The sequence below is a fragment of the Saimiri boliviensis genome, chromosome 9 (assembly GCF_048565385.1).
Source record: "Saimiri boliviensis isolate mSaiBol1 chromosome 9, mSaiBol1.pri, whole genome shotgun sequence".
NCBI classification, from domain to species: domain Eukaryota; kingdom Metazoa; phylum Chordata; class Mammalia; order Primates; family Cebidae; genus Saimiri; species Saimiri boliviensis.
Genome location: NC_133457.1, coordinates 21,770,132 through 21,842,220, shown reverse-complemented (window position 1 = coordinate 21,842,220; position 72,089 = coordinate 21,770,132). Strand labels below are relative to the sequence as shown.

Below are 72,089 nucleotides of genomic sequence, written 5' to 3'. Positions count from 1 at the left end.
CATTAAAAAGGTCCTGTTGAAGATGATATTAACATTCTCAATTCTGTGCTCTGCCTCTGTGTGAGAAGATTACACTGCCCCATTGATGTCGGGTTTGACAATGTGACTTGCTTTGGCCAACGACATGAGTGGAATTGAAGCACATCACTTCTAAACAAAAGCTTTAAAAGCCATTAATGCTTCCCTTAACCCTCTTTTATCCCTTGGCTATAAATATGTCCCAGATAGGGACTCTTCCATCAGCTTGGATCCCAGGATAAAGAAGGAACATGGAAAAGAGCCAAGACTGACTCACAGGTGATATACTATAAATGAGAAAGAAAGCTTTGCTGTTGTGAGCCATTAAGATTTTAGAGTTCTTTGTTATTACAGCAATACCTAGTAAAAGCTGACTGCTAAAATTCCCAATGAATTGCAATAACAACAAAAATACTTGATCAGTCATCACAAAACAACTCCTATACAATTGTGAGTAAAGAGACCAACCCAACACATTGTTTCTTGAGATGAAGACAAGCCATAATTCACTAATTTTTTATTTGATATCTTCACTCCCACATCACACAGAACTTTCTAACTGCTGTGTGAAAAGTTGCTTGCAAAATCACCAATAGCTGCTTTTCCCTTCTCTTCCTCAAGAACACACATCTAATTTCAAGGAACAAAGATCTGCGAACGCACACAACTACAACCATTTGATTTTTGGCAAATCTGACAAAAACAAGCAATGGGGAAAAGATTCCCTATTTAATAAATGGTGTTGGGAAAATTGGCTAGCCATATGCAGAAAGCTGAAACTGGATCCCTTCCTTATACCTTATACAAAAATTAACTCCAGATGGATTAAAGATTTAAACATGAGGCCTAACACCATAAAAACTCTAGAAGAAAACCTAGGCAATACCATTCAGGAAATAGGCATGGGCAAGGACTTTATGACTAAAACACCAAAAGCAATGGCAACAAAAGCCAAAATAGACAAATGGGATCTAATTAAACTTAAGAGCTTCTGCATATCAAAAGAAACAATCATTAAAGTGAACTGGCAACCAACAGAATGGGAAAAAGTTTTTGCAATGTACCCATCTGACAAAGGAATAAAACCAGAATCTACAAAGAACTTAAACAAATTTACAAGAAAAAATCAAACAACCCCATCAAAAAGTGGGCAAAGGGTATGAACAGACACTTCTCAAAAGACACATATGAGGCCAACAAACATATGAAAAAATGCTCATCATCACTGGTCATTTGAGAAATGCAAATCAAAACTACATCGAGATACCATCTCACACCAGTTAAAATGGCAATCATTAAAAAATCTGGAGACAACAGATGCTGAAGAGGATGTGGAGAAATAGGAATGCTTTCACACTGTTGGTGGGAGTGTAGACTAGTTCAACCATTGTGGAAGACAGTGTGGCTGTTCCTCAAGGATCTAGAAATAGAAATACTACTTGACCCAGCAATCCCATTACTGGGTATATACTCAAAGGATTATAAAATATTCTATTGTAAAGACACATGCACATATATGTTTATCATGGCACTGTTACAATAGCAAAGACTTGGAACCAACCCAGATCCCCATCAATGATAGACTGGATAAGGAAAACGTGGCACATAACACCATGGAATACTATGCAGCCATAAAAAATGACACTGGGAGAGGAATATCACACTCTGGGGCCTGTCAGGAAGTGGGGGGCCTAGGGGAGGGATAGAAGGGGGTAAGGGGATTAGGGAGGGATAACATTAGGAGAAATACCTAATGTAGATGATGGGGGGATGGCTGCAGCAAACCACCAAGGCATGTGTATACCTAAGTAACAAACCTGCACATTCTGTACGTGTACCCTTACTTAAAATATAATAAATTAATTTAATTAAACCTAATCACAGAAATTTAAAAAAATAAAATTCACAATATAACCTCAAGTGGGGGCAAAATCCCTTGGTCAGAACCAGGAGCAAGTGAGAAGTGTGCTACAGCCATGAGTGCAGGAGCTGGGTGCCCCAGGTTTGCAGGCAGACTGGGAGGGGTGTAGATGTGGACTGAAAGCCTCAGTTACTGTTTTCCCTGGAAGGCGTATGACCTGGGGCACTTTTGAGTTTTTAGTGTAGACTACTTGGAACTTAGCTAGCTCCTGCTGGTAGAACACTATGAGTGAGATATCTGCCTTACCAAGTGCATGGAGTTGGATGGGCTTACTGCTGCTGCTACTCCTCACTCCCTGCACAAGCTCTTCTGTACAGCAGAGGCAACTATGCTCCCTGCACATCAGGAACCAGAGGGCAGACCTGCCTGACCAAGCCCCCACATGGTTTTGCCCTTCTACCCATCCTGCTTGCTTAGTATAAAAGACAAAAACTTTTGGGAGCTCTATAGCCTCATCCATCACCTGAGACACCAGAGTACCTCCCCTGGGTAACATAAGGCAAACACAAATCCTAACACTACTACCATGCTGGTGCTCTTTTGCAAGTGCCACCTCCTGGCTGGAGGCTAACATATACAATTCATGACGGTATCTGCAGGTAGAATAATCCTGCACCCAGGAGGGAGAAAATTTATGTGTGACCTCAGCTATGACCATTGCCTGCAACACCCTGGATAATCAGGAGGTCCTGAGACTGCCCAGATGATCAGTTTATTACTGCTACAACTGGCACTTGAGAAAACCAATACACTGAGGCTATGTATAACCAAGGACTCTCACAGAGTCTACCTCACTCCCCTGCCACCCCCATCTGAGTTGGTGCTGGTACCTGCTACTGGGAGAGTTGAAGACAGGGCACATCACAAGATCCCTTGCAGACATTCCCCAGAACCAGCCTGGAGTGAGGCAGCCCCACTGGGTGGCTAGACCCAGAAGAACAGCAGCATTTACAGTAATATGGCTCTCAGGGACTCCTACTCCTAGGGAAAGGGGGAGTGTACCACAACAAGGGGACACCCCATGGGACAAAAGAATCTGGACGGCAGGCCTTGAGTCTCAGATCTGTCTGCTATTGGGAAGTTTCTTTCATCAGAGGCACAGTTGCAGTGCTGGGCTCACTGGAGAAAGTCTACAGCTCTACCCCAACAGTCAGGCAACCCTGGTACTAATGAAGGGTCTTGGAGCAGGGGACTTCTTTCACCCTCATTCACCACTGCAGACATAGCTAGGGCTCTCCCATGGAAGTCTGGTGTTGGTGAGCCTATAGACAGATTTTCTGGAATACTTAGGATGTTCCACAGGTAGAACTTGCATGAGAGGTAGAGTCACAACTTCTCTCTACTTGGAACATCAACATTACCGCAAATGAAAAGAGGTACCTGTTTGTTCTGAATACCCATAACACTGGGACAGGAGTGTGTCTGAAAGATAGATTGCTTTTCTGCTAGACTGGCAGGGGATCTGAGGCGGTTCCCACCCTTCCTCATGATAAGACCTCAGTGTGTTTCACTAAGAGATCCCCCAGTCACCTGTGTCAAGGCTAGGACCTCTGCCCACCATTGAGTATTGCATTCACTCACCTACTTTAGCCACAACAGGTTTCTACCCAGGAACACCTCCCCTACTGGCCTGAAGCCTGAACTATTCAACCCAGTTAGTAAAATACTGGGGGGAAAAAACATAAATACAGGCACACCATGGAGGAATAAGATAAGCTTCAAGAGACCTCTGCTATTCCAACCACATCGGAGACAATGAACTTGCTCACAGACTGAGCACACCACTACTAAACCCAGCAGCTGAGAAAGTCACCACATACCTACAATTAAGAAACACATACAACGTCTTCACCCATGAAAGCATAGATATCCCAATGCTACAATAAACTACAAACATTAAAGTCGCACGTTTGGAGGTTCGCAGGATTCTGTAACACCCACAGAAGAGCATACTAGCTCTCCAGCAATGGATCCAAAACAAGATGAAGTCTATGAAATATCAGATGAAGAATTCAAAAGGTTGGTTATACTCAAGAAGATATCAGAGAAAGGTGAAAAACAACATAAATAAAAAAGTTTAAAAACATTTCAATATATGACTGCAAATTTTTCTAAAAAGACATTTTACAGATAACAGAATCAGAACTTCTGGAAATGAAAGACATATTTAGGGAATTACAAAATGCAGTGGAGAGTGTTAACAATAGACTAGAACAAGTAGAGGAAAGAATGTCAGAGCTCAAAGACAAGGCTTTCAAATTAACTGAATCAGGAAAAAATTTAAAAAAAAAAAAAAAAGACATGAACAAAGTGTCCAAAAAATATGGGACTTTGTAAAAAGGCCAAACCTAAGAATAATTGGTGTTCCTGAGGGAGAAGAGAAAGCATAAAGTTTGGGAAACTTACTTGAAAGAATAACTGAAAAAAAACTTTCCTGGCCTTGCTAGATAGAAATTCAGATATCCAAATCAAAAAGCCCAAAGAACTGGGAGATTCATTGCAAAAAGGACATCATGAAGGCATAATCATCAAGATATCTAAAATAACAAGAAAGAAAGAATTATAAGAGCAGTGAAACAAAATCATCAGGTAACCTATAAAGAAAAACATGTTAGAATAACAGCAGACTTCTTAGCAAAAATCTTACAAGCCAGAAGGGACTGAGATCTCATCTTTAGCCTCCTTAAACAGAATAATTCATCAGCCAAAAATTTTACAACCAGCAAAAATAAGTTTCATAGATGAAGGAGAAATAAAGGCATTTCCAAAGAAACAAATGCTGAGGGAATTTGTCACTATCAGATCAGCCCTACAAGAAATGAGGCTCATGCCTGTAATCCCAACACTTTACTGTTGGGAGGCTGAGGCAGGTGGATCACGAGTTTGAGAGCAGCCTGACCAACAGGGTGAAACCCATCTCTACTAAAAATACAAAAATTAGCTGGGCATGGTGGTGCATGCCTGTAATCCCAGCTACTCATGAGGCTGAGTCAGGATAATTGCTTGAACCCCAGAGGCGGAGGTTGCAGTGAGCTGAGATCATACCACTGCACTCCAGCCTGGGCAACAGAGCAAGACTCCATTTCAAATTTTTTAAAAAGGCTGGGAGTGGTGGCTCATGCCTATAATTCCAGCACTTTGGAAGGCCAAGGCAGACAGATTGCCTGAGCTCAGGAGTTTACGACCAGCCTGGGTAACACAGTGAAACCCTGTCTCTACTAAAATACAAAAAATTAGCTGGGTGTGGTGGCATGGGCCTGTAGTCCCAGCTACTCAGGAGGCTGAGGCAGAAGAATTGCTTGAACCCAGGAAGTGGAGATTACAGCAAGCCGAGATCATGCGCCACTGCACTCCAGCCTGGGTGACAGAGCAGGAATCCATCCATCTCTCTCTCTCTCTCTCTCTCTCTCTCTCTCTCTCTCTCTCTCTCCTCTCTCTCTCACACACACACAGACACACACAGACACACACAGACACACACACACACACACACACACACACACACACACCACAGAAATGCAGAACTAAATGAACTTGAAACAAGAAAAATACAAAAGATCAATGAAACAAAAAGTTGGCTCTTTGAAAAAATAAACAAAATTGATAGATCATTAGCTAGATTAACCAAAAAAAGAAGAGAGAAGATTCAAAAAAGATCAATCAGAAATAAAACTGGAGACATTACAACTGATGCCACAGAAATACAAAAGATCATTTGAGACTACTATGAACACCTTTATGCATACAAAATTGAAGATCTAGAGGAAATGGATAAATGCTGAAAACATACAATCCTCCTAGATTAAGTCAGGAAGAAACCCTGGACAGACCAATAACAAGTTGTAGGACCGAACTGGTAATAATAATATATTAAAAACTGCCAACAACAACAACAAAAAAGCCCAGGACCAGATAGATTCATAGCTGAATTCTACCAGACATTCAAAGAAGAACTGGTACCAATCCTGCTAAAACTATTCCAAAATACTGAGAAAGAGGGAATCCTCCCTAATTCATTCTATGAAGCTAGTATCACCCTGATGCCAAAACCAGGAAACGACATAACAAAAAAGAAAACTGCAGACCAATATCCCTGATGAATATAGATGCAAAAGCTCTCAACAAAATGCTAGCTAACCAAATCCAACAGCACATCCAAATGATAATACACCATGATCAAGTGAGTTTCATCCCAGGGATGCAGGGATAGTTTAACATACACACGTCAATGTATATACATTATGTGATGTGATACATCACATAAACAGAATTAAAAACAAAAACCATGTGATCATCTCAACAGATCCAGAGAAAGCATTCATTAAAAACCAGCATTCTTTTATGACCAAAAACCCTCAAGAAACTAGGCATAGAAAGGACTTACATCAAAATAATAAAAGCCATCTATGACAAACCCACAGCCAACACCATATGGAATGGAGAAGAGTTGAAAACATTCCCCATGAGAAATAGAAGAAGATAAGGATGCCCACTTTCACCATTTCTATTCAACATAGGACCGGAAGACCTAGGCAGAGCGATTAGGCAAGAGAAGGAAATAAAGGGCATCCAAGCTGGAAAAGAGGAAGTCAAACTATCGTTGTTCACTGAAAATATGATCATATACCCAGAAGCCCTGAAGAATCCTCCAAAAGACTCCTAGATTTGGTAAACAAATTCAGTAAAGTCTCAGGTTAGAAAATCAATGTACACAAATCAGTAGCACTGCTATACACCAACAATGACCAAGCTGAGAATCAAATCGAGAACTCAATCCCTTTTACGACATATACAAACAGTAAAATAAAATACATAGGAATATACTTAACCAAGGAAGTGAAAGATCTCTACAAGGAGAACCTACAAAACACTGCTGAAAGAAATCATAGATGACACAAACAAATGGAAAGACATTCCATGCTCATGGACTGGAAGAATCAATATTGTAAAAATGACCATGCTGCCCAAAGCAATCTACAGGTTCAATGCAATTCCTGTTAATGTGGCATTGGTCATGATGGTGAGTCCCTGTTCAGGCAACAGCTGTGGTGAGTATCACGCCCATGTCACCACCTGAGACCTCAGTCATCTCAGGGTCACCACCTGAGACCTCGATCACATCAGGGTCACCATCTGAGATGCTGATCATGTTGGGGTCACCATCTGAGACGTTGATCACCACCTGTGGAGGTCTGTCCTGCAGACCCTGACTCAACAATGGATCAACAAATGCACTCTCACACCTAGTACAGTGATTCCGTGTGGGCTAGGGATAGTTGTCAACTGCTTTCAGAGGGCAACTGCAGCTAATCAACCACAATTCCCTGTATCACCTCACATTTATTCAGTGTAGATTTAATAACAGAGGTTCTAAGTCAACATGCCTGTGGATAATTAACATGGTCAAAAGAGTGGTTTTGCAAATGATAAAAGCTTTGGTTTCCGGGGCCCAGAATAAACACCATTAACTGGTAATTCCCCTTCAATCTCCACCTAAGAGGACCATACAGCACAAAGTTTACATGAGCAAACATTTAGAGCAGAGACAAAGGAATGTAGGGTAAACAGACTTAACTGGGGAAGCTTTTATTGTCCCTAATCTTTTATCCTATGACTTAAAGTTCTAACATAATGAAATGGCTGCTTTCAGCCTGTTCCATTAAAACCTTTCAGGCTTCCAAAAGGTTTGAGACTATTTCTCTAATATTTTGCCAGCCACCCTGAGTGAATCCCAACATCATTTTTCACAGAATTAGAAATTTTTTAAAAAATCCTTAAATTCATATGAAACCAAAAAGGAGCCCAAGTAACCAAGGCAACCCTAAGAAAAAAAATAAATCTGGATGTATCACATTATCAGACTTCCAATTATACTACAAGGCTATAATTACCAAAACAGCATGGTACTGGTACAAAAGTAGACACATAGACCAATAGAACAGAATTAAGAACCCAGAAATAAACCAAATACTTCTTCAGCAAAGCATACAGAAATATAAATTGGAGGAAGGACACCCTGTTTAATGAATGGTGCTTGGAAAACTGGCTAGCCACACGTAGAAGAAAAAAACTGGATCCCTATTTCTCAGCTATACAAAAATCAACTCAAGATGGATCAAAGATTTAAATCTAAGAACTGAAACCATTAAAATCTAGAAAATAATGTAAGAGAAACTCTTCTGGACACTGGCCTAGGCAAAGAAGTCATAACTAAGACCCTAAAAGCAAATGCAACAAAAACAAAAATATATAAATGAGACCTGATTAAACTAAAAAGCTTCTGTACAGTTAAAGAAATAATCATGAGAGTAAAGAAGACAACCCATAGAACAGGAGGAAACATTTGCAAACTGTAACTGACAAAGGACTAATACCCAGAAGCTAAAAGACATACAAACAAATCAGCAAAAAATAAATAAAATAATCCCATCAAAAAAGTGGACAAAGGATATGAATAGACATTTCTCAAAAGAAGATATATATATATACAAATGGTCAACAAATGTATGAAAAAATGTTCAACATCACTATTCATCAGGGAAATGCAAATTAAAATCACTTTACTCCTGTAAGAGTAAAAAGTCAAAAAAAAAAAAAAAAAAGAAACAAATAAAAGAAAAGGAACACTATAAGTGTTCCCATAAGCTGCTAGTGGGAGTGTAAATTAGTATAGCCTCTGTGGAAAAGAGTATGGAGATTTCCTAAAGAACTAAAAGTAAGTTTACCTTTCAATCCAGCAATCCTACTACTGGGTATCTACCCAAAGGAAAAGAAGTAAATATATCAAAAAGATACCTGCACATGTATACTTATTGCAGCACAATTCATAACTGTAAAGATATGGAACCAACCTAAGTGTCTATCAACCAATGTGCAGATAAAGAAAATGTGATATATATATACACCTTCGAATACTACCAAGCCATAAAAGGAATTAAATAATATTTTTGCAGCAACTTGAAAGGAGCTAGAGGTATTATTCTAAGTTAAATAACCCAGGAATGGAAAACCAAGTACTATATGCGCTCACTTATAAGTGGGAGTTAAGCTATGGGAACACAAAAGCCCACAGAGTGACAAGGGACTTTGGAAATTCAGAAGGGAGGTAGGGGGAGGGATAAAAAAAACTACATATTGGGTACAATGTACACTACTCAAGTGATGGGTGCACTAAACTCTCAGACTTCATCACTATACAATTCATCCGTGTAACCAACAATCACTTGTACCCCCAAAAGCTACTAAAAATTTTTTTAAATAAAAATAAATTATGGAAAGCTAGAGGCAGAAATATTTTTCCTACATAATTGAATGTTGACTGTCCTCCAACAAGGATATGGCTTTGCTGATGCTGAATTTGGTTCAAAGCAGGTAAGTGTAAAAGCACAGTACATAGAATGTTAAGGTAAGTCTTAATGTGTGTCTCTACGTATAAAAGATTTGGAGTACACCAAAAATCTGGCTGTTTCTTAGAACCAGCAAGACCCTATTCTATTCAGCACAAGACATCTCAGTGAGGAATTGACAACAAGCCAAAAGCTCTATGAAAATACGCTTCATCTACTCCCATTTTGTGTGGACATCCTTTTTCTCAAGTTTCTGGGCCTTGACTATACCAAAAAGGGTGGGGGGTGTGTGTGTGTGTATGTGTATGTGTGTGTGTGCTGTTTCCAACTCATAAATAACTCGCAGAATATACTGCAGGCAGCCGGTGTGGGTGCATCCCCACAACTGAAAAGCAGAGAAGCGGAGTGGACAGGACAAGGTTGGAATGTGGCAGGCAAGGACAAGACAACACGGAACCTTGTAGTCGATGGGGAGACATGGCAGGCAAGGACAAGACAACACGGAACCTTGTAGTCCATGGGGAGATGTTTGGATTTTATTCCAGAGAACAATAGGAAGTTTAGAAGGGTACATGGTCTGACTTGTGCCTCATTCCTATAACCTTGCTGCTGTGCAAGAAGCATGAGAGAAGGAGGCATGGTGAGCAGTGAAGGGCACGATTGAAGTGGGCCGTGCAAGAGGTCATGCAAGACCAAGGGGATGCAGTGAGTGAACAGAAGTGGACTGTTTAACAGATATTTGAAAGGACTTTGTGATGGACTGATGTGAGAGAAGGGAAAAGAGAAGAATAGAGAATAGAGAATGATTTCTAGGATTCTTGCTTGAATGACTCGATACACAAGAGTGTCATTTACTGAAATGATGAAGAATGTTGAGTAGAGTAGCAAATTTGGTGGGAGGAAAAAAAGAGGAAATTAGAAGTTCACTTGTGATCAGAGTAGGTCAGTGAAATCTGTAAAGTATCCAGGTAGTGCTAGGCAGGCAATTTTATATAAGAGTCTGGAGCTCAGAGGACAGAACAGAGTTGTGGATGTAAGTTAGGGATTTGTCAAGATATTAATGGTGTGAAGAAAGGGAAGCTTCCTACACTATTTAGAAATTGTTCTTCTAGAGACCGGGTGCAGTGGCGCATGCCTGTAATCCCAGGACTTCAGGAGGCCAAGGTGGGTGAATCACCTGAGGTTGGGAATTAGAGCCTGGCCTGACCAACATGGAGAAACCCTGTCCCTAATAAAAAAAAAAATTAAAAATTAGCTGAGTGTGGTGGTACACACCTGTAATCCCAACAACTTGGGAGGCTGAGGCAGGAGAATCACTTGAACCTAGGAGGCAGAGGGTGCAGTGAGTGCCACTGCACTCCCTGGGCAACAAGAGCAAAACTCCATCTCAAAAAAAAAAAAAAATTGCTCTTCTAGACTCACAAGTTTCTTTCTCTCAAATAAACCTATAACAAGAAAACTAAAACAAAGGGGCTTAATAGTTTCTGACTAGAAATTGGGTATATGAATTTATGTGGAAAAGGAGTTAAGGAATATCGTCACTGATGTCATTAGCAGTGCTGGTGGGCATATGGCAGCCTAAGTACATGAATCCAATCTCCTACCTTAGACATATTCTCATATATACAAAGTCTTATAACACACATAAAGTGAGTAAATGTAATTCCCCACAATTCCCCACAAAAAGATGGTTATTTTGCAGTAACCATAGCCTCATGATTAAAGACAATATTCCATAGATGATTACAATAAACCCCTTTAAGAAATAAGGGAAATATCCCAGGAAATCTCTTTACCTTCCCAGCAAATAAATCAGCCAAAATTTCAATTTCCCAATGCGAAGAGCAAGTATATAGATCTAACCTTAACAGAACTTTTAGCCCATCTAGCCAATACACTTTATTCTTTGTGATATTATGGTAACTATTTGTAAACATCCCTCAACTATGTTCCTTATCTTTAGAGCAATGGATAAGGAATAGCTCAGTGCTTCACATTCTCAAATACACTCGTGTCAACAGTCTTTTTTCCTCTCATGATTTCCCATTAAATATTATTTCTCATTAAATTATATGGTCTACAATTTCAACTATAACCTTAGCCAAGGTTAACTCAAAGTGCTTTGGGCTATGATAATCTTCTCCTCTCACAATGCACTGGATGAAATTGCCTTGGGGACAAGTATAGACATGTGGGGAGGAAAGGCTTGAAATTGAAGCCAGAGGAATTCCAAAACCAGAGGCCAGTTGAGGAGGATGACACCATGAGCAAGGCTGAGAGAGTGAGGTAGAAGGTATAATAGGAAAGCATGATGTCAGAGAAGTTATGGGCATTTGTTGTGTTTGCTTCCCAGTATTCAGCCCCTTTCTTGTGGTAACAGAAACCTAAATATGTTTTAGGGGAACTGCCTTTCTCTCACTCCAATTACATGAGATTTGGGTGAAACTAATTCTCCCATCGATCCTAGGGATGAAGAATTTCACTGAAGCCTTGACCAATCAACATGTTCCATCACCCTGGCCACAGCAGTTGCTTCAGGGATGAACACGGAGCTTAAGACAAAAGATAATAGGACCAGTGTGTACTAATCTCAGGACTTCCTGGCTGAGGTATAATTTTTCTTGCTGGGTTGGCACATAAGTTAATTAGAGCAGAGTCGATGGCAGCCATCTTATCACCGTGAGGGGAGACTAGAGCATGTATGAGAATGTAACCAATCTGGAGAAAGTGGAGCCAAGAAACAGAGAAAAAGCAGTCCTGGCAGCACCATCTGAGCTCTGGCCTTAGACCATACCTAAAGCCACCCTCGCCAGGACACCTCGAGTATATGAGCCAATGGATTATCATTTTGCTTGGTTGCCTTTGGCATGGGTTTTCCTCACTGACAAGAAAGCCCTAACTAATGGAGAAAGCAAGAGAAGAGATTGCTTCAAGGAGCGTTCGACTGCAGCATATACTGATTCAAAGTTTCAGTGAGTCAGTAAAGTTTCCGCAGAATTTGACAACATGGAGGCCATGGCCTTGACAAGACCAGTTGCAGTGCAGGGGTGGATCAGAAGCCAGATTCAAGTGGTCCTGTGGAATACCCTCTACGTATGCGTACAGTCATGGCTGTGCCGTCATGGCTTCTAAGTGATAACCTGGAGTAGAAAGAGCCCTAGACAGAACCAGAGATAGCTAGTTGCAGACATAGCTCAGCCACTAACCAGCTATTTGATCATGGACTACTTATTTAACTACTTGGGTTTAACAGTTTCTTCAACTATCAAGTGACTACATCTGCCTGGCACCCAGGGACCCCTCTTGCTTTAAAATTCTCAGTATTGGTCAGGCACAGTGGCTCAAGCCTATAATCTCAGCACTTTGGGAGGCTGAGGCCGATGGATCATCTGAGGTCAGGAGTTCAAGATCAGCCTGACCGGCATGGTGAAATCCCATCTCTACTAGAAATACAAAAATTAGCCAGGCGTGGTGGCACCCACCTGCAATCCCCACTACTGGGAGGCTGAGGCACAAGAATTGCTTGAACCTGAGCAGCAGAGGTTGCAGTAAACCAAGATTGTGCCACTGCACTCCAGCCTAGGTGACAGAGTGAGACTGTCTCAAACTAAAATAAAATAAAATAAAATTCTCAGTATTTTGTTATTTTCACCAAACTTATACTGTCCTGAAACTAGAGAAGGAGGAGAGGTCATCCAGACCCCACACCAGGTCTCATTAGCATTTTTTCCTATTCACTAAATTAAATTCTCTTTGGCTCACTTTTCATTTGAAGTGATTATTTAATTGTAGCCCATATCACTGTTGTGGTTACTTTGTGCGGAAGACAGGGTGCACAGCCCTTGCCTCTGGCGTCCTAGACTCAGGCTGTTCTCTGTGAGCACCAGCAGCTGATGCTTTCCACATCTCCTCTCTGTGCTGGGGCCTCTGTGCCACCTCTCCTCTTGTCATTGCTCTCACTGTTCACCAAAGATATAGGTTATAGGATCCATGGTATGTGTCCAGAAGAGTTTAACAGACCTTTTGATCCTCTAAAAGGCAAAGATTTTTGCTGATCAGCTGTCATTCTTGGCAGAGTCTTCTCTGAAGAGGGTTGAATATGCACTTACCTTTACTTGACACCATGGGTCAATCCCATTGCAAACCAGACATTGGCCATAGGGCAGAACACGCACAAAAGGTCAGTGGGTATCAATGTGCTTACCTCTTACTTAGTTCAATTGGGAGCAGGACAAGAGAGGTTAATTTTTCAACAGGATTACATACAGTATATATCAGCACTAACAATGAGGTTTTATTTCCCTGAGTCAGCTTTAAAAATAATGTTGACTTTTATGGTTGATACATTATAGATCACCATACTTATGTCAGAACTTATTGGCAGGAAAATAAATCAATCAAAATATTAATACATGAGCCTTGTGTTTAAATGAAACCCCTGGCAACTCCATACCTTCCCCTCGTATTTTACCCTAAGGCTTTCAGAGACCTCCCCATTGACATGTTTTACTGAACAGGAAATCAAGGGTTTTATTCATTTTCTAAAACTACTGTTTTTAATCTGTCTTGTATATAATCAGGTTCAAAATTACACACTTTGGTCTTTTACCATAAACATATATAACTGCATTCCATCATTAATCGTACTGTCAATTCAAATGTATGGTTTATGCATGAACAAAATATCTCAGAGCCAAAGCTCTGACTGGCATACTATTAATAAATGAAATGCTCTGTGTCAGAGACCAACTTCAAATATTACATTTGCTATTCATATTTGTTTTAGAGTCATGAGAAATTTCTAAGTATGTGTCTCAGAAAGTAAGCTCATAATTTAGACATTATTTAAAAACATGAAGTGAAAAAGACCATTTGCTCTCTTGAGTGTATTTTCTCTTTCTGCTGCTCTTCTATACTCACAGGACATGCCATGTACCTGTTACTCCTGTGCCCTTCTGAGAGGAACACTGTTCCTGAAAGACCCTGCAGACAGAGCAACCCTAAATATTCATCCATCAAGTGTGCACTGCTCATTAATTCCGTGAGCCCCATCCCACCAGCCCCTGGCCATAATGAAGGGGCCACTTCAGCCAGCTAATATGTGTGCTGACCAACTGTCTGATTAAGAGGCCTGGCTGTGCTGTCCTACCCAACCAGAAATAATGCTGACTACTTGGGCCAATCAGTGTCTGAGAAAATTTCTTTGACTCTACCTGCAGAGTTAGTAATTTGCAACAGAAGCAGAAGCTAAAGGATGTTCAGAGGAAAGTTAGAGTCAGGAGAGGCAAGGAAGAACTAGGAAGTGAATAGAAAAAAAGCAATAAAAAAACAAACACAAGAAAGGTGAAGGCATCAGCTGGTAGCAGCAGAATTGCTAGGATTAGGGAGGGCTTAAGGAAGCCCTCTCTCACCCATATATTTAATTCATCACCAAGTCATGTTCATTAGCCCCCTACATACCCACCTATTCCTCATCTATCTTCCAGACTAGAGCAATAGCCTCCTAATTCATCTCCCAAAGCTCCCTGCTCTCCAAACAGCGTAGTGATATTTTTTCAATATGCAAATCTGAGTAGGTTTCTCTGTTTTTCTTACACACACTGAGCAGACACACACACAAACACTAAACCCTTTAGTGAGCCAAATCAATTTGATCTAAAGGAGAAAGGCTTTCCTATGGTAACACAGAATATCTTTATGACCCCAAGGTAGAGAAAGATTCTTAAACCAGATACAAAAAGGACCATAAAAGAAAAATTGACAATTTGGACTATATTAAAATTAAGAACTTCTATTCCTCAAAAAAAACATATGTATATACCTTTAAGCCAGAGAAAAGGTAAGGCACAGAGTAGGAAAAAATTATTGTAAAGTAACTGAAAAGACTTTTACCCAAAATAGATTTTTTAAACTCCTAGAAATCAATGACCAAAAGATAGACAACTCTATAGAAGGAAAGTTACCAAAAAGAAACTGGAAAAATCACTTCCCATGAAAGTATCCTGGGCCAAATACAACACAAACCCTTCATATCCCATGCAGAGGTACCCAGGAGTATGTGGGGAGGGAGGGTTTAATACTTCAAAGGGCAGAAGTAAAATAGCGTTCCATGAAACCAGAAATCCTCTCTCTTGTGACTTCTCTGTCTGATCTTCTGTTCTCACAGGATGTGCTATGCGCTTGCTGTCACAGCCCCCTTTGGAGAACTGTCTTTTCTCCAAGCCCCTGCAGGAAGAACAGCCATGAAGCTCATCCAGGGAGTATGGACCTGGCCAGTAGGAGACAGGAGCTGCTGGATAAATCCTCTCCTCTCCTGTGCCTCAGAATATGAGGCACAGTCGATTCCTGAGACACAGGAGATTCAGATTTCAGATTCTCAGAGGACAGTCCCTTGGGACTGGACACTCAGTTGCCTTGGGTGTGGGCCAACTCAACAAGGCATCTTCAAATCCTCACATTTGGTTCTTCCTCCTTCAACAGGTCATTCCCCCGTCCCTCACTCCTGCTCCTGGGATTGCACTCTCCCATGAAATGGTAGCCCATTCAGCCCTGGCTCTGCTTTCTGGCTGAGACTAAGACAGCATCGTTCTCCCTCCTCCCCAAAATGTTGAGTTTCCAGAGCTGCTGTGGATTCTTCCCCACAAGGGTAAGCAGCATTTTCCAGGCAGCCTGTCAGGGGAACTTGCTGCCTGAGGGTAAGACCAGATCAAAGGAGGAGTCCTGGAATACAGCCCCTACTCTGCAGATGCCTGAGGCAACTTTGCCAGGACTCCTGGAGCCCCAGGTTCTGCAACTGATATCCTATCTTGCCCCAAACCAAATCAGCTTTCTCCATTTCTTCATACACAGCACTCAGGAAAGACTCAGTCATGATGCATTTAAAGATCTTTGATGCTAAATGAAAGTAAAAGGAAAAAGGTTTCTTCAAGATCCCCTTTCAGGGTCCTGAGCCCAGAGGCAGTGATGGGCTTTCACAATCACAGGACAATATAGCTATAGCTATTTTTACCATATCATTAATTGAGGTTAAAAATTCTTATTTCAGAGTCAATTTGTGGTATCACACAAATGTACAGGTGGATTAAAAAGAGAAAGGTAGCAATTATTTTTCCGGACAGAGTAACATTGATTTCACAGCAGCCACCTTCTCTGCTGTGACAATACAATGTTTCACTCCCACTGTTTACACAAAATTGAAGATGCCAATGGTGTCAGATCCTTGTAAACAGAAAACAAAAATGTGCAAGCTGCTATACAAATTAATTATTAAAATTAAGTACTCACTGTCTCTAGAAAGTTTTCTAAATTATTTAAAGAACCTGATTTGCTGTCATTGTGAAAAAATAAAAACCTTGGATTCCCTTATTTCAGGGCAATTCAAACATAGAAGAGGAGCTTAAGTAGAGAGAAAGTGTAAGCCTACATTGTAAAAATATAATACAAAATCATTAAAAAGCTAACATTAGTGCCTTTTATGATCAGACTCAAGGTATATGTTAAACTGAGTATAGGATTGCTATGTGTCTACAGCCATACCACCCTAAATGTGCCTGATCTCAGAAGCCAAGCAGGGTTTGGCCTGGTTAATACTTGGATGCGAGAGGGGTCTCACTCTTAGTTTTTTTTTTTTAAATATTATATATTGTTTTCTTTCTTTTTATTATTTCCAGATCATGCTTTTTGAGCTAGGGTTCTGTCGTCTATGACAGAGGTGCTATATCTAGTGACTTGAGAGGTGACTTGCTATTTTATTTCCACATCTTTCTTTTTCCAGGTGGTGGTGACAGGCACTGGAGAGACAAGTAGTAAGAAAACATTCCCTGGAAATCTGGGGACTTGCTAAGTGTCTGCTTTGTAAAAAGTCCAAGCTTTCCCCAATTCACCATAGACATGACCTCTACTTAAACTCTCTGAACCTCAGTTTCCTTAGCTGTAAAATGGGGGAACCGTGCCTGCCATGCCTATCTCACGGGCTGGTTTGAAGAATCATTGCAACAGGCAGCTTTCAGCTGGCTACATTCCACTTCTTTGTGTGAACCTAACATAGTAACTGTAGACAACAGACCAATAGGAGATTGATTGGTGGGATTTTTTTTATATGTCCACAATGAATTATATCTGTTGCACAGCTGCTATACCTGGACAGGAGCCCAAGCCTAATTCTGGCTTCCATTTTTGGGGTGGAGGGGCAGTGGGGGGGTGGGGCGGGTTGGGAGGGATTGTAACCTGTCTGTCAGTCTTCATTGCCACCTAGTGGTCAGGTGGCCAAAGAACATCAAGTTATCTGGTGGATTTGAAGCATATTAGAAAATTAATTCAAAATAAACCACTTGCTACTTTAATCCACCACCTAGTTAATTGCACCCAGGTGACCCCCCCTCATATAAACCCGTTAAAAACAAATAATTATGCGGTGATGTAAATAAGTCCCTAGTTCATCTTTGCAAATTAAGAATTGTACATATGAATCAAGTTATTGTTTTTAAAAACTTGTAAAACAAACTTTTATTGTCTGAAGGCATTTATGAGACTCCATCAAATGACTTCATTTGTTCAAGAAGTTCTCCAGATGGAGATAAAATATTAAATGCTGAAGTCAATTCACAGATTTAAATCCATGTGTTTACATGGCAGAGAGAGAGCAAGCTTTTTGGTGTCCCCCTTTTTTTTTTTTTTTTTTCACTCTGTCTCCCAGGCTAGAGTGCAATGATCTTGGCTCACTGCAACCTCTGTCTCCCGGTTAAAGCGATTCTCCTGCCTCAGCTTCCTGAGTAGCTGGGATTGCAGGCGCATGCCACCACACCCGGCTAATTTTTCTATATTTAGTAGCAATGGGGTTTCATCATGTTGGCCAGGCTGGTCTAAAACTCCTGACCTCAAATGATCCTCCCACCTCGGCCTCCCTAAGTGCCTGATTACAGGTGTGAGCTGCTGTGCCCAGCCAGTGTCCCTTTTTATAAGAATCCTAATCATATCTGTCTAGGCCCTCCTTATGACCTCATTTAACCATAATTACTTTCTTACTCCAAATACAGTCACACTGGGGTTAGGGCTTCAACATATGAATTGGTGGTGGACAAAACTGGGTTCATAAACAGTAATAAAGTGACTCTGTCCAGTCCTAGGATAGCAAAGCCACACCTGCCCTCCCACCCAGCCACATAAACCAAAGAGCTCCAGAGTACACTGCCTCTAAAAAAGGGAGAGAGAAGAGATGGGAAGAGAAAATGCGTTGGTTCTCTCCCTTGTGGCAGCCCTGTGGGGCACCTGCCTCTCTTCTAGGTAATTCTCACAGCAGTCTCCCCAGAAAGGGATTGTCTCATTTTACAGCTGAGGAAATCGTGGCTCAGAGATAAGGTGCGTACTTTAGAGGGCATACTGGTCCCTGGCAGAGGTGGGATTTGAGCACTTCTCACTACCCCAACCAGTCCTTTGAAGGGCATTAGCCTGTGGCCAGATCAGTGTACTGCCTGCTAGATTAAGGGTCCTAATGGGCCCTAGAAGGTTCTCTGACTCTCAATTTCCTCATTATAAAACAGAGGTAATAACGTTTTGCTCACAACGTTGTTCTAAGGAGTAAGTAAAATCATCTGTGTCAACTGCCAGACTGAAGCCAGTGCTAAATCATGATGGCTGGATTCCCGCCTCGGCTTCCCTCCGAGAGCCGACACTGAGATGGGAAGGCAGCTTCACTAGAAATGACTAAGCATTTTCCAGCCCCGCAGCATGAACAAAGGGTAAAAAAATGAATGAAAATGGCTTTCTTACTCACCCAGCCATAAAAGTTTTGCTCTCCAGACGTGAAAGCCAGGGAGCAGGATGGTGGGCCCCTTAGCAGGCTGAGACATGGAGAGATACTGTCCCCCACAACCTCAGAACGCCAGTCCTCAGCCTCGTGCTCTCTCAGGCCCTCACCACCCACACAGTCCCCAACACTGTAGAGCTCAGAGACACTCTCAACTCATCTGGCTCATGCCTCACATCCAATGAGGGCTGTCACTCCTGCCTCAGCAGCCTCTCCTGCTCTGCATCCACCCGGCACAGCCTTGCTTGGGATACTGGTCATCTCTCACCTGCATGTAATGCAACAGCCCCGCACTGGTCTGAGCAGTCTCTCTCTGTTCCAGGCCCGGGTCCACGTTGCCACCTATGTCTCCTATACAGATACAGGAGAGGGGATCTGTTACGGGAACTGGCTTGAGCAGTTATGGGGCCGAGAAGTCCGACGATATGCCGTCTGCCAGCTGGGAAGCAGGGATACCACCGGTGGTTTGGCACATTCTGAGTCCAAAGGCCTCAGAATCAGGAGAGTCAGTGTTGTAACTGTCTGAGTCTGGAGGCCTGAGAACCCAGTGGGCAGATGGTACAAGTCCCGGAGAACAAAGGCCAGTGAACCTGGAGTTCTGACGTCCAAGGGCAGGAGAAGGGTGTCCCAGCTGCGGTCGAAAGAATGAATTCGCTTTTCCTCTGCCTTTTTCTTTCCTATCCAGGCCCTCAATCTGATTGGTTGGTGCCCGCTCACACTGGGTGAGGGTGAATATTCCTTACTCAGTCCACTGATTCACACACTAATCTGTCAGAAACACCTTCAAAGGCATAGGCAGAAAGAATGCTCTACCAGCCACCTGAGTATCCCTTAACTCAGTCAAGAAGACACCTGAAACTAACCAACACGGCAGGCTTATCCCATCACCGTCCTGCTAAAGACAGCCTCCTTACAGCTGCTAACTCTCCTGCCCTCCCTGGACACGCTGTGCCCTCTTGGCTTCCATTCCCGTGGGTGTGCAGTTCAGCCGGCACAGTGCCTCTCACCCATCTCTGCTAGCAAGCTCGTTTCTTCTCCCAAGCAGCTCAAGGGCTGCGTATTCTAAGAAGCCTGCACTCAATTCCCTCACTGGAGAATTGGCTGCATCCTGCTGATTTTCACAGCACTTTCTTGGCCATTTTTCACATCATATTACAATTAGCTGTTTCCATTTACGTCTTCCCCACCAGACTGCGAGTTCCTGAAAAGCGAGCTGTGTCTTATTCATCTTCATGTCCCCAGGGCCTGACTCAACAAATGCTCAATCAACGTTTGCTGATTGATGGAGTGAAGTCTCTGCCTCTTTGGTTCTTTCTGTATTACAGTTTGCAGGCAACACTCAGTGTATCCCCAAATTACCTAAATTATGCCTTTCTCTCTTTCTTTGTTTTAACCTGTCTTTCTAAATGTTTAGCTTCTAATGTGAAGCCCTAGAATTAAACGGCTGCTCCCGTGGCTGCACGCTGATTGGCTGGCCGACACACTGGCTCCCCTTCACGCTCTGCACGGGGCTTCCTTAGCTACTTGGGCCCACCTATTGCATCTACTTTGTCAGCAAGGAAGGCTTAAGGAAGAAGCTGCACCTGGCTTCATGGCTCAGATTTGTTTTCTTGGCTGCTCGGATGCTAAGATGGTTAATAAGCAAATCAGCCCCAGTATTCAAATACTCAGTTAAGAAATCCTGAAAGAGATACAAATCCAAATCCTCCAGCAGAGCCTGTAGGCAAAACCTGTGCTTTTCCTAATCCTCTCTAATCCCCAAGGATCACTTTCTACTCTACTATAGTCTGTGTGGTTAGGACCAACTTGTGGGCAGTTTTGGCCCCTGGGAATATACCAGCTTCTTTGGCTAGAATATCTCCCCTTGGAGATTTCCTGACTCTATGCAAAGGATTCTAGCAGGAGGAGGAGCCACAGAGCTGGAGGTTCTGAGTACCCTGTTTAAACGACAGTGTATCCCACCACCATTCCTATCACAACCCCGCCTAGAGCAGAGAACATACAAGTCCATGTGAGGCCAACCCTTTGGACCTGGTAAGTCTAGAAGCCCAGCTTTGAAAGACTGCTTGGCCCTTGTTTAATACTCTATTTTCCTGGAGTTGGTCTCTTTCAAACAAAGCCTCTGACTAGACTTGGGGAGACAAAGTTGAATGCCAGGCTGGGGCAGAGGCTGATGCCAGGCTGAGGTCATGAGGCTATGCTGTCCATTTTGTTTGTTTCCAGGGGAAGCTGAAGCAGGCGCTCCTTGGGGGAGCCTCCTGGGACACGGAGAAGCTGGACATGAACACTTCACAGGAACAAGGTCTCTGTCAGTTCTCAGAGAAGTACAAGCAAGTCTACCTCTCCCTGACCTACAGTATCGTCTTTATCCTAGGGCTGCCCCTCAATGGCACTGTCTTGTGGCTCTCTTGGTGCCAAACCAAGCGCTGGAGCTGTGCCACCATCTATCTGGTGAACCTGATGGTGGCCGACCTGCTTTACGTGCTGACATTGCCCTTCCTCATCATCACCTACTCACTAGATGACAGGTGGCCCTTCGGGGAGCTGCTGTGCAAGCTGGTGCGCTTCCTGTTCTACACCAACCTTTACGGCAGCATCCTGCTGCTGACCTGCATCTCTGTGCACCGCTTCCTAGGTGTGTGCCACCCACTGCGTTCCCTGCCCTACCGGACCCGCAGGCATGCCTGGCTGGGCACCGGTGCCACCTGGGCCCTAGTTGTCCTCCAGCTGCTGCCCACACTGGCCTTCTCCCACACCGATTATATCAATGGCCATATGATCTGCTATGACACAACCAACCCAGAGAATTTCGATCGGTTTTTTGCCTACAGCATAGTTCTGACATTGTCTGGCTTTGTCTTTCCCTCCTTGGTCATTTTGGTGTGCTATTCACTGATGGTCAGGAGCTTGACCAAGCCGGAGGAGAACCTCATGCGGACAGGCAGCACAGCCCGAGCCAAGTCCATCCGGACCATCCTACTGGTGTGCGGCCTCTTCGCCCTCTGTTTTGTGCCCTTCCACGTCACTCGCTCCTTCTACCTCACCATCCGCTTTGTGCTTTCTCAGGACTGCCAGCTCCTGATGGCAGCCAGTGTGGCCTACAAGATATGGAGGCCTCTGGTGAGTGTGAGCAGCTGCCTCAACCCAGTCCTGTACTTTCTTTCGGGGGGCAACAATAGAGTCAGGCTCCTCCAGAAACTGAGGCAGAACAAGGTGGGCGAGCATCCAGCTGGGGGGAAGCAAGAGATGCCCAGGGATGCACAGATCTGGGTCCTGCTGAGGTGAAGCTTGGGGAAAACGAGCTCCAACAACACTCGCAACAACCTGTTTCACACAGATGAGTGCTAGTGGGAGAGGGCTCAAGACCTCCTGAAAGTGTCCTGCTGCAAAGGACACTTTTATATTGATGTAAGACAGCTTAAAATAAGAGTATAGACAAAAGTAGCCTGTAATCCCAGCTACTTGGGAGGGTGAGGCAGGAGAATCGCTTGAACCCAGAAGGTGGAGGTTGCGGTGAGCCAAGATCACGACATTGCACTCCAGCCTGGGCAACAATAGCAAAACTCCATCTCAAAAAAAAAAAAGTTATTTATGTGTGCGTGTGTGTGTGTGTGTATATACATACATACATATATATATATATATATATATAGAGAGAGAGAGAGAGAGAGAGAGAGAGAGAGAGAGCGCACAAATGGAGAGAGCCACCAAAACAAAGGAAAACTTTCTTATTTTAAGGACAGCTGACACTGGTCTCTTGTCATTCCAGCCTCAGATCAAAAGTCACCTTCTCAGAGGCCACTCCTGCCCACACTAGCTAAGCTGACCTCTCTAATAACCCAATCACTCTATATCTATTTCTTTATATACTGTCTTTGCAACATTTATTACTACCTGGTCTTGATTCATTTACCTATTTATGATATGTCTCTTTCCACTGAAGTATAGGCTCCAATAGGACAGAGATCTCCCCTGATGGCTAACCTCTCAACACCAGTCTCCATAGCAGGGCCTGGCACATAGCAAGGGCACAATAGATAGGGGCTGAATGAATGAGACCTGTAGATGAAGCCCTTACTATGAAAGGGCACCTTTGCATGAAGTAACTCATTTAATCCTCGCAATAGCCCCTTGTGGTGGAGACTATTGCTTCCCCCATTTACAGAGAAGGAAACTGAAGCACAGGGCTTGAAGTAACCTGTCCAAGCTTACCCAGTGGGAGAATGCCCAATCAGAGGGTTGAATGGAGCTTTCAAAGCCAGGCAGTGGCCTCCAAGGCACATGCTCCTAAGCCTGAAAAGTATGCCCCGATCCGCACACCAGCCTACAGCCTGCCCAGGTTTTCCTTGTCAGCACCGGCTTGTCACTCGAGGTCGGCTCGTTTGTTGACACAATTGCTGTTACCTGCAGAACGCTGAGTAGACCGGGTGTGTTCCTTTACTACATTTCTTAACCAGTGTTCTTTCTAGGAAAAGCTCTGCAGGAGAAAGTGGGAGATACAGAGTAAAGTGGCTGCATGAAAACTGATTCACTTTATTTTTAAATTTAAACATGATGTCAGAGTATATATAAAAAAATCTTTATCAATGTCTTAAGTCATAATGATGTTTATTCCCTAGAAATTTTTTTACTTATTTAAGATCCAAGGTAATCCAAAAAGATAACATTAAAGGAAAAAAAAAACCCTCCCATTTTTGACAATAATGATTTCCAAAGATTTCTCAGGTCTAAACATAACATTATCTAATAATTCACTCATCTCCCTATGAAGAGAAGGTAGTTAAATTCTTCTTACAAGAAATAAGTATAACCCCTCATTACTATCTCACTCCAATTATGGGAAATGTCTGAGTAAACCATGTATATGTCTACATAAAATTTTATTCTAAAAGTAGTTTATTGCTTTCAAGGCCACACAATAATTAGAACTGGACTAAGTGTTGCTTAGCAGAATTCTTCAGGATAATTGGTTTAATGAATAGGCAAGGATGTTTTCTAATTAGCAGGTCAGCTGTTTCCACATAAATAAATGTTTCTGTAGGAGCTGAGAGAGCTTAAAATGTTTGCTCTTTTGAACATTCTCTCAGCTCTCTGGCTCATATTATTAATTATTTCTGGCCCTTTCTTTGCATAACATATAGGCAAGTTTTGACTTACAGTCCCAATTATCACCCCTTACAAATTAATAAGGTTACAAATTAATAATTAATAAGGCTCCCCCAAGAAAGGCTTAGAGCCAGCCCACATCCCATAAAGCCACTATCTCTACGCCCACCAGATTTTCAACCTGGGAGGTGGAAAGAAAACTACTCTAGAATCCTCAGGATGCACTTTGTCTAACAGGCAAATACATTACACTCCTAGCCAAAGATTTACTGCCTTTAAGTTCTTGTTAACCTATGTGCTTGCAATTATTTCTCTGATCCATAGAAGGCTAATTTGCTTCTGCAGTTTTTTGACCTACTTAACAGCAAAGTATAAACAACCATTTTTAACTTATTTCTAGACAGTTAGGATCAAAAAAGTTTAACTTAGTTGACATCATATCCTGGGTTTTCAGGGAAAATTATCTCAAGAGACTAGGATCAAACTAGGCTTTTCCCTTTGGGAAAATGATCCCATTGCAAGTAGAGCTAGAAATCCACTGTCCAACTTGAGGCAAAATGGTATTCGTCACTTTCCTTGTGATCAGTGAAGGATCACTTTCCCTGGAGAAAGCTGGGATCCTCAAATCTGTTATCCCCCTGAGCCCGCAGAATCTTCCATAATCTTCCTGATTGTTTGGACAGGTTAAAACAAAACCAAAGGGCAGCAAATACTATGATGTTCAAAATCCCATGAATGGGGCTAGTATTTTCATATTGGATGAAAGTATGATGGCTACAGCCAGCTACAAAAATGCCAAACACAATCCCAGCCCTTAAGGAGGTTATAGACTGTTGGAGAAACAAAATACAAAAACATACAAACAACAATATGGGTACTAATTAACAGCTTAAGCAGCTACAGAAGCAATCATGTCAATTGTTGATCATCAAAATGAACAATATAGGTGGTAAGCGTTAGAGGAGTTTCAAAGGGGGCTGAGAGGGCTATGAAGTACCTATGAGTACACTGAAGGCTGGGAGAAACTTCAACCAGGAGAATTTCCCAAGCAGTGGAGAAAATGGAAAGAGAGATCACTGTGAGCAAATGTACTTTGTGTGAAAATCATTGGTTTCTGAAGGCAAGGAGCTGGAGACAATGCTGGAAGGGCGGGCTGATGTGATGACGAAGCCCTCCTAATGCCAGCTGAAGAACCACTTCTTATGCCAGGAGGAATTACCAACAGCATTTCAGCAGAAGTGTAGTACGATCAAAGTCATGATTTAGAAACTTAATCTGGCAGCCCCCATGTTTTGACTGAATTAAAGAAAACGTCACAGCTTAGACTCCCGCACAGTCTCCATATTGGCCTCCCTTCCCTTCACAGCATCTCTAGACTTTCTTTCAAACAGTATTTTCCATATATGCCATCCTTCCCAATTGTCTACTCTCCCCTTTCTACAGAACAAAGCTCAGCTCCCTCACGCTGGCATGCTAGCCCTGTCACAGTTAGTCCCTGCTGAACTCTTCAACTCATGGCTCTCCCACCACACCTTGTGGCTTCCAACTTCTCCCACGTTTGCCACAGGCCCACCGTCTACCTCTCTACAACCCCTGACAAAGCCTTCTCCAAATGCCTGCATTCCCAACTTCCACAGGCCATGGGCTCAGCATCCTCCAATTGCCTCAGATGTCACTCTGCACTGCTGACTCTCTCATAGGGCTTATCGGTTCACATGGGCTCCTTTATCATTTCAGGTCTGTTTTCTCTCCCTCATGACTCCATTTTTCAACCCACAGAACATGGTATCCCAGCAACATTGCAAGTGTGCTAGGCAGTGGGCCCTGGTGATGTCAGTCACGAAAAGAAAGATGACTGATCTTTAGAAGACCACTGCAGGGATCCAAGAATGCAGATAACAGGCAGGACTAAAGTGGCATGAGGAGAACTAAAAGTTTTAAGCATATTGTAAAAAATGAACAGAAATAAAATGATTATTTAAACATGACTGGCAGGGAGACATAACAAAAATGGCTCTGACACTCTAAGCCAGAGGAATCAGAAGAATGATCAACCAGCACCCAGCACTCAGTGGATGCAAGGGAGGAAAGGAAGGAGGGGAATGTGTACTGTTAGAGCTCAGATTCAGATCAGCTGCTGTGAGCTCCCGGTGAGGCCTCAAGTTGGAAAAGCTCTGGGTTTGGGGCCGACTGTGTAGGCAAATAAACAGAGCTGTATCAGAAAATGGTATCTCTAAGAGAGAAGTGACGAAAAAGAACAGAAGACCTAGGATACACAGAAATCACAGAAAGTGCTGGCAGAGAATAGGAGTTGCTCTTAGATAACAGAGAATCAGAAAATCAAATAAGTAAACGGTGTCAAGACACAGACGCCGGGCGCGGTGGCTCAAGCCTGTAATCCCGGCACTTTGGGAGGCCAAGGTGGGTGGATCACGAGGTCGGGAGATCGAGACCATCCTGGTCAACATGGTGAAACCCCGTCTCTACTAAAAATACAAAAAACTAGCTGGGCGTGGTGGCGCGTGCCTGTAATCCCAGCTACTTAGGAGGCTGAGGCAGGAGAATTGCCTGAGCCCAGGAGGCGGAGGTTGCGGTGAGCCGAGATCGCGCCATTGCACTCCAGCCTGGGTAACAAGAGCGAAACTCTGTCTCAAAAAAAAAAAAAAAAAAAAAAAAAAGACACAGATAACCCAAGGATGTTAACATGAAACAAACTAGTCAAAGAGAATGAAGAGTTGTCTCTCAGTAAACAGCTCAAATGCCACCTCTTCCAAAAAGCCTCCCCTGATCACCCATCAGAAGGCCCTCTCTTCCCTGAACCATCTTCCATACCTCTCTTAGCACATCTCCCCTTCTGAAAGTATGAGAGGCATTATTTAAATCCTCTTATCTCCCTCACCCCCAGATCTAGCAGAGGCTTGAGCATATGGGTGTTCACTAAATCTTTGTGGAATAAGTGAATATATTGCTAATGCTCCTCCTGTGTGTGCTTTTCTGGAATTACTGAAAAATCCAATTTATGAATGTGTGCCTATAAAACTAAATCACAAGTTGTTTGGGATTTATTTGTTCTGACACCCACCAACTTCATTTCAAAGCAATTCCAGAACACACAACCTGCAGGCATTCTCACTTTTTCTTTTTATCCCATATTTCAAAAGCAATCAAAAAGGGAAAGTTTTTAATTGCTTGCAATTAAGCATAACGTGAGTTTATAAAGTTATGCATTGTCATTATCTTTTACTTTCCTATAAACATGCTACATCTCTTTAGTATTTGTACTTCCAAACTTTTTGTTTTGTTGAGGATTTGTTTGTATTTTATGTAACAAACTTCAAAGGTAACGGCCTCAAAAAGAATTCCATGATAAGAAGCCAAACTTACGTTCTTGCAGCAAACAGTAGTGGGCCTTTTTATAGTGGTTAAATCATGAACAAAAAGCAAAAAGTGCCACTTCAAGAAAATTAAAGAATCGCAGAGTCTGAGAATATTCCACTCTGCAAGTAGAAAAACCCATTAAGAAAGAGGCTTTTGTAAAGCATTAACCCGACAATCAAAGCAGCAGCCTCTGAAGACTTCTTACACTCTCTTCTTTTATAGCCCAGTTTCTTGCAAGGGCAGGCTGTAATTTTTACTGTAATTTCTACCTTGACTTCATACTCCAAATCATTACACCCTGGCTGCTGCCTACCCCATCACCTCAGTCCACTGGAATCGCTCTCAAAAACACACCAATAACTTGCCAGTCACAAGTTAAATGGACACCGTCAGCCCCTATCCTCTCTACCCTTCTTGGCCTTTGACACTGTCATTCCCTCCCTCTTAAACCCTTTTTCGCTTCCATAGACTGCATCTCTCCCTGCTCCCACCCCATGAGTGGGTGTGTCCCAGGACTCTGTCCTTGGCCCTCTTATCTCCTCACCCCACATTCTTTCTGGGCAATCTCATTGACTCCCTCATGGCTCCCAAATCGCTCCCCAGAGCAATCCTCTCACACATTTTGAACCTACATTCCTGTTCATACAAATCTTGGGCACCACAAGCTCCGTGATGCCAAAACTAAACTTATTTTCCTCCCGACCCTGCACCTTCTCACCTGTGGTCTTGATGGCTGAATGGCACCTCTGTCCACCCTAGGCAGGAATCTGGGAGTTTTCCTTAACTCTGGCCTCTCTCCCACCTCACCTCCAGCAAATGACCACCTGTCAGTTCGACCTCGCAAGCATCACTAGCACCTGTCCCTCCTCCTTTCCATCTGCACCGCAACTGCCTCAGTTCAAGGCCCATCATGTCTCCAGCTTCACTGCTCCAAACTATTAACCATTCTCCTGCCTCCAAATTTGTTCCCCTCAACCCCCAATCCATTACCTTCCTACTGCTTAAAGGGTCATCTTTCTAAAATTCAAATCCTATCTTGAAAATCACCAGCATAAGTATCTTCCAGAAGCTCAAAAAAAGGATGATCGCAACGCTGAACATGGAACAAAAAGGCTTCAGTGATCTGCCTTGCACACCTAAACTCCCCACATGTCACTTCACTTCACTTCCACTAACTAGCAGCCTCTCAGGATTAGCTCTTCTCCTCCTCCCTCCCTCCCATCCTGCACACCTTCTCTGCTTTCGATGAACTATCCTACTCACCCTTTACAATGCAGCTCAATGGCCACCTCCTCTTCAAATCACGCAGGCGTCCCGGGTTCCCTGAACCTCATTTAGTCTTGTCATTGCTCTGACAGCCCTCAACATGCCGTGTCAGTCACTGAATCACCGATCCTCTGCCCATTTCCCCACTCATTAATGAGACCCTTGAGCAAAGTGGTCCATGCTTTCCAGAGCTCTGAGTCACCAGTTCTAGTAAAGAGCCTTGGAGTCAATTATGCCAGAAATGAAGACCCAGAAGCTTACTCAGCAAGCAACATGACATGGCCATAAGCATCATGCCTGGTTTTCCCCACTACTGAACTCTGAATCCTGAGATGCTAACGAATATAAGACACATCCTAATTTCAGAAATGTTAAAAGGTGAAAAACTATCTATGAAACATATTAAGTAGCATGATCATAAAAACATACGTACTTAGCATTAAGACTCAAAAGCATTTAAAAAATCTAAGTGCTGAAAAATTAACTTTCTAAGACAACTCAAATATTCCCACATGAAGAGAACACATACAGGTTATCTTAAAAGGCAATTATAATGTTTTTCCTTTGAAATGTTAAGGAACTATTTGTTCTGCATCCTAATTGTGGTGTCACAGCACAAATCTCTATTAAAATTCATAGAATTCTGAAAAAGATGGAAGTCATGGAAAACATTTTAAGAGATCCATTAAACATGATTGTCCTCAGGCCCATTCCCTGAATGCTCCCGTCCACTAAGCCTGGACTCTACCTCCATGGACCGTGCCAGAGCCTGAAGAGGACTCTTACCTTCCCTCTAACACTCGCTCCATTTCAGGGACATGACTCTAAAATCCTGGGATGACCTGCTGCCAGGCCCACCCTCCTACTACCTCCAGCCATTTTTCTCTTCCCAGCTCTTGATCTCTGTTGCTTCCAGCTCCAGCTCAGCCTTTCTCCCATCCTCCTCCCACCCACTCCATTCACTATCCATCTCTTGTTCAGTTTACCCTGTGAAATCTTGGCTGTGCTGGGCTGGAGGCAGGGGGTTCCCTTCTGTCCTGAAATGTTTCTTTACCTCTTCTACAGGACAGACAGGGTTGGCTTCAAAAGGTTAAAAACTGTCTGAACATGGTAAGACACAGAACCCCCATAATAATCAGATTTTCCTTGGAAAACTGAACAAGCCTCAATACTGAGGGGAGGGGAGCAATACCTGTAAGCAGTTAGCATACACTCAGCTGTCTGGTATAACTCACTGACTCTTAGAAATTCCAGAGGGCACCCTGTTGCCTCTCCAGGGTGCTTCACTTACCACAGTAGCCAAAGGAATGTGAATGCAATCCTGGAGGTCTCAGCTTGCCCAACCTGTCAACTACACAAGGTATGAAGAGATACATTTGTAGACATTTTAGGTCATCATCAATAAGTACACATCTAACATATATCAGTCATATCCTTATGTTTCATAAATTAAGAATGAGAGTGCTATAGAAGGAACTCTAGTAATCTTGTATTTTGCTAAAAAGAAAACGGAAACACAGAAGCTACTATGCAGTAAAACTTGGGAAACACGCACCAAAGATGATCCTCTTCAAAAAGACAAAATGACAAATGCCTACAAATACATGATAATCTGAAATGGAGTGCCCTGTAGGCCCACTAATTTTCATTACATGATAAATCTGCCAAATCTACAAGGGGGAAAATCAGCTTAGGGAATATGGTAGATTACCGCAGCAGGCAGCTGCCAAAACGTGGAACTGATAAAGATCCACTGAAGAAAACATATGCGCACAGGAGGACATGACCATATACACAAATACACTTGAGAGAAATAAATGCTAGAGAGTTTATACTAAGTTTGGCTGTCTGGCCTACATGATGTCAGGGCTTTTCAGCATTTCTTACAAAAACTCAAAGCTTTCTTCCATGAACCTTTTGGCAGCAAATCACTGCTGAAGGCCTATGACCAAATCCCCACTGAGGCACTCAGGAACCATCAAATGGAAGAAGGCAAAGGATGTGAGGCTGGGGTTGAGGCCTTCCAGAAATCATGAGCAGCACGCACACAAGGTGGGGCTATTCTTTGCTACCAGTGAATACTAGGACTAAAAAAATAAAGGCATTGTTTCATTTCTCCTTGATGCCATTCTCTTCCTTTTTTCTCTGAAAATTCCGTTGACATGCAATTGTGTACCTGTCAATGCAAATTTGATTTCTAACTCATGGCACTGTTCAACTCCCATTCTACATCCCAAGTTCTTTGAAAAACACTACCTATTACTTTCCTACCTTCTGAACATTATCATTTTTTAAAAACAGTGTGACTCAAACTTGCATTGAATTATATTCTTTGTGGGGCTTTAAAAACCATTACACAATAAAAAGTTACTGTGGGCTGGGTGTGGTGACTCACACCTATAATCTTAGCTCTTTGGGAGGCCTAGGCAAGCGGATCACAAGGTCAGGAGATTGAGACCATCCTGGCCAAGGTAGTGAAACCCCATCTCTAAGCATACAAAAATTAGCTGCGTGTGGTGGCAGACACCTGTAGTCCCAGCTACTTGGGAGGCTGAGGCAGGAGAACTGCTTGAACCTGAAAGGCGGAGGTTGTAGTGAGCCGAGATCGCACTCTAGCCTGGTGAAAAACCGAAACTCTGCCTCAAAAAAAAAAAAAAAAAAGTTATTTTGAAAACTCAGAAAATATATATAAGCCAGTAGAAACTCATCATTCAGAGACACTGGTGTACATATCGTGCAAATATATATATTTTTTTTTACAAAAATGTCACCACTATGAATCTTCCATGTAAAAATGCCATCGACATTATTCCATGTCAATGTTTTCTAACAAAACCATTTGATGACTACTTAATATTTCACTTTAAGTATATAGTATGATGTATTTAACAAATCTCCTATTCTTGTAAATCACAGTGGCTTTGTATTATACTTTAGGCTATTATAAAATCTGGCAGTGAAGATACTGTCTTAAAATATATTTACATGTATATTTATCTGATAGTTTCTTTAGGATGAATTATTAAAAATGGAATTGCTAAGCCAAAAGGCAAGCAGCCTACCACCATCCCCCTCTTTTAGGTTTTTTTTATTCATATTGCCAATTCGTCCTCCAAAAGGGTTATTCTAATTTACTCTCCTTTTTATATATCATTCAAAAAAACATTTATTTTGTGCCTACTTTTGCTAGGCACTATTGATACAACCATCAATAACAAATAGATGCAGTCCTGCCCTCAAGGAGCTTACAATCTAAGGAAGAGACACCCATGCCCATATTACCACAAATTCTTCATTATAAGTTGAGGTAAGCTAAAAAAGGAATACTGCAAGATTGCAGCAATGTTAGAAGAACTCAATAAATGGCCTGAAGGATCAGGAAGAACTTGCATGAGGAAGAATGCTTCTGGGCTGAGGGCTAAGGTTTTCTGGTATAAATCAGGTAAAAACAGGTTCTAGAGGGCCTTAGATAAAACATTCTAAGCAAAGGGAACAGAGTGGGCAAAGCCAGAGGGAGGGAAAGGAACACAACCCATTTGAAAACATGTAAGCAGCTCACTGGCTTGGGCACAGAGGTGGTGGAGAGACAAGGCAAGAGGCCAGGCCACATTGGCCTTCCAGCAGTAGTGTGGACTTCCTGCATTCTCCCCGATTTGTGAGGTCAATATTCAATACCCATGTGCTGAAACAGTCATATGGCAGTCAGAGCCTAAAGAATTAACAACTCAATAATGACACATGTATTAGTCTGTTCTCATACTGCCATAAAGATACTACCCGAGACTGGGTAACTTATAAATAAAAGGCCTTCCTGAAGCCTTCCACATTACTGGGGTAGGAAACTTACAATCATGGAAGAAGGCAAAGGAGAAGCAAGGCACGTCTTACATGATGGTAGGAGAGAGAATGAGCGTGAAGGGGAAGTGCCACACTTTTAAACCATTAGATCTAATGAGAATTCCCTCACTATCACGAGAGCAGCATGGGAGAAACTGCCCCCATGATCCAATCACCTCCCATGAGGTCCCTCCCTCGAACACATAGGGATTACAATTCAAGATGAGATATAGGTGGGGACACAGAGACAAACCATATCAACACAATAAACTGTACGTCAGAAAAACAGATTTAAACAGATGTAAATAAAGCTACCAAGCCACCTTGCATAAGGAACATACTTTCAATCTGTTTCCGAACATGTAGGCTTACGATGTCATGCCAGGTACTATAAACAATACAATCAGCTGAACACATTGGTTTCGCATTTTGTCTAAAATATCTGCACTCCTTGACTTTAACAAATAATATGTTAAGGCTTAAAAACATTAAAAAGTTTTTAAAGTTTATCAGAGAAGCTTCATATTCATATTTTACTTAATATAAAAAAACACAAATGTTACTTAAAGTTCTACTCTGGAGAAAAAGCTACCCCACAATCTTTCAATGACTGTAATTGGGCAAGGTTTCTTTATTCTAACTTGGGTTTTCATCTAGATAATCTTCTGCATGGATAAAAGCTAAAATCAAGGTGTCTGTATTTTTTAAAATCAAAAGAAGACATCAAGTACTCTTTGTGCAGTGTTTTTATTTATCCATGTAAATAGGCAATTATAATTTGGAGAACACTTTTTAGTTACTAATTAGACTATAAGAAAAATTGTACAGAAAGTTTGTACTATAAAATTATGTCCCTAAGTGATTAGGGTCCTCAGTAACACAGAAATAAGAAATTCAAAAGGGTCATTGCTCAGCAATCCACGTAACTACAGAATACAGCACAAGCTACTGGTCGTGATCAGAAAGACTTCATAAAAACATCTTCACATATTCCCTAGCATTATGCCCTACCACTGAAAGGAAGGCCTATAAAAATGCCACTGTTTATTTTGTATAAAGTAGCCCTTCTATTCCCCTCAAAGTTTTTTTTTTTCCAGCTATAAGACATAAGGCGGTATCCCAGCTGGACACTGTGGCTCATGCCTGTAATCCCAGCACTTTGGGAGGCAGAGGCAGGCAGATCATGAAGTCAGTAGTTCAAGACCAGCCTGGCCAACATAGTGAAATCTATCTCTACTAAAAATACCAAAAAATTAGCCGGGCGTGGTAGCACATGCCTGTAGTCCCAGCTACTTGGGAGGCTGAGGCAGGAGAATCGCTTGAACCCAGGAGGGAGAGGTTGCAGTGAGCCAAGACTGCACCACTGCACTCTAGCCTGGGCCACAGAGCGAGACTCCATCTCAAAAAAAAGAAAAGAAAAGAAAAGACGATATCCCTAAGGTATATACTTAAGATTATCTCAACAGAAGCTCCAATGCTTTCTATTTTTCACTGTCCTTCCTGAAGTTCACCTGGATGTTCCAGAGCAATTTTCTAACCCTTTCATTATTGATTAGCCTACTAAAAGTAGAGTTCTCCAGCAATACACAATACAAAAGACACAGGCTACAATAATCCTCACAAATACACTTTGAAATAGGTATATGTGGATGTAAATATAACTTTCCAGTCCATTATTTTTTCTAGTGACTAAACTCTAAATTTTTTTAAATGGAGGTTTTCAAACCAATGATGTGTTAAGTCCATTCTCATGACACATTCATTTAAACTTCTCATCTGCAAAACATAATGCAATAAATTATCAGAAAGAGGAAGGATAAAACATGAAGCTCATCTGACTTATAAAATGAAAATCATAATCATTACAAGACATGTAATAGCAAATAGTAAGCTACACGATTTTTCTGAGTAACTTTTTAACTCTTCTTGATTCTAAAAGTCACAAAAGATCAATGTAGAAAATTTGAAAAATATTCTGAGGTTTTAATTAATAGTCTGAGGTTTTAATTATTTTGAGGTTTTTCTAGTGGTATTTTTTTCTATTATACATAAGTAATTGGGTTTAAGACAAGCAATTAACAGCATACTTTTTCTTGGATAAAATTAGGATATTTGCATTTTTATCTTTTGTTTACTTAACATATAGCATGTTAAGTATCTATGACATTAAAAATCCTTCTAAAACATTTTAACAACATATTACATGGATGTGTCATAATATATTTAACCATTTCTCCTACTCTAAGACATTTATATTGTTACCAAACTTAACATGAGACTATCGTAAAGATATCGAAAACTGATATTTACGATTATTTTAAGATGTATTTGTTAAAAGTGATTTTAACATGACCAAAGCCATCCCATCTCAAAAACACAGACTATTCTACCAGATTTTAACCTAGTCAAAGGTCACAAAACTTACAACTACATGGTATATATATTTACAAATAAATGTTTAAAATCATAAAAACTTCGATGTCTAAAAATATTAGAAATAACAGGAAACAGAATCACTATTACGGTTCAGTATATACTTTTAGAAAAAAATAAGTTAAACACCATGCTATATACTTAAATCTCTTACAAATGAGTCAGAGAACACAGAACCACATTCTGGTACCAGAAGATGAAAAATTATCCACTAGTTAAAAAAAAGAAAATATCTGAAAAAATGGAAGGGTAAGCCCAGCCCAGGCACTTAGGACAAAGGCCTTTCCTCCAATAAACTACAAGTACCACAGGTATCTCTCTCTCTCTCTCTCTGTCTCTCTCTCTCTCTGTCTCTCTCCCTCTCTCTCTCTCTGTCTCCCTCTCTCTCTCTCTCTCTCTCTCTCTCTCTCAGAGGGCAACTTAAACCCAATTTTTTCCCTTCATTTTAAGCCTTAATATCCGTCTTTAAATTTTCTAATCAAACAAGAATTTTGTTATAATAGTTCCAGACATAATAGCTCTCAAAACTCAAGAAAGACTAATCTGTTAGAAGTTCAAAGCCCAGGCCAGGCACAGTGGCTCATATCCGTAATCCCAGCACTTTGGGAGGCCGATGCAGGCAGATCACTTGAGACAGGAGTTCTAGAACAGCCTGGACAACATGGCAAAACTCCATCTTTACTAAAAAGACAAAAAATTAGCCAGGCGTGGTGGCACACACCTGCAGTCCCAGCTACCTGGGAGGCTGAAATGGCAGGATCGCCTGAGCCAAGGAAGTTGAGGCGTCAATGAGCTATAATTGTGCCACTACACTCCCTAGATGACAGGTGTGAGACTCAAAAAGTTCAAAGTCCAAACCTTGAAATGAAATGCTCATATTTAAGATTTCCAAAATAAAGACAACCTCTCATCCTTTTTATACTTACTCAGTATGAGACAATTTTATTTCTTCCCTTTGTCTTGCAGAATAATTTAGGTTTCCACCTAAGACACAAATAAACACAGAATCTTTTCCATATAAGTATTATCAATAAGCAAATTTCAACCATACACAGGTACATGCAATCATTTGCACAAATATACTGTATTTTAAGTAACAGAAAAAGCTATGAACGATAAAAAGAAATTGTTTACCTACTGGAACCTTCCCAAAGGAAAAAAATGGAATTCTTATGTGATATAATCACCCCTTGATTTAAGCATTTTTTAAGTTTGGACTTACGTATTGCTTCAGGTATTGTTAATTGGGACATTGTATTAATATTCAATAACAAAAATTAAGAGAAATTAAAGGAAATGAACGGGTGTGGAAGCTCACACCTGTAAATCTCAGGCTAAGGTGGAAGGATTGCTTGAGCTCAGGAGTTTGAAACCAGCCTGGACAACACAGTGGGACCTCATAGCTACAAAAAATTTAAAAATTAGCTGGGTGTGGCAGCACACACCTATAATCCCAGCTATTTGGGAGGCTGAAGTGGGAGGATCACTTGAGCCTGGGAGGTTGAGGCTGCAGTGAGTTGTAATCACACCACTGTACTCCAGACTGGGAGAGAGTGAGACTCTGTCGAAGGAAGGAAGGAAGGAAGGAAGGAAGGAAGGAAGGAGGGAGGGAGGGAGGGAGGGAGGGAGGGAGGGAGGGAGGGAAGGAAGGAAGGAAGGAAGGAAAGAAAGAAAGAGAGAAAGAAAGAGAGAGAGAAAGAAAGAGAAAGAAAGAGAGAGAAAGAGAAAGAGAGAAAGAGAAAGAAAGAAAGAAAGAGAGAGAAAGAAAGAAAGAAAGAAAGAAGGAAAGAAGGAAAGAAGGAAAGAAAGAAGGAAAGAAAGAACACTATTAAAGAAAAAAAAGGAAATGATCTAAAATTAAGCAGCTGTATATTATATTCTACTAAATATATATAATACCCTTTAGGAGCAAGCAGTCAGAAAAATTACTAAGGGCAACATAAAATCTTACAAAGAATAACAAAAAAAGTGCACTAATATATATAGTATGAATTAGAAAAAAAATAAACTCTAATTTCTAATTATAAACCAAACATCTTCAACTTTAAATGTAAATTATAGCTATCAATTTGCTTAGTTCTTATTTGTTTTAATGTAGGACAATAACACAGAGGGGCTTCAAGTTACTTTTTAAATGCCATATTTCTTTACGCTAGTGTAAAAATAACATCTAAGATTTTATAAGAAACTGATCTGGCTAGAAGATTTTTTAAATGACAGCAATTTTAATAAATGTGAAGGCCCAGAAAACATAATTATGTATTATATAATCACGTGTTTCCATCATTATGAACAGAAAGTCATTACCGCATGGACTAAAGCACTGGCCCCCAAAGAGGCAGACAACCCAGAAACCCCACAAGATGACCACTGTGGTTTGAGAAGTAAGTATCAGATCTTCTACTTACCCTGGGCACGATTCACCAAATAGAGTAAGACCACAGATAAAAGTGACACTAGGAGTGAAAAAAACATAAGGTCCTTAAAATATGTATTTCTTCTCAATGATTCCTATGTAATCACAATTATGAAGTAAAGCTTAGACACAAACCTTTATTAACTGGCATTTAAAATAAAAGTATTATTTTCACATTATTTTATTTTCCAAAAGCACTAAAAATAAGTTACACAGCATTTTCTCCAAGGGCTACTCAGTCCAGGGGTGGCAGGGCCAGAAACAAAGAAGTCGAAGCCCCTACAAAAAAGGGAGCCACCCCAGCCACAGGCCAGCCCTTCCCCCCTTTCCTCTTCCTTTCTCAGTGCTGGTCCTTTCCAGGACTTACCAAAAACTCCTGCCAGCCCCTGACTGTTCATCATTCTAGAGAAAGCCAAACAGTAATCTTTTGGGGGTTTTCAGTCTAAAAACACCATGTCCATTTTATAAATTTTAAGTAACCAAACATTAAAATGTGATCATTAGACTCCAAGAAGCCCATAGCAAGTCAAGACCTCAAAATTCAAGTTTTCCCTTAGCTTTTTCCCTTAAGTGAAGAACAAGGTTTAATTTACTTTAAAATAATAGGGCAGCCCTATTACTTTATTATTTTGTCTCATGCCTATAATTCCAAAGGCAAGAGGGGCACTTGAGACCAGGAGTTCAAGTCCAGCCTGGGCAACACAGCAAGACAACATCTTTACAAAAAATTTAAAAATTAGCCAAGCACAGTGGTGCACACCTGTAGTCTTAGCTACTATGGAGGCTGAGGTGGGAGGATCACTTGAACCCCAGAGTTCAGAGTTACAGTGAGCTCTGACTGCTCCATTGCTTTCCAGCCTCAGTGACAGAGACAAATCCTATCTCTAAGAAAGTAACAATAATAAAATAAAATAATAGAAAAACATTTTCAAACGGCACAGTGTTTGGTTTGAGACTCAAATATGTGTGTTGAACTGTGGACTGACATTTAACCACATGCTGCATCAAAAACAGACAAAAAAACATTTTATGACCTAATACCTGAAATTCTTAAATGACCCACTTTTTTAAACATTTATCTTTAAAACTTGACATGCACATTTATTTATGAGATAATAAAATGCATTCAAGGCAACTCATAAGGATTATCTGCAAATACCACACTTCAGGTATGGATAGTCTTTATTCCCTGTGAATGAAAACAAAGTTTGATAAAATTGTCAATGTGGTTTGTTATTTTAAGCACAATACTGAAGTATAAAAGACATCTTAATGTGTTAAGAAAAATTTTCTTTTCAGATAAACAAATTTATGCATAGGGTAAAGATTATGGAAAAATGCTAATTTATTTTTATATTTTTTTCAAGTTTCCTAATGCTTCCTATTTCAAACCAATGAAATTACAGACTAAAAATAAAAGCCATTTAAAACTGCCTAATGAATAACCACGAGCACTTACACCTAACTTATACCAATGTTTCCAGAGAGTCACACTAGGGACATACTCAGGGCTCTTCAAATTGTTCCACTTTAAGTGGGAAAATGTTTTTTAAAAACTGTAAATAGTTAAAACAGAATATGAAACCAACTCCATCACTACCTTTAAGGATAGGAATCTCCTGAAAAATACCTGTGCATCTTCAGAGGGCTAGAAAGTCACCAGCTATGAAATTCTAATACACAGGCAAGAATTAGGCAAATCTGGGAGACACGTCTAAGTAAAAATAAGAACAATTTGTTATGTAGTAAAAGAAACTATTGTCACACGAAATACTCACAAGAAACACAGGCAATGAAGAAAACTTCTAAAAACAAATATCCCCGAGAATCCAGTATCATACCAGCAATGATGGAAATGATGGCCAACCCAAGATTCTGAATGGACTGCATGCTACAATGGCAGAAATATAAAGACATGCTTCATTTTCAAAGGTCTTCACACATAGGCTAACACTTCATTATAAATATTAGTATCTGTGAACGACATTCTACTTGTGTTCAGACTTTTTCAACCAGAGATGACTTGATTAGATTTTGGATTGGTTTTTACCCTATAACTATTTCCACTACTAGACTGCTCAAAGGTAAGGGAGCTTGCCTCATTAAGTGCAATGTGGACTCAATACCTTTGTGCTGAATGAAAGAAGGGCCATGTGAACACCAACCACAGGTATAGTTTCCCCCTTTTGCCTTTCTGTGCCAGGGACTGGACTCAGCTTCTCATTGAGAAGCTTCACATAAACAAGCGGGGAGATTGTAATGTCAGCAAGGATCTCTTCTGGGTTAGTTTACTCCAGCCCTCTTCCCGGAGGCTCCTTAGTGGCCACAACAGTATCTTAAGCAGATTTACTGACTTTTCCAGTTATCTCCAGGTTCAGAGCTGTCCCAGAAGCTGATGACAACTAGATTCAGATCTGGAGTTTTATATGATAATCAAATTGACACAGCAGAGAGAGACATACATGATCCATAGTGTAAATACTTACAAGCCATATGCAGTTCCCAGCTGATGTTCAGGAACTACAAATGCCACCATTGGCCACAATGCACAGGCAAGCAATGAATAGGAGATTCCCAGAAGACACTATAGAAAGCAACACAGAAAAATGTCAAGCTCTTACATTAACCACAATGTGATTTTCCTTTAATGTAGATCAGCAAACGTGACAGAGTAGTTAATAGATGAATATTCAAGCAAATTTTGTTGTGATTAGGCTAAAATTCATATTCAAAATATACAAAAGAAAGTCTATGCCCTAGGAGTATCCCTCCACTGTCTTAACCGTTTTCACTTGTCATCCTATTATAGGCATACATAACTGCCTAGGGCCCAAGATGTAGTCAAGGGCCAAGTAAGAAAATAAAGGTAATTTTTTAAAAGTTCTTACCCATGTTTCAGACAAGCTAATTTTCCAGTATTTATTGGGAACTACAGATCAGGCAATCAAGGCAACATCATGCCAGCAGTCCAACATCCACCTCTGAGTCACTAACACCCAATGACCACCACCAATGCTTGGTAAACCTCACCTAATGCTGATTTTTTTCTTCTATTAAAAAGGAAATGTTGTGACTTAAATCTAAATGAGTAACACTTACATCTATCAGACTGGCAAAGACTGACACAATGCCAATGCCCACGACTAGCAAGGATGCTAAAAAAAAGTCACATTTGCACATTTCTGGAGTTATACATGGGTGGAAAGTTATTGGAGAAGTTTTACAATTTCTACCAAGAGGTTAAATATGCAAACCCCCTGCTGTAGCATCTCTACTTCTGTATACAGATACTTCTGTATCTGCAGAAACACTTCTACAGAAATTCTCACTCACTACACAGATATTTGTGTTCCAGATATTCCTTTATTAACAGGTAGAAAATGAAGCACTAGGGCCTCAGGTCTTAAAAATGACGTTTTGAAGAATAATAATAAAAACTTGAATTTATTATCACTTTTTAACCTACTAAGCAAGTCTAAGAAAAAGAATGGTTACTGGTCCAATAGTTTTGTTTTGTTTTTTGCCATGTATGATGGAATGTCTTCTTTTAAGTAATTTATTTTAGAAAAACAAATGGAGCTAATAAGCATTCTGGCTTTTATAAGGTCATTTTATTTCAAATTCTCTTTCAGCACTGAAACTGACTGGTTAAATACACCAAATGAAATTAAAAGACGCCTCATATGTTAATAATTCATAATTATACTTTAAAAAATAATTATTTTGTAGAAATTGGAATCAAGACATTGTTTCCCCACTATCACAGGCCTTGTCATCTGAATGTGCTGAGCATGCTTACTTAGATGAACATGACAAGACTCCTTGCTGAAGCCCTGAGCCCACCACGTGCTAACACAGACGTTACCATAGCAATCCAAGGGTTCCACATCGTAAAGGCCAGCATCATGTGGGACACAAGAGTGGCTGCTACCGCGCACAAAACCCAGATGATGTTCCTCCCTGTTTTATCCACCAGGAGCCCAAATACCGGGGACATGGGAGCTGATATGACATACACAACACTGCCCAGAGAAAACATAAGACATTTCATGAAATGCAACATAGCCAAACATGACTATCAAGGAAGTCCTGAAAATATCAGACAAAGCAAATCCTAACTCATTTAACATTCTTATAAAATGGTCATCAGAAAATAGAAATATAAAAAGCAGTCCAAGACTTTTTTGGTTTTCCACTAATTTAAACATGGCCATTTGGAATTCAAGTCCCAATGTCCTCTCAGTTTCACACTAAAAATAGTTAAGTCACATACATCTGCTTTGCTTCTTATAACATTTGGTTATAAAGACTCACACTTCGTATGCAATAGGCACTTAAAAATTAATAAAAATACCTGTTAATTGCACTTGCTGCCTGAGAAGAAAATCCAAATTTCTCTGTAAAGAAAACTCTAAAATTAAAAAGATAGATAAATTAGCATATTAGAGAGAACTACTGTGTTTTCAAAAAATAAAGCTGAATAAAAATAACTCAAGTTTAATTAACTTCTTCCTTGATACTATTTTCCACCTTATTTGATATTCACCTTAAAGCAATCTGCTAAAGCTTCAGTATTTATATTAATGTTTACTAAATAAAATAAAACTAAATAAAATACGATGCCTATTTTTTTCCTTTTCTGGTATGCAGCATGCAATATACACAAATTTTCAGAAAATCAAATATACTACCACAGGGACTTAAGGCTGCTTCTTTTCCTTAAAAGCAGTACTGGCTGGTACTTTGCTAAATAATAAATAGGGATCTTGTCTCAAATTACTTAAAAAGACAGCCTGAACTTAAAGAGTATAAACCATACATCTACACAAACACACATTGCTCAGCTTAAGCAGCTGCCAATGAAAAAGGAGAGAGGCGGAGAGGATAAAGCAAAGAAGAATTTGCTTTGAACCCCAAATGTATATATATATATACTTTTTTCCAAATTTTTTATATATATATATATATAATTTATATATATATATATATATAAATTTATATATATATATATACGTATATATATATATATACTTTAACTTATGGGGTACATGTGCATGCAGAACATGCAGGTTACATAGCTATACACATGCCATGGTGGTTTGCTGTATCCATCACCCTGTCATCTAAATTAGGTATTTCTCCTAATGCTATCCCTCCCCTAGCCCCTAACCCCCTGCTATCCCTCTCCTAGTACCCCCAACCCCTTACAGGCCCCAGTGTGGGTTGTTCCCCTCCCTGTATCCATGCTGAACCCAGAATTTAAGTCTTGCAGAATTACAGCTAAAAAATGGAGATGTGCCCAGTCACAGTGCACCAATAAACAGTCTCCATTCTCAGTAAGAGCCTTTCTAATCAAGGAATAAAGAGGGAATAAAAAAGAATACTAGTCTAAAATCAACTATAAAAACAAATCAATATTACGAATCAAACATTATTAGGTATCGAAATGGTCTGGCTGTGTCACCATCCAAATCTCACCTTGAATTTTAATCCCTATAATCCCCACAAGTCATGGAAGGGACCCTGTGGAAGGTAACTGGATCATGGGGGTAGTTTCCCCCAAGCTTTTCTCATAATAGTGAGTTCTCACGAGATTTGATGATTTTAGAAGCATCTGACATTTCCCCTGCTGGCACTCATTTCTCTCTCCTGCCATCATGTGAAAAAAGGAGTGTTTGCTTCCCTTTCTACCATGATTATACATTTCCTGAGGTCTTCCCAGCCCTATGGAACTGTGAGTAAATTAAACCTCTTTCCTTTATAAACTGCCCGGTCTTGGGTAGTTCTTTATTAGCAGTATGAGAACAGACTAATACAGGTATTTCTTCAAAAGAATAATAAAAGTATAAAACCAATACTAAACCTTAAGCTAAAGTAAAATGTATATTCTAGGATCTAAAGTAATTCCTGTGAAAATATAAACTATAACCAGAGAAGCAAGATTTACTGTTTTAAAAACTACATTTATGTGATTGAACTCTCATGATAATTTAGACAAGGAACAATGGAAACGTAGTGAATACTCACTTCCCAAGTCCAATAAAAGGGAACACAGCAACATAATAGCAGACACAGATGATAAATATGAGCCACAGGGGTAAGGAGAAGTCCTTTACATCAGTTAATTTAATAACTTCACCTTAGAGAAGAAAGGGAAGACACTATTAGCATAATTTTGCATACCTAAGGAGCTTTCATCTATAATCAAGATTATATTTTAAAATCATGTGATTAATCTTTGCAATTCAGTTTTTAAAAGATGCTTTTCTAGTATATCATACAAACATTATTTCTGGGATAACTTACATAGACATAACATTAAAAAAGCAAAACCTAAAACTGGCATCTACCTTCCCTGCTCCCTTCCAAGAACCATAACCATTTTGCAAATATACAAAGAACAATCAAGAATGTAAACTCTACCAAAAGGTTTAAGGGGAAAAGAAATACATCTAAAAATTTAGAAAAGTGAAAATCAATTTGGAAATAAAAAATCATGTATTAAGCTCCACCTGGTTTTATAAAACTTCTTTAGGAACTTATCTCATTGTCAAATCTCACAAAGGCCATAGTTTCCTGAAGTCCCATTTTTTCATTTATACTTACCTGCTTTTCCTTGTTCTTTATGAAGGATTCTCTCTGCTCTCTGATCCAAGTAGGCAAGAGCCAAGGCACAGATTAGTGAAAGAACACATGTTATACCCCCTAAATAAAAAAAAAAAAGAAAAACAGATTCCAACAAGAGAACCAAACTGAAGGTTCCTAAAGAGAAGTACATTACATAAACAGCAGAAAGCAGCAATTGAAAGGGATGTCACCTAAAGACATGAGAAAAATCTACAATTACTAAGGCAGGACAGAAGAGGAAGAGGAAGAGTACATTTAAATACCCAGCAAACAGTAGTAGCTTTTACTGTATTATTTCACAGTTCAAAGTTAAAGATTAGAAGGAAAAGACTAGAAAAAACTAGTCTAGTCCTGTAATGCAGCATACAGACTGAAGAAAGCTGATGACCAGCTACTGAATTAGTCCTCATTTCTTAATTCAGTCTAAGCACCAATTGTCAATGGATGCCAGGGAAAAAATGATGAAAGCCAAGTTAGGCTCTTTAACTACCTCTCTTCCTTCGGACGCTTTCCCGGAGTCCCCAGCCTTTGCTCCTCTGCTCTGGCAGCCCAGCCCCACCCTCCCAAAGCACAGTACTCTCAAGCTCTTTCCTGTGAGAACAGCATATCTCTCTAATGCCAATCTCACGTCACTATAGAAAATCAGGATAAAGAGTGGGTAACGGTACACTTCTCGGGAAGAATTTCCAAAAGAAGCTTATAACAAGCTGAATCACCTTGGACATGGAACATAAGCTCTCTCAGATTCAATTTCCCCAGTTTTAAATAAGAGGATTTGACTTGATGATGGCACAGGTCTTTTCTGGCTCTAAAAGTCTTATTCTAAAATTCCCCATTGTGGAGGAAATTACATAAAATACTAAGAAGCATTTAAGAGTAAAAAGGAGGTTTTAAGTAAGACAAAAGATTTGAGAGGGAGAGTTTGGAAGAATCTTTAAATATGCTTGCCTGTTTAGGATTACCACGCCATTGTCCTCTTTTTACCAGGCTGTATGTATCAAGGAATTATAAGAAATAAAACACAGAAAGACAAATAGTATTCATACTCAGAATCTTAAAAAAAAAAAAAAAAAAAAACAACTGAGAGTAGAAGTAGATCTGTGGTTTAACTAGAGACTGGGGAGGAGATGGAAGACAGGAAGACAGGGAGAGATAAATCAAGGGGTGCAAAGTTATAATTAGAAGGCGTAAATTCTGGTGTTCTATTGCACAGTAGGGTGACTATGGTTAACAGCAAGGAATTGTATATTACAAAATAGCTAGAAGAGAGGGTTCTGAGTGTTGTTACCACAAAAAAGTGACAGATGCATGAGGTGATGGATATGCTATATACTCTGATTTGATTGTTATACAATATATCTGTGTATGGAAACATCAAACTGTACCCATATATATGTAGAATTTTGTGGCAATTTAAAAACTGGGGAAAAATTGAATAAAAGATGTGCATATCTTGGGCACAGAGCTTTCGCCCTATCATCACACAGGTCTCTCTAGAGCCCTGCAAACAGCCAAATACATACCACACATTGTTAGACAAACTGCCTACCCAGAGAAAAGACAAAAGGGGTAAACCCAGAGGGCATCGTGTACTTCCCAGGGACCCAGCCAGCATCTAGCACCATGGAGCCTTGGCCAAGAGAACTTAGGGACAGTAACGACCTATACAGTCTTGTTGAAACAAGTGTACTTCTACAGAAAAGAAAAGAGACATAGAAGGTTAACTTTCTTGTCCAAGAAGACAGAACTAGTAAGAGCTAGCATTAGAGCCCAAGGCTCCTGACTCACAATTTAGCAGTTTTTCAACCGTATCATATCACACCAGACTTCTATAAAATCTAAGCCCTCCAGGCACAGACTGAAAAGGTCAGTATTTGATTAAAAGGAAACGATTCTCCCTTATGCTATGGACTTTTACTTAACACCTAACCTAAATAAATTTTCAGGTTGTTCTCAAAGAGTTTTTACATACATAATCTTTTATGTATGAGATGCAAATGGCAATATTAAAGTAGACAACAGGCCAGGCACAGTGGCTCATGCCTGTAATCCCAGAACTTTGGGATGCCAAGGTAGATGGATCACCTGAGGTCAGGAGTTCGAGACCAACCTGGCCAACATGGTGAGATCCCATCTCTACTAAAAATACAAAAATTAGCTGGGCACAGTGGTGGGAACCAGTAATCCCAGCCACCTGGGAAGCTGAGGCAGGAGAATTGCTTGACCCTAGGAGGTGGAGGTTGCAGTGAGCCGAGATCACCACATTATATTCCAGCCTAAGTGACAGAGTGAGACTCTGTTTCAAAATAAAAATAAGTAGACGACAAGGAATAAGGCCATCCATTTTAATAAATTTTAAATCCATTTTCAGGAAGTGGAAATTAATATACAAATAGGGTAAATGATAGCCTATTTCTAGTTATGTCAAAGAGTTCATTAGAACCCTGGAGACAAAATTGTAACCATAGTGACACAAATTCCAGTGTTCCTTCCTCCCTGCTCGATACTTCCTATGACAAGCTTTCAGGAGAGATGAGATGTGGGACATGGGACTCACTCACCGATCATAAGTGTGACCCCAAGGGTTGTGTGACCAGTAGAACCTAACAAAGCTTCAATCTTAGAATACAGCCATCCCATGAGGTTCATGTTTACTGTACTTCCCTAAATGAGAAGGAAAGAAAACCAACAGTAGTATTTTCAATTATATACACCTCTGCTTTGTTCCAAAAAAGGGCTTTGTGGTGGCTCAGAGAAATAGGTATAATAGGATCCAAATTAAACAGGAGGTAATTTCCTTAAAAAAAACACTACAAGAAAAAATTGACAAACCAAGATAAAGCCACAGATAGTTACCACGGAGGGGGGGGGGGGGGGGGGCGGGGAACAGCCTATTTATTAGAAACTACTAGTATAAAAAATAACACAGTACCTGTAGGACTTCTTACCAGCCAAAGCAAAAGTGAAACATGAGTTATAAAATCCAGAGTACCTAAGACAAAAATATACCAGTAACTCAGAAAAAACACAACTTTTCCCGGCACTGAAATCTGGGGGAAAAACATCTTCTTCTGAATGTCCACAAAGAAGACAGTAAAAATTATGCACTTGGGAGCCCGGGCAGGTGGATCACAAGGTCAGGAGTTTAAGACCAGCCTAGCCAAGATGGTGAAATCCCAACTCTGTTAAAAATACAAAAATTACCCGGGCATGGTGGCAGGCACCTGTAATCCCAGCTGCTTGGGAGGCTAAGGCAGGAGAATCACTTGAACCAGGGTGGCAGAGGCTGCAGTGAGCCAAGACTGTGCCACTGAACTCCAGCCTGGGCAACAGAGTGAGACTCCATCTCAAAAAAATAAAGCACAAAAATATCCAACTTTCTTTGGTAAAAATATCCAACTTTTTTTTGGCAAAAAAAAAGTAAAATATTTACTATATTAAATATCAACAAGTACTTTTTAAAAACGGGAAAAAAAAAAAAAGCTGGAAGAGAGAATATAAAATTGGGAGTAGAGACCTCCCAGCTGAAAGTGACTTTGGAGTATAAACTTGCAGAAAACTGTGGGGATACCTAAGGGAAGAGCACTCCAGGCAGAGGAACAGCCACTGTGCAGGCCCCAAGAGGAGCTCACCTGGAGAGTTCAAGGAATGGCAAGGAGAGTAGAGGTTGGAACAGTGCAAATGGAGAAGGGAGAGGATGAGATGAGGTCCCAGTGAGGAAATGGTGGGAAGCGGAGCTACAGGAGAACTTTCAGTTTTTATTCTGTGTAAGAGAAAAAGCCACCGGGGTTTGAGTAGAGAAGTGGCATGACATTTTGACAGACTCATTCTAGCACTCACTCTACATTCAAAGCAGACCACAAGATAAAGCTAAGGCACCAGTTAGGGAGCTATAGCACTAATCCAAAACAGAGATGAGGGGGCCTAGCCCTGGGTGGTAGCAGTGGGTGTGGTGGGAAGTGGTCAGAGCATAGATATATTTGCATATAAGTTGTCCTGAGTTTCTAGAAGGCAATCTCAGAGGCTTCTTAGAGGCAGTTTAGGGGTTATGAGAGTGGTAGCGAGATCTTGAGGAGGAGAAATGAGTCAGATCTCAGGCATCCACCTCAGTTTAAGCCAAAGCTGCTGAACTTCTATCTGATTTATGTATTTAGGGTCCATGTAAGATGATTTTATGATCAAAACAGCCAAGAGCTATTCCATTATAGAGCTGCCGGGGGTGGCATAGATTCCGTCTTGTTTGTGCTTCTCTTGTTCCCTGTGTAGCCTCGGCAGGGTCCTGGATTTACCTCTCCATGATTTTTCTACTGCCTGAGCTGTTGAGTTTCATTTGTTTAGACAACTGAATTATTAGCATATACCACATATCTTCAGTGGACTTCTCATTTTTCTTATTATTCATGTCTTAGCTCGGGATTGGAGATCCAGCAACCTTTTGATTTTCCTTCACTATTGTTACTTTAAAATTCATTATTCCAGCATTTATTGAGTACTTGCTAAGCCAGGTCATGTTATTTTATTTAATAGATATTTTAAATAGTTAATAGAGATTATAGTTATTTAATAGATATTTTAGAATGAAAGGATAATTAAGGCAACATCCTATCTTTGTGGAACTTCTATTTTTGGTGATATTGGAGAAAGCTTCCAGTAGGTCTCTGCTTATCTTGTCATTCATTTGAGTAATGCCATTAGCTTGCAATTTATAAAAAACGCCCACGTAAAATTTGCTACTGTATTTGCTGTGAGAATATTGTTGAAGGCATATGTATTTCTCAGTCTTCAGTAGTGTTTGACCAATCAATAGCATTTCACACAGCTGACTTCCTCTCCACCTTGATTTCTTTTCTTGGGTTTTAGGATACCACAGCCTGTAGTGTCCCCCTTGCTTTTCTGCCACCCCAGTGGAGCCCTTTTGTTGGCTCCACCTCAATCTTCTCAATCTGCAAATGTGGGAAGGGCCCCAGGGCTTGGTCAATTGACATCATCTCTTTTCTTTCAACACTCACAGTCTTGGTGATCTTACCAAGTTTTGCAATTTTAAGTAGCATTTTCCTTGCTCCTGAACTTCCATCACTTGGCCAGATTTTTCCCCTGAATTCTACACCTGTATATGCAACTGCCTACTCAACATTTCCACTTGGATGAATGGCAGGCATGTCAAATCTAACATGCCCAAAACCCAGCTGCCTTTAACGGAGGATGTGAAAACTACAGCAGGAGCTGGTTTGGGAGATGGTGGGCAGAGTATCAAGTTCTAGGTTACAGCGTTTACAGTTGCTTAAGCAAAAACTGTGCTGCCATACTGAGCTCCCCTGTTGTTTTTCCCCCACACTCCACATATTTTCCATTAACAATCCTATCAGCTCTATCATCAAAAGAATATGCACACATAAAGAAAGACAGAAACTTAGGGCTCCTCAGAATGCAGCTTAATGAATTATAACTAACTTAAAATGACAGAAAAGAACCCAATGTTCTAGTAACCAGGATGAAGTCAGCTTAGTCATACTCAACTGATTTTACTTCCTTCTTTAAAAAGTTGTTAGACAACTAGATTCACAAACTGCCACAAACATATCTTGACTTGCACAAGACTCGTAATGAAGCCTCTGGGAATATTGTTATAGATAAAATTTAGAAAAATGGAAAACCACACTATTTACCAAAGAATTACAAATTCAAATATTTAGATGTTTCCTATCAAAGTGATACAGTAACTTTTTTAAAAAGTAATAATAGCCTGTACTATCAATGCTACAATAAAAGGTATCCTCTCATATCCCACAGATGGGGATGTAAACGTCTCTGGGATGATAATGTGGAAATATGTCTCAACAGTCCTCAGACATCCTAACAAATATACTGACTTAATAATTCCATTCACAGACACTTAGTCTAAGGAGACTAAAAGAGATTCATATAACTTTGACAGCAAGAGTCAAAGTTAGACTACAGCACTACTTACAATAGTGAAAAATCAGAAAGAACCTACATGTATAAAAACACAGAAATACTCACATGATGAAGTATTATATTAAAAGCTTTTTATATAGAATTTCTTCTTCCCAGAGACTATGTTGTATTTTCACAACACTTATTAAAAGTCAAAACTTGAAAGCTTGATTTTTAGCAGCAAAAAAAAAAAATTGTTTTAATACTCTATTCATGGGAATTTATGAGGAAAAAAACCTAATGGGGTTTGGGACTGCCAACACACCTTATAGTCTGCATTAATAAAAATACAATGTCGTCTCTACAAAAAATACAAAAATTAGCAGGGCATGGTGGTGCACATCTGTAGTCCCCACTACTCTATAGGCTGAGGTGGGAAAATCACTTAAGCCTGGGAGGTCGAGGCTGCAACGAGCCGAGATTGTGCCACTGCACTCCAGCTTGGGCAAGAGTGAAACCCTGTCTGAAACAAACAAAGGACAAAAGAAAAACCATAATGTTGTTCCCCCTGGGTAGCCTCTATCAGACCAAACCTGAAACACCATGATCATTTCTAGGTTCCAAATACCAACAGGACTACTGGCTAACTGAGGTAAGTTCAGAGAGACTGCACCATGGTAAGGGAGCCAGATTCATGTCATGTGGCTCAGGCAACCACAGAAAATGAGAACATATGACCAAGAACTTAAGAGCTGTCTACAAAGGAGCACAGCACAGCAGAGGAGGGAAGCTTTCCCTACAGAGAACAGAAGAGCCATCAGTAAAAACTACTTGTAAAGGGAGGTTTCATTGCTATGTGAGGTTATGCTTCATGAAGTTCACTGAAGTAGGTGGGCTGCTTGATCACAGAGCAAGCTTGCAATCCCTGGAAATATGGCAAACAGAACCTGGACAGCCATATGTGGAGAGGTTCACAGCAGGGATGCCAAAAATGGCTAAGAAATCAGACAGCAAAATTTGTAAGATCCCTCCCTATCCTCAGATTCTTTGAACTAATTTAATGTACATGCCATTTTAAACTGTTTACTAAATGAAATAAGGTTAGAAATGCCTTACTCAAGGGAAATGCTATGCTATGTTCTAGAGAAATACATGAAAGTTAATATCTAATTTACCATATACAAATACATTTCATCCTGTAATTTTTAAGAGAGAACTATAAGATTTAATCTTTTGCTTCCCATTTGGCTTCATCAGGCTTTTCACTATACTTACAATTCTAGCCATGCTAAGTTGAAGTCCAAACACCAGGTTTAATTCTTTGCCTTTAAACCAGCTCACAGCATATGTATTCTGGGCGACTGCTAAGGACTCTCCACCAATCCTAAAAACAGAAGAAAAAAAAAACACAGAAAAGTCACAACTTTAAAGAAATACTATAGTTAGCAATGCAGCAGTTGAAAATGTTGGCACTTCTCCTATCAAGAGATGGGGTCTCTGTCTCCTCCCCTTGAGGCCAGGAGGGTTTGTAACTACTTCAACTTACAGAATATGGTGGAAATGAGGCAGTGTGATCCCAAGGCTCATCAAAGGTGACATCACCCTTTCACTCCAACACTGGCACTTGGAGCCCTGAACCACTACCCCCATGCTATGAGAAAGCAACCCACAAGGAGAGGCCACATGTAAGTGCCCCAGTCAGCAGTCCCAGCCTTTGAGGCATCCCAGTCCAGGTGTCAAATGTGTGAGTCAATGAGCTTTCAGACGATCCCAGCCCCAGCCTTCCATGAATCTTTGCCCCCAGACATTGAGGGCAAAGACGAACTGTCCTTGCTATACTTTGTCCAAATTCCTGCCCGCAAAGTCCATGAGCATAAGGAAATGATTGTTTTATACTGCTAAGTGTTGGAGTCACATGACAAGCTGCAATAATAATCATGACAGGCAATAAAAGGAGCCTTGGTTACTACATCACCATTAATATTATACAAAATGCAGATGTGGGAAAAGTGGTCCATGCTTTGTGAAAACATAAAAATTCACACTTTTTAGAACAATATGCAAAGCTCTCCATCAGTCAGTCCCCCATTCACTTTCCATATTCAACACTCTCCTGCTTCTTGGGTTTCAATTTTCCTTCAATAAGTTCCAGTATTTATGAATCTCCTCCAATGGCCTTCAATTAGGAGCTTCCTTGCTCGATATCCTTACAACAAGCCCTCCTCAGTATTAAGGCTAAGAAATAATCTTAAGACAACTAATAAATAGTCTTATTTCTTGTGACTCTGTCCTAGTCCAAAAATATTTTCCCTCTCTTCCACTAGTCCAAATCCCGTCCTTCTGTCAAGGCCCACTTCATCTGTAAGGCCGTTTCTGAGCACTTTTCTGTTTCTGAATCCCTGTCATATCTTTACATACATTCTGCTTCCTTTCTCTCTCACTTCCTTCTTTGTCTCACTTTTGGGGCATGTCATCTACATCTACATGCTCCTGATACCTGTACAAAGCTTGAATAAGTTACGATTTTAAGACTGAGTTAGTTCTGCCATGTGAGTCCCTCAGGGCAGCAAGCCCAAGGCTGGTCTCTGAATAGGCTTACTGACTGCATGATATGGCTCACTGCACAAACAATGTAATTCAGGTAGAACAATTAGTCTACAAGAATTGACACAGAATAGTCAGCCTACATGTATTGAGTTCATTCAAGCAAGACTCTTAGACAGGGTTGAAAGGACCCTCACATCACTTGCTAAGAAAGAGTGAAATGTCCATGAATCACTAACCTAGAAATTGATAGTCTACACTTTTCTAAATGTGGTTCAAATCATAGTCCCTAATACAACAGAACAGGCAAAATGACTAGGAAAAATATCATTGCTAGAGAACTATTTAATACTTAAATCCCACACAGAGTTGACTAGGACCACTCAAAATTGTTGCTTATTTAAAAGGAAAACTAAGACAACTAAGAAATACTCTTATACATATGAAGCTAGGTTTCAAGGATGTGGAGTAATTCCACAGAAGAGACAATGTTTTTGAAAAATCTTTCAGAGGTGAACACTAAAACAATAATACATTAGGATAAATAAAATTATGCATTACTTACCCAAATACAAATCTTCCGAATTCCATCAGCCAAAAAGCATTAAATATTCCACCCAGAGCAAAAACAACCTATAATGTAGAAGTTAGTGTCAAATCAATGAAAAAGTAAATTCAAGGTATTAAAGAGAAGCAAAAAAGTAACATGATAAATCGCAACTTCTACAATGGTTTTAATATTCCTCCTTAATAAATCTGTGAAGTTAAAATCTTAATGTTCATTTATTTCAAGACTTAAAATAGACTATGGATTGCATCGTATCGGCATTTATGGGTTCTGCTTAATTAAGCTGGGCATTAATTGAACACATCTTTGCCAATGGAATTAATTAGATAAGAATGTAAAAGTCACCATCAATAATCAATGAATGTTTTGGCCTTCCTTACCTGTCCAATGCAAACAAAGCAGCTAAAAATGATTGCCCCCCATCTGTTTGGGAAAGAACGAATAAGAATGAGAAAGAGAAAGGAAAGGGAAAGACAAAAAAAAATTCTTAATTTGTTTATATTAGTAATCACAAAGTCCTTTAGTAATAATTCACTTTGGCTGTTTTTGTCCCCTCTATATTCCCTCCAAAGAAAAAAAAATAAAGGGCTCATCTCTCTCTGAAGCCAGCAACTCTCCTAGGCTGAATGCTAATCTACAGAGGTCTAGACTTCTAAGGGGATTCCAGAGGCTTTAGCAATAGCATATATTAGTTTAAATCATTATCATCTCTTAAATAAAAATAATCAACTAATCTTTAAGAAGCTCCCACGGTCAAAACTATTTAAAAACATAAATTCTTTATAAAATTTCTAGTAAGTGCTTAGGATTGATTTCAAGGAATTTTACAGTAAGTAATTTTAAGTGGTTACAATTCTGGATAACTAAAACCTATTTTTAAAAGGACAAATATCAACCACGTTACACAAGTCTAACATCCTACAATCTGGGCATCTGATTAATGTTCCCCTAGAATAATAAAATGCCAGTATTAGCAGATTCCTTAAAGGCCATCAGAGTAACCATACTTCTTAAACTTAAATCTCTCTCCAGATTCTTGTGAAATGGCCATGCCATGTTCTACTGAATGTTCTCTAGCACTGGATAAACTCACTATGGTCCCAAGATAATTTTTGTCTAGACAGGAGCTGGAAATAAAAAAGAAATTAAAAAAAAAAAAAAAAGAAAGAAAGATAATTTTTGTCATCTCCTGACAATCTGACCAGGCAAACTCTTCATATTAAAAGGAATCTGTTCCCCAGAAATTTCCAGCTAATTCTCTCTCTTGAGACCAAACAAAATAAACTTAATTCTTCCTTCATATTCTAACTCTTCAAAAATTTTAAAGGTTAGTCCCCAGGTATAAACTCTTAAAGTTTCTTTAATCTTTATTCACCAGACATGGTTTGAAGACCGTTCATCATCTTGGTCTCTGCCTTCTGAAAATATTCCCAGTCTATATTCCTCTTCAGTTCCACTAACAACATACAATAATAAGTATGAACAATGGCTAAGCTTATAGTGTTATTCTTTCCTCAGCATCTAACAGAAGTGGCCACAGAATTTTTTAGACCCTAAGAAAAGCAGAAATAGAAAATCTCACTGGGGCTGGAGGAAGCACATACTATCTACGTGCCAAATACTGTACATCCATCTCTCACTTAATCCTTAGAACCCCCTTGCAAGGTAGGAATCATCTGTATTTTAGCAATGAGAGAACTGGAGCTCAGGAAACTGCAAACAGCTCAGAACGGCCAGGAAAATGAGCAAGCGGCAATGATGAGGTTCAGAACCTGGTTTATCTGATCCCAAGAGTGAGTACAATTTTCCTACAGATAGCTGAATTACCTATATCAACAGTATTTACTAGTCCTGACCTTAACTGAAATACCAAATTTCAAAAACCAATTCCAGAGATATAAAATTCATTTTTTAAAAAAACTCATGCAAACTATCATAGTTAATAGAGAAGTTTATTCGGTTCTTTCTAGAAACACCTTAATCTAGCTCTGTATTTTTCTCATAATCAGGTAAGATTTACTCACAGATGAAACTTTTTTTCAAGCTTACCGTATTCCAAATACTCGGTCTATCAAAAAGCCACCAAAGAAACACAAAACTACATTGGGCCAAGAATACCAGGCATACAGCAGCATGAATTTCGTGGTATTCACTTGCATATCCTATATGAAAAGAAAATAAAACTTTTTTCTTTCCAAATAGTTAAGTTTAGCACCTAACAAATCAAAATATGACAATCTAAAATAGAAAGTAGTTACAGTCTTTTTTTGTAAAGGGCAAGTTTTTTTAACCATTTGTAAGTCACTAACTTCCTTGAGAATCTCATGAAACCTATGGCCCCTAGCCCAGAAAAATTGTCACACCTCGGAACCCTGGGAACTTCTTGAGTTCACATGCCATTTCAGGGGCTTCATGGGTAGGGCAGGTAGAGATAGGCTAAGATTATCCTTGTATATGTGGACTCCTCCCACATACACAAGGATAATCTTAGCTTACCCCTACCTACCCTACCCTCTCCATCCCCTCAAGCATGCTCCTATCTCCTTTTTCTTTCATTCTAGAACGAATGAAAGAGAAATGCATTTTCCCTGTCCAAAGGTTAAAAAGAACCTGCAAAGAAAAAATACTATCTAAATACCAAAAAAACTGTAAATATCAAGTATGTTTTTACAATACAAAACCAGACTAAAACTCCTGACAAGGACAATCCTCTGCAATCAGTATCCACATTTAAAAAACAAAGTAACAACTGAAACCTATTTAAGAAGGCAAAAAAACTATCTTCACAAATCATTTGTCATTCAGATGACTAAGAGCTGGGAGAGTGAAATGCAAACAAAAACCTGCTCACATTTTTGGCAATACTGTGGAAATATCACATAATTATTTATCTAAGATCTGAAACAATTCCAAGTCACATATGTGCTATCAATGAATTATTTGTGGTAAGTAGCTCGTTTCAACTTAAAAACACCTTTTGCAACTTGTGGATCTGGTGACTACAGATGTCAAAACAGATTCCGTGGACTTTTCAGACCAGGCCTCCTGACGGTTGATAATACCTCCACAGCTACACTTGCTTTAAAGAAAACAAAAGAAATAAAGGTGAAAAATCAACTTACCCGTTTAATCTGGGTCTGAAGGGCAGCAGGATTATCATAGCAAAAATAGCTGCCTAGAAAAGAGCAAATACTTTGTAAGTAATAATACTTTCTATATAAAAGTTTCAAGTTGCAGTTACTACTGAAATTACAATTCTGAATGCTGATACTGTGGGCTGACACTACAGAAACATTTCTGAACCACTTTCTTATCCACCAGTATTTTCTAAGTTGTAGCAAATAATTTCCATAAGTTAGTAGTATTCATACACATCAAATATTGGGAAACTAAATTAAAAAGTCAACAATCAACAATTAAACGTTTTTCTATTTTACTTTCATCATGCTTCACATATATATTATTTTATTAACATCTTCAGAAGGCATCTATATTTTCTTTATTTCCTTATTTACAAGCACACATACACTAAAATCATTACAAACAACCTAAGTTTCCTAATAATGTTCGCTTAGAAACAAAGGAATAGCCGGGCGCGGTGGCTCACGCTTGTAATCCCAGCACTTTGGGAGGCCGAGGCGGGTGGATAATGAGGTCAAGAGATCGAGACCATCCTGGTCAAAATGGTGAAACCCCATCTCTACTAAAATACAAAAACTAGCTGGGCATGGTGGCGCGTGCCTGTAGTCCCAGCTACTCAGGAGGCTGAGGCAGGAGAATTGCTTGAACCCGGGAGCCGGAAGTTGCGGTGCGCAGCGATCGCGCCACTGCACTCCAGCCTGGGTAACAAGAGTGAAACTCCGTCTCAAAAAAAAAAAACAAGAAAAGAAAAAAAGAAACAAAGGAATAGGCTATAACCATTCTGACAAAACCAATGTTTGAAACAAGTTGTCTAATTCTACAAACTACCTAAATAATTTAGTGAATACAGTGCCAGGAATGAAGAAAAATAAAACTGAGAATTTTACAGAATTAAATTAAAACATACTTTGGGGGGATTAGAAAGAGAGAAGTCGGGAGAGATCTGATCATGCACTCAGATTTATTTTAAAGATAAAATAATTTAGATGCCTTAGTAGGCTACAAGATAATATTGCCTCCATAGCTCTACTAACTCTACAAGTACACGAGGCTATTGTTTCTAATGGCAATAAAAACTGTCATTAGAAAGGTAGGAATCTGGTTTCTGAAACCTAGGCCGATAACCAGAATTTACCAAAAAAACTGTCTGCTTAAGTAGGGACAATTTTTTAATGTTTTACTGTTGTTTTTTCTTCTTCTTCTTCTTCTTTTTTTTCTTGTTGTTGTTTCTAAACTCTGCTTTAATCGCTTTTAAGGGATTCAACGTCATGCTTTAAAGCTAAAGGATGGGCATCATCTTTAAAAAAAAAAAAAAAAACAGGGGAGAGGGGGCAAAAAGAGTTGCAAGAAAACCAAAGCCCAAAGCATCCTTCATGTCTACTTATAAGGTCCAGCAGTAGCATAGTTATCCACCATCATATTCTTAAACCTGCTGATTACATGGGCTCCTGAAAAACGCATTCATACCAAATTCATACTAGACTAGTTGCTTAATAAATTAAAAACTATAACATAGGAAGAAAAAATTTTTTTCTAATGATCAAGAAATGGTTTGAGTCATCAGATATCATAAGTAAAACAAACCACTGTCAAGACTACCGCAAGTCCAGTCCAGTATGATTGCTTCACGGTGGCAGAGTGAAGATTAAGAGAACATACCCACTCACTGAAGTTATCAGCAAGACACGCTCATACATTTTCTCAAAGAAGAGTGAGAAATATATAAAAGACTGCCAAAATCATTCATGTGTTTTAAAAGCTGGACAACATAGCAAGATCCACTGTCTAAAAAAAAAATTAAAAAAAAATAGCTGGGTATGGTGATGCCTGTCTGTGGTCCCAACTACTTGGGTGGCTGAGGCAGGAGGATCGCTTGAGCACAGGAGGGAAAGGCTGCAGTGAGCCACATTCACAGCACTGCACATCAGGCTGGGTGACAGAGCGAGCCCCTGTTTCACCAAAAACCAAACAAAAGTCGTTTAGGAACAGTTAAGGCTTTCTTAATTTCCTCCGAACACGTGTGCCAAGAGAGCAACCTTGAAAATCTAGAGTTACCTTCAAATCTATGGCGAGTTGCTAGCCCCTGGGACTTCTTGAAGAGTAAAAGAGCGGGACAAAACTCGCCCAGCTCAGTCCCTCGACCTCCACGTACCTGTCGCGGAGTAACCAGCAGCATCCACAGGTGTGGGTGGAGCCGCGAAGGGGAAAATGAGGAGGCCCAGGAGCTTAAAACAGAAGCCGCGCTGGAGCCTGGTGGCACCAGTGACCACGATGACGATCTACCTCAAGAGAAAGTCAGGAATTCCTTAAAGATCAGCCCCAGCCTCCCCACGACCCTCCCGGCTCACCGAAGCCAAGGAAGCACATCAGTAACAGCACCAAAAGCCGGTGCGCCAGGCGACTGGGGTCGCAGAGGGCCGGCAGAGCCCTGGGGGCGGCGGGGGCACCGCTGTCGGCCTGGTCAGGGCCGCCAGCCAGCAGCGCCCGCGCTTCCTCCTCCTCCTCCTCCATTGCGCGGGCCGGAGACTGAAAAGGGAAAGCGGTGACAACTCCTAGACCTGGCCGGATGCAGCCCCCGCGGAGCGCCGCGCGGACGCCGATCACATGACTCCGGGCGCTCACGTGACGCCCCGGCGGGTCACGCGCGGCCACGCCCACGTGAGCGGCTGCGACACGGCTGGGAAGGCGCGCGGGGCGGGTGATGAGGGCCTGACGCCCCGGCGGGTCACGCACGGCCACGCCCACAGGAGCGGCCGCGACACGGCTGGGAAGGCGCGCCGGGCGGCTGATGGTAGGGCGCGTTGCAGTTCGCCTTCCCTGGGTGACTGTGTTCGTGGGGCTGAGGCCCCCGAGGCGCCCACTTCCAGCTTTCCACCAATGACCGCGCTGTCTTTTCGTTTCCTGGCCTGCTGGCGCGTGCACCTATTTCAGACTCTGCGCAGCTCCGCGTGGAGAAAGTGCGGGGCTCCCTCTCCGCTCCGCACCAGACTCCGGAGTGCTCCGACCTGCGCTTCTCCCCGTCTCCCCAGCGTCTTTGACCACCCTTAATACCCACGCACTTGGTCGGACAGCTTCTGGTGTGTCCAGCCACGTGTCACGTACTGGGAATACAAAATGGATTGAGGCAAGCTCTCTGACCTCAAAGATTCCAGAGTTCAGTTAGAGAAACTGACAGAATCTAGTACTTTTAGAACTCAACATGATGAATGAAAGTGGTGAGAACAGCGGCAGAAAATGGCACTGAATTCCATATAAATATCTGGGAAGGGCATTTGAAAGGGGGAGAAAAAGTGTACAGTTTAATCAGCTTGGGGCAAGGGAGTGAGAGGCGCTGAAGCTGGTTGAACTTGAAACCCAGGCTAGAATGAGTGACAATGAGCCCGTCAGGGTGCTTGTTTGAGGGGGTTGGTTGGAGGGCGGGCAGTTACGAGGGATAAGAAAAAAGCGTGAAACAGAACTGCGTTTATGTGTGTTTGTACTGAACAAGAGAGGAGGAACTCGAGTAGAAACACTAAACCGGTTTCAAAAAGAGCCATGCAAGGATTTCTAACACAGCAGCAGGACTGCAAGCTTTGTGTTTTAAAAAAAAAAAAAAATCAGTCTGCCAGCACAGGACCACTTCGCTTTCTGGGGGCTCTCAGGCTTTACCAAGAGAATTTTGAGGGTGTCAAAGCTAGAGGCTGAAAACTGTGAGGATTACTAGGAAGATGCTACAGTGGGGACGATTAGAGATGGCGAGGGCCTAATAGTCGTAAAAAGCAGAAATGGCACAGAAGAAATAATCAGTAATTATTTAGAAGGTAAAATAGGAATAACTGTAAATAATAGCCTATGCGATCTGAGACGAAGGACTTGAGAGTGTCTGCCAGATTTCTAGCTTGGGACCCCAGTAGAGATCAAAATTTAGGGAGAGAAGGTGGGTAGGAGAGAGTGCCAAGGATCAGGTGCTGCCTTTGAGATGTCTATGCATATCTCCACTTTCACCGTCCATCCTCTCTTCAGCTCCAGTGGAGGAGCTCCCAGTCTAATAAAACTGTCTTGCTGAGATGAGTAATAACTCCATCTTTCCAAACACATTAGTCACTTCTCTGTCATCTTACTCGACTTGTTATTATCAATTGATGCAGTTGACAGCCCCTCCTCTTTAGCATCCTTGACAACACACTTGCCTTGTGTTCCTCCCACTTTGCTGGCCTATCTCATTTGCTGTCTCATCTGTCAACTCCTCCTCTTCTCAAAATCTAGATATTCAATGCTGCAAGACCCAGTCCTATGCTCTCCTCCTCTCGTCCATTCCCATAGCTTTAAATATCCTCCCCCTGCCCCCAGTAGGTAGCCATGTAGGGCTGTTGATCATTTGAACTGTGGATAGTTGGAAATGAGATATGCAATACGTATAAAATACACACCAGACTTCAAAGGTGTGTATGAAAAAAATAACTTCCTGATTTGAATACTGATTACATGTTGAAATATTTTGCATATGTTGGGTTAAAATATATATTGAAACTAATTTCACCCATTTTTACTTTTTATGTGACTGCTCAAAATGTGAAATTACATATGTGGGTTATACTGCATTTCTGTTTATGCTGTTGCCTCTAAAATGCCTACATTCGAGACTCCTTTCTTGGGCAGTAAGACTACCATTCCAACTTGCTTTTCGACATCATGTGGATGACTAAGAAGCATCTCAAACTTATCACATCTAAAACAGAAGACTTGAATTCTCTCACCCATGCTATACCTGTTCCTCCCTAAGTGTCCCTCAGCAAAGCCAATGGGACAAGCTAGCCACAAGTCTACCAGTCATCCTGGATGCCTTACTTCATCTCCCACATCTACTCCTTCAGCATGTCTTGTCAACTCTCCTCCAAAATATACCCTAGCTGGGCGTGTTCTCCATGACTACTCCTCTTACCAGAATGATATCAAACAACTGCAACAGGCTCTTTAAAATTTTTTTGTTTGGCTTATTTTTGATGAGAAGTACATCTGGTATATCATTCAAACAGTACCAAAGAGAATAAAGTTCAAAGCAAGGCTTTCCTGTCTCCCTATACCCAGTACTCATGGGAAGTAATCATTACTGGATTATTTTGAATCCTTCCAGAGTTACTACGCAGAGTTATTTTTCTTCCTTTCAGCCCAGCAGTATAGCCTAGAAATTGTCCTTATTCTTGAAGACAACCTTGGAAACAGCCTGTTTGCCACACCATCCCTAATCAAGTTTGTTATCAGATTTTTGGTCTTTGCAAGTATGATTAGTGAAAAATTCCTGTCATAGTGCAGTCTCAATTTATATTTCTATTGTGTTGAGGAATATTGACCCTCTTTTATATGATTAATAGCCATTTACATTTGTTCTAGGAATTCTGTTCATATCCTTTGCTTATTTTTCCAGGTGAGTTACTGAGGTGTTTTCTTATTGATTAAATAGGCTCTTTGTTGCTGATAGGAGTTGCAAATATTTATTTTGACTCTGTTTATGGTAAATCCATACAGTTTCTAATGCCAAACTCTCTCTTTTTTTATTTTATAACTCCAGGGGTTTGCTTCTCACACAAGATTTTCAATAGCCTCTATCGGTCTACTTCCATTGTTGCATTTCTATTATATGTTGCCCACACAACAATAAACATGATCTTTTTAGTTTGGAGCTTTGATTTGTCAAAAAATTATGAGACAATCATCAATATCTGAACTAAAAGAAACAAAACTGGGCCGGGCACAGTGGTTCACACCTGGAAACCCAATACTTTGGAAGGCTGAGTTGGACGGATTGCTTCAACTCAGGAACTGGAGACCAGCCTGGGCAACATGATGAAACCTCATCTCTCCAAAAACCAAAAATTAGCCAAGTGTGGTGACATGCACCTGTAGTCCCAGCTGAGGTGGGAGGATCACTGGAGCCCAGAAAATAGAAGTTCCAGTGAGCCATGATTGCACCACTACACTCCAGCCTGTGTGACCTGTTCAAAAAAAAAAAGACCCTGTTCAAAAAAAAAAAGAAAGAAGAAGAAAAGTAAAAAAACTGGATTTGCCGGATACTCTAATGACGAAAAGCTATGCTGGGTAGGCAGTCTCCCCAAGCAGCGGAAGCTGCTGATGCTCTATGGAGCTTTGGGGAATATGGAGTTCAGGAATAGGCACATTTCAAAGGGAAAAGGGTTTGCATCATCTGTATAAGAGTAGATATTCCGGTAAGACTGTTGTTAATTCTCCATTGAATTTATTGACGTGAATATGTCATTGGCTGACTTTGCAAAAGAAGGGTTTTTTTCAAAATAAATTCTATTGAGGCAGTTGATTAATTGAATGGGTTTAAAACTGGTTCTAGGAGTGTGGAAACTTCCTTTAATTCTCAGGTCTTTAAAAAAATATTATAGAAGTGTAAAACCTACAGAAAAAAATCAGAGGGTAATATAATGAAAAAGGTAATGTACCCACCAAACTGAGCACCCAGGGAAGGACAAGGAAAGAGCTTTTTAGTCCGTGCAAACTCCCCTGTGCAGTGCCTGAGAACTTCTCCTTGGGGGCTTGCCCTTCTTAGGAATTCAGGTTTCTTGGTTGCCTTGCAACCCAGCTGCATCTGATGGTTTCAGTTAAGGTTGTGACTTTGTAGTTCAAATGAGTTTTTCCCATTATTGAGAAAGAGAGATTGTTCATTGCAGCTTTTCATATCTGAAGCAGAAAAGAAGTCTTTCCTCTAAATTTTAACAGCACATTAATGGTATATCACCCTTTACTCCCAGTTTCTTAGTTGTCTCTTGTCTTTATGAGGTTTCCGTTTATTTGTTTTGTCACGAAAAGGGTTTTTTTAGAATATAGTCATATTTATCAATTTTTTTTTCTTTTATTGCATCTGGATTTTGAAACATAGTTAGAAATCCTTTCCTTGTACTCAGGTTATAGGAGAATTCACTCATTTTTTTCCTTGTACTTATGTGGTTTCATTATTTAGATTCCTGACCCATTTGGAATTTATTCTTCTGCCTAGTATGAGGTAGGGGTGAAACTTTTTATCTTTTTGTAAATGGCTAACCAATTGTTAGAAGCCAATCAGTAAATGTAGAAGGAATGATGGAAATAGAAAACCTCTGTTTGCTAGGCATCATCATAATATTTGATCCAGGCAAGAATCATTAATAGTTGCTAAAGTTAGTGGATAAAAGTTTGAAGTGTAAAAGATATATGCATAATCTCAATGTGGCTCCTTACCAGATTTATTAATGACAAAGGAAAAAATAGTGCAGAAACCGGGTCCACACACCTGAACCAAGGGATCATAGTTAATATTACCAGTATTGAGACAAAGTGACATCATGTGCCCCCAGATATGCACTGAAACTGAAAACACAAAACTGTGGTTTACTTAACAACAGCTCATGCCTAAATCTCAGCATAAGGAAACACCAAACAAACCCAAATTGAAGGATATTATACAAAATAACCGGCCTGTATTTCTCAGAGTCATAAAAAACTAAGAAACTGTCCCGATTAAAGAAGACTGCAGAGACATGACAGCTGAATGCAACACATGATCCAGGATTTCTTTGGCTATAGGGAACCTTATTGGGACAGTTGACAAAATCTAAGTTCTGTAAGTAAATAATTTATATTCTATCAGCATTGATTTCCTGATTTTGACTATTCTACTGTGGTTATAAAAGAAGGTACTTGTTGGCCGGGCGCGGTGGCTCAAGCCTGTAATCCCAGCACTTTGGGAGGCCGAGGCGGGTGGATCACGAGGTCGAGAGATCGAGACCATCCTGGTCAACATGGTGAAACCCCGTCTCTACTAAAAATACAAAAAATTAGCTGGGCATGGTGGCGCGTGCCTGTAATCCCAGCTACTCAGGAGGCTGAGGCAGGAGAATTGCCTGAACCCAGGAGGCGGAGGTTGCGGTGAGCCGAGATCGCGCCATTGCACTCCAGCCTGGGTGACAAGAGCGAAACTCCGTCTCAAAAAAAAAAAAAAAAAAAGAAGGTACTTGTTTTTAGAAAACACATACTCAGATATTTAGAAGTCAAAGAACATGTACATAGATATAGTAGATATATGTACATATATGTATATGGAGAGAGAAAGAATGAAGCAAATGTGGTAAAATGTTGCCATGTTAAGAGTCTGAGTAGAGGGCATGTGGGAACTGTTTGTACTAGCCTTACAACTTTTCTGTAAATCTGAAACTATATCCATCACACTTTGACCTCCTCAGAGTCTTGTGCATCTTTGTATCTCAAGTATCTGGAACAGGGTCCAGCTTGAAAACTGCCCAAGTAAATCAGTGAGCCCCTTAAATCAGGAGCACGTTGCAGCACCTAGTGGTGTAACAAGGGAAGCTTACTGCTGTGGAAAAATCTCTTCCTGTCCAAACAACGAACTTGTTCATTCTAACTGCATTGACCTATTATTAGCTAAACAAATTGCACTTATTTTATAATTACCAAGTGATGGAAAAGTGAGAGCAATTCGAGGTGTAAGTATAGGCATTATCATCTGGGACACAAAATCACTAGATTGACCAGCCTGATTTCACAGGTGTGGGGGTAGCTGCAGCCTCTAGAGCAAAGTTAGAAACACAGACATAAAAGAGAATAGGGTAACCCCCCCCAAAAATCCCAAGTTTTGGATTCAGTCTTCATGTGCATTTACTTCCTACCACTCCTCCTGAGCCAAAACAAAAAGAGCCAAAACATTTTATCTTCACCCTTCATATTGGAAGCCAAACTGTAAACCTTTTCAGTGCCTTCTTTTGTCTCCCTGGTCTGCCCCCACCCCCACCTCTCCCCACCTGCAGTGCAGGTTGCCGTATGTAACAAGAGAGAAGGAGTGTCTGGTTCTGCTTGGGAGCTCAGAGCAGTGAAAAATGAGCCTGATCTCGAAGAATGAAGACGATTGGGAGTGGGGGTTGGAGGGGCAGAGTAAAGGCATTTCAGACAAAAGCAACATCATATACAAAGGTCTTAGAAAGGGATTCAGACTCCCTTGACTTCTATCTTAGCTTCCTCCAACTCTACATAGAGGATGTGCAAAGAAAGCTTTTGAAGTCTGGTGAAAATAACTACGCTGATTTAAATCATGGAACTAGACATTGGTTTACTTCCATATATTGACTCATGAAAAAGTTTATAATCTCTGATTTATGTAATCACAGGAATGAAAGTTTGTGTATTATTATATGAATGAAGTACTGATTTTAAAAGAAAAATATGTATTTTAGGAGTCTAAGGCTGTCCTTATATTTTAGAACTGAATTGGCAAAACTAGTGGCCAAGATAGTGGGAAAGCAACCACTGAGCAGTCCTGGGAGCTCATGTTCTCTCTCATAAATGGCTGCTAACAAATGTGAACACATGGACATAGAGAGTGGAATGACAGATGGTAGAGACTCAGAAGGGTGAAGGGGTCTGTACTGAGAAATTACTTAATGGGTGCAATGTTCATTATTCAGGTGATGTATACCCTAAAAGCCCGGACTTGACCACTGCATGATCAATGCGTGTAGCAGAAGGGCACTTGTACCCTATAAATTTATGCAAATTTAAATAAATAATAGGTCTGAAAGGATGTTTATGTACCAAGTACATAAACATTCCATTACAAAACAAAAATTGCTTTTATTTTGAGCAATAAAAAATAATGTACAGCCGGAGCAGTGGCTCATGCCTATAATCCCATCACTTCGGGCGGCTGAGGCAGGTGGATTACCTGAGGTCAGGAGTTGGAGACAGCCTGACCCACATGGTGAAAACCTGTTTCGACTAAAAAAAAAAAAAAAAAAAAAAAAAAAATACAAAATTAGCCAGGTGTGATGGCACATACCTGAAATCCCAGTTACTTGGGTGGCTGAGGCAGGAGAATCTCTTGAACCCAGGAGGTGGAGGTTGCAGTGAACCAAGATCGTGCCATTGAACTCCAGCCTGGACAACAAGAGTGAAAATCCATCTAAGTAAATAAATAATAAAATAATGTGCACATAGCTGTAAATTACATATTAAGAAGGAAAAACAAAAGATAAGAATATATTTTAAGAAAAAACTAACCTGTTGGAGGAATCACTATGGGAAGTATATATGAGCACTCCCCTTGCAGGTTATGAATTTACTGCCTCGGGTCCAAGTTCATTCTTTTCATAGACCGAGTGTTTAAAATATTTTTCCTTTGCCAGGTGGCAGGATGTTCAGCTTTGTCAGTAGATGGCGACAGAGAAACGTCTCAGGAAAAAAGTATTCCTCCAGTTCTGCAGCACAGGTGAATGCTTCTGCACCCGCCTGTTGTGTTTGTTTTATTTTTAATGGAAATTTTTAAGAGCCCCACATCTTAATAGAAAAAAAAATAAATGCAACAAAGATACCGTTGAAATTCAAAGCTAGAAGAAGAAAGAGAACAGATAAGAAAAAAAAAATAAAAATAAGCCCATTGGGATAAAAGCAAGGGTAAGGAAAATGTGAGCATTACTCTACAAAGCAGGACGCATTTTACAATTTGGAAAGTAGTAGCGTTTTCCCACATGATACCAACTCAGCCTTTCAGGCCAAGGAGAGACTACTAAAAATAAGACAGAAATATAAATCGACACACACCCACCTGAACAGATCAGTGTGAAATCTTGGAGTGAATGAAATTATCAGACTCAAGCATGATTTGTCTGTGAATACTGCAACATGGCAGAGTCCGTGTCTGTTTCAATTCATACAACTAGACCCAAACCCATGTGTTTATTACCTGCTTTGGAGCTCTTATCTATCCATCTATCCATCTACACATCTAGATAAGTGACCTGACCCTCCAAATCCCCAATAGACTACATTCGTATATAGGAATGCTGGCATATGGAAGCCAAAGATAGATGTTGTACCTAGCTCAAAATGCCTTCTCCACCCACCTCCACCATTCCTGATTCACCCGAAATTTCTAGTACTAAAAACTTAATGACTGGATTAGGTAAAAAAACGGCACTGATATGAATGTCAGTTATTAAAAGTTATCTCTGTCTGCTTAACAATATGTCCTGAGGATTGCACCATATAAGTTCATACAGATTTTCCTTGTTGTTTTTCTTACACCTGCATGGTGCTGCATTGTGTATATGTATTAATACTATAGTTTCTTCAAACACCCTTCTATATTTGCGTATTTAGTAAGTTACCAGTATTTTGTGATTGCACATCATGTTGCAATAAGCAATCTTGCAAATATGTGTCTTCAGGCTAAAGTGGAATTGCTGAACCAAATAATAAGTGTGTATATGGTTTTGTTAAGTATTGCCAAATTTCCTTTTAAATGGCTGCAGCATTTCACATTATGAAAATACCTATTTTTGGCCAGGCACAGTGGCTTATGCCTGTAATCCTAGCACTTTGGGAGGCCAAGGCTGAAGGATCACTTGAGCCCAGGAGTTCAAGACTAGCCTGAGCAACATGGTGAGACCCCTTCTCTACAAAAAAATTTTACATTAGCCAGGCATGGTGGTATGAGCCTGTAGTCCCAACTGCTTGGGAGGCTGAGGCAAGGGGAGCACTTGAGCCTGAGAGGTTGAAGCTACAGTGAACCATGATCACACCACTTCACTCCAGTCTGGATGACAAAGTGAGACTCTGTCACTATTAAAAAAAAAAAAACAAAAAAACAAATCCCAGCACTTTGGGAGGCCGAGGCGGGTGGATCACGAGGTCAAGAGATCGAGACCATCCTGGTCAACATGGTGAAACCCCGTCTCTACTAAAAATACAAAAAATTAGCTGGGCATGGTGGCGTGTGCCTGTAATCCCAGCTACTCAGGAGGCTGAGGCAGGAGAATTGCCTGAACCCAGGAGGCGGAGGTTGTGGTGAGCCGAGATCGCACCACTGCACTCCAGCCTGGGTAACAAGAGCGAAACTCCGTCACACACACACAAAAAAAATTGTCCACAGTCTGACCAAGAAATTGTATTGTTAAGCTTTTGAATTTTTGCCAATTTAAACTGAGACATGCTGCATAGATTTCCAGAAATAGCATGGAGATCTGTCTATAGTAGTGGATAAATTTTTAAAGGTAGAAATCATTTGCTTTTTGGACAGATGTGTACAATTATTAAGAGCATCTATCTTCAAATATTCTCTCATTTGGCACTCATCAGAGGTAACATCTCTCTCACACAGCCAATAAAGCTGTCTGGCCAGTGGATGTCACTCAAGTGCTACTTTAAAAGATAAATTCTAGTACATCTGTTTCTATATTTTAGGACACTAACTCTCTTTTAAAATCCACTTGATGTGTTCATTAGATAAATGAGGCAAAAGATTCCTAGGGTTAAGTCCTATTTCATTTTTTTACTAACCTGGCTTTGTAAAGCTAAAGTCCTTTTTTAAAAGCCCACTACTAATATGGTTAACAAGAAGGTGCTTTTTGAAAGGATAAAGAAAATCAATTCAGCATGTTCTGATTTAAACAAAGTGTGTGATGGTTTTGATCTGATAACTAAAATTATCTAAATTAGGAACAAAATTCATGGCAATGAGAACTAAACCACAATCATGTGGCTCTTTGATATATGTAAATATTAACAGCTTGATATTTTTATCCTTTGAGGAAATGTCCTACACAGACCCAGAGAACAAGAGAAAGGCTCTACCTACACTTCTGTGGACCCCTCTCTAGCCAAGGGCAATGTCATTTTCACTTAAAACAGTCTCCAATCATGAAATGCAAATATCTTAGCTAAGCTCTTACAGTCCTTCTCCAAATACTACTTTCAAAAACAATGAGCTTTGAAAGAATTCTGAAAGCACTGATGCATTAAGAGAAAAAAATGTGAGGGCCAGACAATACTTAAGTAGTTCGTGAGTTAAAGGACAGAAAATCTAAGGTATTAAACTGTACATCTTTAATTTTCATTAGTTTATTTCAAAAAGCAGGCAACTTTCAAATCAGAAAGAAAGGCTAAGTTCATAGATTACAGCTGTTATTTGTCATTATTATCACTCATGACATTTGTTATTAAAATTAAGTATCATATAAATAATATTTTTAAATATATGTTTTAACAGTAGAGTCTCAGTAGAAAAACATTAGGATACATCAAAAAAAGTTTTAAGAGTCTTAACAGAAACCACAAAAGTTTAATTGAGAATAACCAAACTTCCCATTTGGAAATAAGTTTAATATTTACTAAACATGAGCATGACTAATAAAACTGATGACAAAATATATACATTGAGTCATTATATCAACAGTTAAATTTACCCTTATGATACCCTTGCCAGGGCTAAGAAATTATATCCATTGTAAATTTTTCTCTCTGCACTGCGGAAGTTCTGCCACATGTTACTACCCATTGGCACAGGCCTGTGTGGGTTGTACAGCCCTCATTCCAGTTGTAAGATGGCCCTGAGTTCTTGGTTATGCTCTTCCAAGGTCATCTCAAGTGCAGTCTTCACAAGGGAGTTCCTGGAAGTCCCTCTTCCTTCCAATGTGCTTGCTGAATGTTTGTTTCTAATTGCTTACAACCATATGACTGATCCGTTGACGTGTTTGTGAGACCCTGTGGCTACTGTTTGTTTCTAACTTGAGCATTTTACATTTTCCGGCCTTGTCTCTCTATTATAGAGGGAAGGATTCTGAAGTTTTTCTCTGTGAATATTAGACTGTTTTTTAAAGGGAAGAATAAATTGTATGGATAGTAGAGTTACCACATCATTTCCTTCCATTTCACTGAGTCTTCCTAGCCATCTTGAATGTAGGAGTTGCCCAGATAAATCACTCATAATTATTTGAGAGGAATAATATTTTGCTTAGAATTTTGATAATTTTTCAAACCTGAAATTGAAAATCGGTTAAGATTTCCTAAAAGACTCATTGCCATTATAGTCTGTTGCCACATTGTAATTATTATATATGTTTCATATATATAATTGTATAGTAAATGTACTTAGATAGTAGTAGTGAATACTATTATCATCTACTGATCTGGTTTCCTTCATTATAATTTTGCCCTGCTCTCTCTAGATTTTCACATAAGTGAATCCATAGAATATGTAGTCTTTTGTGGTTGTCTTCTTTCACTTAGCAAAAATCATTTGAAATTCATCAATGAATTTCATAATGAATCTTGTATACACCAGTAGTTTATTTGTTTTTATTGTTGAGTAGGATTTCACTCAATGGATATAGAACAATTTGTCCATTCACCTGTTGATGAACACTTGAGTTTCTTCCAGTTTGGGCTACTATGAATAAAACTTCTGTGTTAGTCCTTTCAGGCTGCTATAATAAAATACCTTAGATGATAACTGATAAACAGCAACGTATTGCTCAGAGTTCTGGAGACTATGAAGTTTAAAATCAAAGCACCAGCAGATCCAATATCTAGTGAGGGCTCCTTCTCTGCCTCATAGATGGCACCTTCTTGTGTCCTCACATGACAAAAGGGTGAACAGACTCCCTCCTCTTTTATAAAGGCGCTAATCCCATTCATGGGTGCTCCACCCTCATGACCTAATGTCCTCCTAAAAGCTACACTTCTTAATACTATTGCATTGGGCAATAGGTTTCAGCATATGAATTTGAGGAGGGATAAAAACATTCAGACTATAGCAGCTGCTAAGGACATTCATGTACAGTCTTCTTGAGAACTTATGTTTTTATTTTTCTTGAGTTAATACCAATGAATAGGATTATCAAATTGTGTGATTATTTTTCAAGATCATTTTAGCTATTTTAGGCCTCTTACATTTCCATATGAATTTTAGGATCAATTTGTCAGTTTCTGTAAGTATATGTTTAACTTTTTAAGAAACTGCCAACTGCCATGAAAACTGGCTTTGGCTTTTTGCATTCCCACTAGTTGCTCTATATCCTCATCAATATTATATTGTCAGGTTTTTAAAATTTTTATCTTAGCCATTCTAGTAGGTATATAGTAGTATCTCATGGGAGTTGTACTTTGTATTTCTCCAATGATTAATAATGTTGGTAGATATAAACCCTCTTTTATTCTTGAGTTTTAGTCATTTGAGTCTTCTTTTTGTTGTTGTTGTTGTTGATTAACCTGGATAAAACTTTGTCAATTTTATTGATTCAAGAACCAACTTTCGGTTTTGTTGATTTTCTCTATGGTTTTTCTGTTCTCTAGTCCATTTATTTTCATGCTAACTTTTATTATTTCCCTCCTTCTTCTTGCTTTGGGTTTTATTTCCTGAAGATTTATCTCCTGAGGTATAAAATTAGGTTATTGATAAAGTATTTTTTTTCTTTTTAAACACAAGCATTTAGAGTTATAAATTTTCCTCTAAGCATTGCTTTAGTTGCATCATATAAATGTTAGTATTCTGTTTTGTTTTTATTTATTTCAAAATATTTCCTAATTTTCCTTGTGACTTATTTGACCCATTTGTTATTTAGATATGTTTTCTTTAATTTCCATATATTTATGAATTTCCTAAATTTTCTTCTGTTATTCCTGATCAGAAGACATACTCTATATGATTTAAATCCTTTTCAATTCATTGAGGCTTTCCTTGTGACCTACCATATGGTCTATTCTAGAGAATGTTACATGTGTGCTTGAGAAGAATGAGTATTCTGCTGTTGTTGGGTAGGGTACTGAATAGTTATCTGTTAGGTCTCTTTGATTTATAGTTTTGAGAGATTTTCAAGTCTTCTCATCTTTCTTGATTTTATGCCTAGCTCTTCTATCCATTACTGCAAGTAGGGTACTAAAGAATCCAATTACGTTATTGAATTATTTATCTCTCCCTTTATTTCTGTCAGTGACTCATACTATCATTCCAGAAACATCAC

The 72,089-nt window shown here is 40.1% G+C and overlaps 1 protein-coding gene and 1 pseudogene across 2 annotated transcripts; one reads left to right on the top strand and one right to left on the bottom strand.

Moving 5' to 3' along the window:
- The first annotated feature begins 21,287 nt into the window (after positions 1–21,287).
- Positions 21,288–22,370, top strand: LOC101044697 (P2Y purinoceptor 3-like; annotated as a pseudogene).
- A 10,791-nt stretch (positions 22,371–33,161) lies between these two features.
- On the bottom strand, positions 33,162–58,924 carry MFSD1 (major facilitator superfamily domain containing 1). Of its 2 annotated transcripts, XM_039480192.2 has the most exons (16): positions 58,650–58,924; positions 56,283–56,335; positions 55,210–55,322; positions 53,541–53,583; positions 53,158–53,225; positions 51,324–51,432; positions 46,715–46,817; positions 44,133–44,231; positions 43,554–43,665; positions 41,881–41,937; positions 41,392–41,548; positions 40,013–40,110; positions 39,305–39,417; positions 37,519–37,566; positions 36,037–36,094; positions 33,162–34,453 (listed from the first exon to the last, which is right to left on the bottom strand). In XM_039480192.2, the coding sequence occupies exons 1-16, from the start codon at positions 58,810–58,812 to the stop codon at positions 34,450–34,452; spliced, it is 1,398 nt and encodes a 465-aa protein (XP_039336126.1). In that variant the 5' UTR covers positions 58,813–58,924; the 3' UTR covers positions 33,162–34,449. The 2 variants fall into 2 exon arrangements, with proteins under 2 accessions (XP_039336126.1, XP_039336127.1); XM_039480193.2 differs by lacking the exon at positions 33,162–34,453 and having other exon boundaries at positions 36,033–36,094.
- Positions 58,925–72,089: the final 13,165 nt, after the last annotated feature.

Excerpts from the sequence above, each read along its gene's own strand:
- MFSD1 (XM_039480192.2), bottom strand. The coding sequence starts at position 58,812 with ATGGAGGAGGAGGAGGAGGAAGCGCGGGCGCTGCTGGCTGGCGGCCCT. Across the intron at positions 56,336-58,649 it reads GATGTGCTTCCTTGGCTTCG|GCAGCTATTTTTGCTATGAT; the intron begins GTGAGCCGGGAG and ends GCTCTTTTCTAG. Across the intron at positions 36,095-37,518 it reads TTTGGTGAATCGTGCCCAGG|GTGGAAACCTAAATTATTCT; the intron begins GTAAGTAGAAGA and ends TTTGTGTCTTAG.